Here is a 72,089-nt window from a genome sequence, read left to right as displayed (position 1 = left end):
GTCTCATTGGCAATCATACCACATCTCCTTATTTTTATACTAAGTACTGTTTATCTGTCTCATTGGCAATCATACCACATCTCCTTATTTGTATACTCAGGAATGTTTATCTGTCTTATTGACAAATATACCACATCTTCTTATTTTAATACAAAGTACTGTTTATCTGTCTCATTGACAATCATATCACATCTCCTTATTTTTATACTTAGTGCTGTTCATATATATATGTCTCATTGGCAATCATACCACATCTCCTTATTTTTATACTAAGTACTGTTTATATATCTGTCTCATTGGCAATCATACCACATCTCCTTATTTTTATAATAAGTGCTGTGCATCTGCCTCATTGACAATCATACCACATCTTCCTTATTTCTATATTAAGTACTGTGTATCTGTCTCATTGACAATCATACCACATCTCCTTATTTGTATACCAAGTACTGTTTATCAGTCTCATTGACAATCATACCACATCTCCTTATTTTTATACTAAGAACTGTTTATCTGTCTCATTGACAATCATACCACATCTCCTTCTTTTTATACTAAGTACTGTTTATCTGTCTCATTGACAATCATACCACATCTCCTTATTTTTATACTAAGTACTGTTTATCTGTCTCATTGACAATCATACCACATCTCCTTATTTTTATACTAAGTACTGTTATCTGTCTCATTGACAATCATACCACATCTCCTTATTTTTATACTAAGTACTGCTTATCTGTCTCATTGACAATCATACCACATCTCCCTATTTTTATACTAAGTTCTGTTTATCTGTCTCATTGACAATCATACCACATCTCCTTATTTTTATACTAAGTACTGTTTATCTGTCTCATTGACAATCATACCACATCTCCTTATTTTTATACTAAGTACTGCTTATCTGTCTCATTGACAATCATACCACATCTCCTTATTTTTATACTAAGTTCTGTTTATCTGTCTCATTGACAATCATACCACATCTCCTTATTTTTATACTTAGTACTGTTTATCTGTCTCATTGACAATCATACCACATCTCCTTATTTTTATACTAAGTACTGTTTATCTACATCATTGACAACCATACCACATCTCCTTATTTTTTGACGGATTGTCAGTCAGTTAAAGTTCAATGATAAGTTCATATTGACAATAAAAGACCTCATCACAAAAATAGCCTTGCCCTCCGGGTTCGGTGATCTGAACATCCCTTCTTGTTCGGATGTCTTTTAATGACAGTATTAAGTTACAAGTGAACATTTACTATAAAAGGAAATTTGTATTTTATATCAAATAAGCAACCGCTTGATCTTATTTCCCTCCCCCTTTCTTATGAAATAATTAAGGGAAAATAAATTATTTACATCTGTTACGTGTACATTTATTTTAGCCTCCTTACTACTATAACAATGGATCAATTTAAAGTCAGTTTTTAACATTGATAACTATTAGAGGTATATTGAGGAGGAGAACATGTTAATGTGACATAAATATGACCCGCGCGTAAGTACCGATTTACCACTTTAACTTTAACGACAATGCTCGTCAAAAACGATTTAAGACTAACAAGTTCAATGGAACTAAACACATCCTTCTCGGAGAAGAAATCATCCTTTATGAATAATGTAGCCTTTATGGAATTTTTATATCCTATAGGATTATATAGCTTTATCCTATAGGATTTAGTGAAGTCCTAATGGATATTAGAATATCCTTTATTATACATGACTGTATCTACAGTAACTTCTAATTATACACTCTTTCAACAAATAAAATATCATTCACCATAGTCTAATATTATCTGAAAAGTATGGAAGCTTATAATAGTCACGAGTTGATCAGTTCTCAGCTCAACTTGTTGACATAAATAAGTGGTAAAGTTGCATTCTATCCAACCTTGTGAACTTGAGTGTGTGTACTTGTTTAGTTATTTTATAAACTTTCCGACTTTCAGAAAGTGTACTTGTTAACTTCTTCTGTACAAGTTGACTTTGACAAAGTGAACAAAAAGTATAGACTCGTCTTGTGTGGATGGTCTTTGTTCACTTGTAACATAAAACTAGTCTGATTGTAGCATTGCAACACATCTTGTATACTTCATTTTGTGTACTTGTTTAGTTGTTTTCTAAACTTTCCGACTTTGCGAGGTGCACTTGTTAACTTCTTCTGAACAAGTTTATATCAACAAAGTGAATAAAATGTTTATTCTCATCTTGTGGTGTTGTTTTTGTTCACTTTCCTTGCTAATAATGTCTACTTGTCGAGTTGTTTCTCACCTTTATCATTTACTAAAAGTATACTTGTATTGTTTGTATCTAACTAAGTGTACTTTTTACAAAAACACTTGCTTTGGAAATATTACAAGTGTATTTGTTGAAAGTCAAGTTTAAAGGTGACCATGCATGAATCCGTGTCAGGACAGGGGCATATAAAATGTGCAGCGGGTTTAAACGTTTTGACCGGCGCGCCAACCTTCAACCTAACGCGAGACAGACTTAGTATAACATATCATAATGAAATATATATAACTTCAACGTCTGCAATTTAGAGAGATACTGTTAAAGTATAAATTTTTTGTGTTAGATTCAGGATATCCGGCAAAAAGCCACAAAGATTGAATTTTTGAATAAACTATCAAACATAGTGTAATTTGAATCCTTTTGACCACAAAATGGAATAATTTTAAACGGGCCAAAAATCAATTTAAACCTAATATATGTATTATGAAACTTACACATTATGCTTACAATTAGCATAAAAAGATTATCAAGTTCGAAATTGGGGAGTGTCACTTTAACCGTTCTTGAGTTATGCCCATTTATAAACATAAAAAATGCTAAATCTGCCGTTTTTATTCTCTAACTTTAGTTGCCTCAACCAAATCTTATGAAACTTATATACAATGATTATAACCATAAAACACAGATCAAGTTCGAAATTGGGGGTCACACTTAAACCGTTCCTGAGTAATGCCTTTTTTTGTAAAAAAAAATATATCTAAAGCGGGGGCATCTGTGGCCAATGGAAACATTCTTCATTTTTTTTCTAAAGGCCTTTTACAAGATATAGAGCTGATTTTTGGTATGTGAGTCTACTGTGATGAGTTACAGATCAAGTTTACGTTTCGTTGTGCTCCTCTGATTTTTACCGAAATTTGCGGCTTTGCACATTGAAAATTTCTTGAAAATAACAGTTAACAAGACTTTTTCTAAACGCCTTCAGATATTGGGCTAATGTTTGGTATGCGAGTCCACTATGATGGGTAACAGATAGAGTTAACGTTTCGTTCTGCTCTGGTAATTTTTGCCGAAATTATTTATATATACATTTACGGTTTGATGAGACTGTTATTAAAGTGAGAGGGTTAGCGCTATAGAACCAGGTTTAATCCACCATTTTCTACATTTGAAAATGCCTGTACCAAGTCAGGAATATGACAGTTCTTGTCCATTCGTTTTTGATGCGTTTTGTTTTTTGATTTTGCCATGTGATTATGGACTTTCCACATTGATTTTCCTCTGAGTTCAGTATTTTTGTGATTTTACTTTTTAGATACACCACGAGGGCGTTATCCCGAGTTGGTTTATCTAATTCATACCCAAATATAATGATAAATGTAAATGATAGATTTCTGTAATACATGATGGGGCTGGTCTTTCAGCAATTTCTCATAATTTTATTGGAAAACATGATAAATGCAGGGTATCCAATTACATTTAACGACATTTTTGTGTTAGTAGTATATAATAATGACATAAAAAATCATAACATTATGATATATACAATACAGTATTCAAAACACAATGTCCCGGCTAGGTCGCGAAGATGAATATAAGTTTCTAAGGTATATCATGATAACGTATTGTCTAACCAATGATAACTTGGTTTAGGAAAACAATGATTTGTGTTACTGGGAGAAAACTCTAGCGTAAAAGGTTACCACATGTTAGCAAAGTAAATATACTTTGTTATACCGTATTATCATAATGAAAGGATATATTTTTTTAACTCTTGTGTAAAATAATGATATAAAGATACGAAAATGTGATATGATTGCCAATGAGAAAATTTTCAAAGTGGCGCACCGCGAATTCATCTAAAATGACCCGAAATAACTTGAGTAAAACATATGAGACGGGACAAACCAACGGCCAGATTTATACCAACAAAAGTGCATACACTAAAATGTCTCTTCTTCTTTACTAGCCATTGACATTATGTTGATAGTCCTAACAAGAAGGTCTTACTACAACTATTATGAAACTTAACACTATTAAAAAAAATAGGTCAAGGCCATAAAAACCAAGCGAGAAGTACATGTTCGACCTGTTGATACTGTTTATAATGCTTTTTTGTTATTTTTTATTTATATGGATCTTGTCTGTACACCAGCTTTGATTATTTGTAATATCTTCAATTTTTCACCTATTCTTACTCCATTTGTATAAACTTCAACATTATATTTTTTTTTTTAAACCGGTTTTTTTCTTAAGTGAATTTTGATTGGTTAAATATTTCTCAGTGATGTCCTGCCATGGCTTTGTTTGAATTTGTTTGTCTTGTAAATATAACAGAATTAGATGAAACTGTCATACAAGTGAGAGGGTAAGCGCTATAGAACCAGGTTTAATCCACCATTTTCTACATTTGAAAATGCCTGTACCAAGTCAGGAATATGACAGTTCTTGTCCATTCGTTTTTGATGCGTTTTGTTATTTGGTTTTGCCATGTGATTATGGACTTTCCTAATTGATTTTCCTCTGAGTTCAGTATTTTTGTGATTTTATTTTTTGTTAGCTTAAATTGTTGGTCATGAATGTTTGTCTCTAATATTTAATTAACTGTGCATTTGTATACAGATATCGCAGATCAAATTTATTCTTTCATTGTGTAATCATACGTTTTTTGATTGAGTTAAGTCTGCCAATTGATATTTTATCGTGTGTTTTTCTATGTTGTGATGTTATGCTATTGTTTCAAAAAAAGGGAGAAGGTTTGGATCCATTAAAACGTTTAATCCCGCCTCAAATGTTTGCACCTGTCCTAAGTCAGGAATCTGATGCACAGTAGTTGTCGTTTGTTTATATGATATCTACGTGTTTCTCGTTTCTCGTTTTGTTCATATAGATTAGACCGTTGGTTTTCCCGTTTGAATGGTTTTACACTAGTAATTTTGGGACCCTTTGAAGCTTGTTGTTCGGTGTGAGCCAAGGCTCTGTGTTGAAGGCCGTACTTTAACCTATAATGGTTTACTTTTTTAAATTGTTACTTGGATGGAGAGTTGTCTCATTGGCACTCACACCACATCTTCCTATATCTATGTTCACCTTACAATCAATCAACACACTAAATATAGTTGACTTATTGCTTACATTTTCTTAGAAACAGACTTCACTAAGAAAACTAAACATTGACCAATGAACCATGAAAATGAGGTCTAGGTCAGAAGAACTAGACACACATGTACAGCTTAAAATCCTTAAATGCACCAAATATCGTTGACCTATTGCATATAGTATTAAAAAAGACCAAAAATCAAAAACTTAACTTTGACCACTGAACCACGAAAATAAGATCAAGGTCAGAGGACACCTCCAGTTGGACATGTACGCCTTACAAGAAAATCTTTTCTAAATCTTTCCTTTGCCAACAAAGGTCTCGATGGCGTCAACCTAGGCAATATCCTTCATCATAAATTTGTAACCGGGAAACTTTCTACTGAATTGAAGTTGATCACGAGCTGCAACCCACGACCGGTTGCAGATGTTGGCGATGCCAACATTGACGATGACTAGGATCTAGTCACTTGACTGAGAATACTCGCTTTAACTCCACTTGTAGAATTAGACACAAGTCCTTTGCAGTAGTTAACAATTTAATGATTCAGGATGGAATACATGTAGTTTTACACAATGTTACAAATTGGTGTACTTTTACACATTGACGAATTGATACAAACTGACAAATCGATAAGAACTGAGCGGATGTTGCCAGTACGAATGCCCGACTCTCACTGAAGTTTAGAACTTCAGAAAACATATTTAAATCAAGAATTTACATGGTGACAATTAAATAATAGAAACGAGATTACAAAATGACAATGAAATAATACGATAAGAATTAACAAAAGATTATAACAAAAATCTGTCGATTGAGCTTTTAGGCTAAATAGCGGCGTAATTGAAAATTATTCTTTACGTAAGAAAACTTAAGAACTCTGTAAAGCTGTGACTTTATCTATTATTTACAAAAAGAATTATCTTGAAACAAATTTCTGACTTTGTGAAAATATACTTGACACTTAATTATTACTTATAATACAAAAAGCTTTACAAAGAAAAATCGTTACATCATAATGAAATTACTTTGACGGACAAATATTGCAAATAAAATGATTTCGATAAAACAATGAATAGTTTAACAATGAAATGACATTTTATGACCGTACAGTTTGTCAACGAAAGTTCAAAAGTATCATATTTCTGAAGAATACCCTTTTCACACAGTTCCAAATGAAGATGCATAATTTACACAAATTATCCCTATCACAGATTAGTTCAATCGAAAATACCTCCTTATTTCAAAGACCAGTCTGTACCAACAATTTCTTATACCTATACCAAACCTATTGCAACTAAAATTTTCAATTACAAACGCGTTTTGCAGGATCTCGATATTGACGACTTCAAGTCTAAACCTCCTGATTGCACTTGTGCTAGTTCCCAATTCACATATAATCCTGCTGGCCACGTTATTACCGGTGACCTTAACATTGTTAATAACACTTCTCTACGAAACGTGTTATCGAAAGGTCCGAAATATCGTGAGCCTAAATCCATCAATTGGAAACACAACTTTAAAATTTTGATGGATTCAGTCGAGGATTATGCCAGGCAATGGGCTAAGCGCGAGAAGGAAGACGTAGACACTCTATCCGAATGGATTAAGGCAGTGAGGTCGTTAATACAAATCAGAATTAAGAAACTGAATGGGTCCATCAATGCCCATGCTACGTCAATCTTCATAGATCCAAATGTTGCTAAACACCTATCTGACCTCCATGATGAATATGTTGTTGTCCCCGCAGACAAAGCCCCAAATAACATCGTTTTTATCTGTAAAAGTCATTACATAAATTGCTTGATAAACGAATTGGGTATAGACAATTCACTTGGAAACCCAACATATACCCTCACGACACTTACCAAAGAGGAAATCCTGGATAATCATAGGTCTGTTCTTTGTTCCTTTGGTATTTCAACCAAAGATGAAGAACTGGATCTTCCATCACTGTATTGGATACCTAAACTACATAAGTGTCCTTACAAACAACGGTATATTGCTGGGTCTTCCAAGTGCTCCACGAAACCCCTTTCTAAATTATTAACATCCATTTTATCAGCAATCAAAGACGGGCTTCAAAGTTATTGTGAAACTGCCTATTCTAGAGGTGGCGTGAATCAGATGTGGATACTTAAAAATTCCAAAGATCTTTTAGAGTACATACAATCTAACTCTCTTTCATCTTGTAACAGTATTAAAACATTTGACTTTTCTACTCTTTACACAAGTATTCCACATTCCAAACTAAAAGACAAATTAAAAGAGTTGGTATTACTTTGCTTCATAAAAAAAGAATGGCCAACGTAGATACAAGTATCTTGTCTTAGGGATGGATAAATCATACTTTGTAAAGAACCATTCTGATTCAAACAAAAAATTCTCTGAAACCGATATTATCAAGATGCTTGATTTCTTGATTGACAACATATTTGTTACGTTCGGAGGACGTGTTTTTCAACAGACTGTCGGCATCCCAATGGGAACAAACTGTGCCCCTCTACTTGCTGACTTGTTTCTTTATTATTATGAGGCTGACTTCATGCAGGAACTTCTTAGGAAGAAAGATAAGAAGTTAGCAATATCCTTTAACTCTACTTTCCGCTATATAGATGACGTTCTTTCACTAAACAATTCAAAATTTGGTGACTATGTGGATTGCATCTATCCCATCGAATTGGAGATAAAGGATACTACAGATACAGTTAAGTCGGCTTCATATCTTGACTTACATCTAGAAATTGACAATGAGGGTCGGTTGAAGACAAAACTTTACGACAAAAGAGATGATTTCAGCTTTCCAATTGTGAACTTTCCATTTCTAAGTAGCAACATTCCAGCAGCACCTGCATACGGGGTATATATCTCCCAATTGATACGATATTCCCGTGCTTGCATTTCCTATCATGATTTTCTTGATAGAGGGTTACTGCTCACAAGGAAGCTATTAAACCAAGAGTTCCAAATGGTGAAGTTGAAATCATCCCTTCGTAAATTTTACGGACGCCATCACGAGTTGGTTGACCGTTATGGAATAACCGTTTCACAAATGATATCGGATATGTTCCTTACGTCGTAACTACAAACCCCTTCCCTTTCATGAATTTGACCTACCGAATTAGACTATTTACCGGATTTGTAATCACATAAGCAACACGACGGGTGCCGCATGTGGAGCAGGATCTGCTTACCCTTCCGGAGCACCTGAGATCACCCCTAGTTTTTGGTGGGGTTCGTGTTGTTTATTCTTTAGTTTTCTATGTTGTGTCATGTGTGCTGTTGTTTTTCTGTTTGTTTTTTTCATTTTTAGCCATGGCGTTGTCAGTTTGTTTTAGATTTACGAGTTTGACTGTCCCTTTGGTGTCTTTCGTCCCTCTTTTACAATTAAACCATACACCAAATATAGTAGACTATTGCATACAGTAGAAACAGACCAAAACACAAAAACTTTACTATAATCGTTGAATAATGAAAATGAGGTCAAGGTAAGACGACACCTTACAATCATTACATACACCACATATAGTATATGAGATATGGACTTGACCACCAAAACTTAACCTTGTTCTCAGATCCCTGAAAACTGTGTGACGGGTATGAGGACCTTGCAAGGTACTCACATACCAAATAAAGTTACCCTATTACTCATAACAAGAGAGAAATTGTCACAGAACAATGAAAATAAGGTCAAGGACAATGGACACGTGACATACGTCAACTTTGTAACATGAGGCATCTATAAACAAAGTATGAATCATTCAAGGCTTCCACCTTCTGAAAAATATAGCTTTTGAAAAGTTATCTTACATCGCCTCCTTCGTAGCAGACGCCGATTCCGGATCACTTTCCCTAAGTCGAGCTTTAAGCGACAAAAGTCGCAGGCTCGAACAAAACTAAAAACGAGAAAAGGTGCATGCAAGGCTCCACTTAGAATGTGCACTTTGACCTATATTTGCCTATATTTAATAATTTAACCGTTTTGGTCTTGGACGCATGGAGTGTTGTCTCATTGGCACTCATACCAACACATACACAAGTTTACATTGATGCATATTCTTTAGATATTTAGATATTTTTTTTCTTTTGGAAAACAAATTTAAGATTCATCTGGAAAAATAGTGGAAAACAATTCAATATTTGACCAGAGGGTCGACGAAAGACGGTCAGTCTTGAGATTTCCAGGTACCAAGAGGACATTTTTTAAGTAAAGCACACTATGTTATCGTTTGTCAGTATGACTGTGTTCTCATTGAAAAATGAAGATATTTACATCAGTAACCCATTCGATAAGCTTTAACATCATCAAATCGATAGAAATGGTTCAAATAAAGGAAAATGCAACTTTTAAATTTATTTCATCCTCATAATATGAAATAGGTGGTCTTGGACATATAGTTCAAATCATATCTAATATGGATACCTTTCAATTTTTCACACTAAACTAAAAATGAAATTCAACTTTCATTATAAGGTAATATGAATTCCAACGATTCGTATTGATCATTATAAAATAAATGATTTACTTAGTATTGCGAAGCAGCACGTCTTGTGCAACGTCATGGTTTTTAGCGAAATGAAAGAAATCTTAAATTGAAAATAAATACAAATCTGTTAACAAATTTCAATGGGTATAAATCATGTTGATACACTTCAGTTAGTGGGGTTCTTGCCGTTTCGGAATTAGATACACACAAGTGATGAAAACTAGATTTCGGGTTTCCAGTCAGACTATGGAAAGCCAACGGGGGCAAAATTCTTCCCTATGTTTAAGTGTTTTGCTTTCTTTAAAATTGTACCTTAAAAGGTTCGGAAATCTATTTGACTCGATATTGCACAACAACCAATTTAAAAAAAAATGCAATGGGAATTAGTTTCAAGACTCGAATTGCTAATTTTTTTTTTATTATGATATTGGGCCCTGTTTAAAATTGGTCCACTTTGAGGTCAAAAGGATCCAAAAATTAAACTTTAATTGATAATTTATTAAACAAAATTGAATCTTTGTGGCTTTTTGCCGGATATGCTGAATCTAACACAAAAATTTATACTTTAACAGTAACTCTCTAAATTGGAGACGTTGAAGTTATATTATATTTCATTATGATATGTTATACTAAGTCTGCTAGCTGTCTCGCGTTAGGTTGAAGGTTGGCGCGCCGGTCAAAACGTTTAAACCCGCTGCACATTTTATACATGTATGCCCCTGTCCTGATTAGACACGGATTCATCCATGGTCACCTATGAACTTGACTTTCAACAAATAAACTTGCAATATTTCCAAAGCAAGTGTATATATGAAAAGTACACTTAGCTAGATACAAACAATACAAGTATACTTTCAGTAAATGAGAAAGGTAAGAAACAACTCGACAAGTAAACCTTCTTAACAAGGAAAGTGAACAAAAACAACATCACAAGATGAGAATAAACATTTTGTTCACTTTGTTTATATAAACTTGTTCAGTAGTAGTTAACAAGGGCACTTTCGCAAAGTCGGAAAGTTTATAAAACAACTAAACAAGTACACAAAATGAAGTATACAAGATGTGTTGAAATGCTACAATCAGACTAGTTTTATGTTACAAGTGAACAAAAACCATGCACACAAGGCGAGTCTATACTTTTTGTTCACTTTGTCAAAGTCAACTAGTACAGAAGAAGTTAACAAGTACACTTTCTGAAAGACGGAAAGTTTAGAAAATAACTAAACAAGTACACACAATCAAGTTCACAAGGTTGGATATAATGCAACTTTACCACTTATTTATGGCAACAAGTTGAGCTGAGAACTGATCAACTCGTGACTATTATAAGCTTCCATAGAAAAGTCTTACCAGCTCAGAAAGAGACGAACATAATGACTGGCGAGTGACTCTTATAATCCGTTAACTTTTGTTTTCCAGAAAAATGTGTAATTTACCACTAAGAGGAGTCAATTTCTAAATATTTTAAAAGTGGTATAGAAGACATTTTCTGCTTTAAAAGGTATCCTACTTTTTATCATCATGAAATATAAGGTATAAGAACTGAGATATGCAAGATTTCTTTGTGACATCAATGTTCTTGGCCTGCCTATAAAACAAAATTATTTGCGAGAATATCCCATATTATGGTGGCATATATCTGCCCCCACTTGTCACTTAGTTAAGTCGTCATAATTAGCTAAATAAGTCGACTTGTCAGTTAATTTAGCCTATTTGTCACTTAGTTAAGTATACTTGTCAGATAATAAGATGAAACTTTTTTGTAAAAAAACAAAACATCTTTTAGCGTTTTTGCCCATTTCATGATAAGTAAAAACAGACTTATATATCTGACAAGTGCACTTAACTAAGTGACAAGTAGACCTAATCTAATAAAGTGACAAGTAGACTTAATTAAGTGACAAGTAGACTTAATTAAGTGACAAGTAGACTTGGTAGATACATAAGTCGACTTGTCAAATTACATAAGTCGACTTGTCAAATTACATAAGTCGACTTGTCAGATACACAAGTCTACTTGTCACTTAAGTAAGTCGACTTTTCAGATACACAAGTCTACTTGCCACTTAAGTAAGTCTACTTGTCAAAAAAACAAGTCTACTTGTCACTTAAGTAAGTCTACTTGTCAGATACACAAGTCTACTTGTCACTTAAGTCGACTTGTCAGATACACAAGTCTACTTGTCACTTAAGTAAGTCGACTTGTCAGATACACAAGTCTACTTGTCACTTAAGTAAGTCGACTTGTCAGATACACAAGTCTACTTGTCACTTAAGTAAGTCGACTTGTCAGATACACAAGTCTACTTGTCACTTAAGTAAGTCGACTTGTCAGATACACAAGTCTACTTGTCACTTAAGTAAGTCTACTTGTCAGATACACAAGTCTACTTGTCACTTAAGTAATTCTACTTGTCAGATACACAAGTCTACTTGTCACTTAAGTAAGTGACATGGAAAGTTTCCTAGTTTTGTGACATTGTTTTTTTGCTGTTTTTATAGAGACCTTCAAATTTACTTTCCGTGCTGAGACCTGGTCAAGTAACTGTGAAGTTTTTGATTTGTTTATCTGTGTCATTATATGTTGGTCAACGGTTCATTAGGGTACCGGTTCATTTGATTTGTTTATCTGTGTCATTATATGTTGGTCAACGGTTCATTAGGGTACCGGTTCATTTGATTTGTTTATCTGTGTCATTATATGTTGGTCAACGGTTCATTAGGGTACCGGTTCATTTGATTTGTTTATCTGTGTCATTATATGTTGGTAAACGGTTGATTGGGGTACCGGTTCATTTCTGTATTCTTTATTTTTTTTCGCTTGTTATTCTTTATCTTTAACAATAAAGGCTATTCTGTAATAACTTGATAACTGTATTCTGACGGAACATTGTTCTTTTCTGTAATCAGTATATATTTTTTCCCAATTCTTGAAATTTTGCAGTTATTCATTATATTTTAGCACCCCATTATTCTCTATTCTCTTTTTTGCCCATTTTACTCTATTCTTTATTTTTGCCCATTATTCTCTATTCTGTATACCCCATCCACACCCTCTTATATACCGTCTGTCTAAAGGTTTGGGTGAACGTGAGGTCGGACGATCTAGTAAACAGAAAATAACTGAAAATTGTCGACTGTTAACGAAACTTTTAACAGGAGATAAATTCTTAGCAAACAGAGGATTTGACATATCAGAAAGTGTAGACTTTTGTGTGCGGAAGTGAAAATTCCTGCAAGGGAACACGTAAATTATTTTTTTCTTGAAATAAAGCCAACAAGAAAATTAGGTGCACGTACATGACTGTTTTCGCATACAAGTTGAACTTGTACAAAACAAATATACTATTCTACAAAAAAACATTGCCAATTTACTTTCTGAATTTATATGTGTCACTGAGTTGAATCAGTTGTTCTACGACACCCTCCTCCCCCCATTCCAGACCCTCACTGAGATGAATCAGTTGTTCTACGACACCCTCCTCCCCCATTCCAGACCCTCACTGAGGTGAATCAGTTGTTCTACGACACCCTCCTCCCCAATTCCAAAAAAAAAATGTATATAGCGTGAAAAATTATGAATTATTTTTGGCGATCAAACGGGGGGAGCCGGGTCTTACGTCCTCTACCCCCTTTCCCCCCTTGAATCAACCGTTTTAAATGGACCCAATCAGTGTTTCACATTGGTCATAGTTGTCTTTGAAAATATTTGGAATCGTCCTTAAATGAGTCCAATCATTGTTTCAAACTGGTCCGATTTGTCTTTCAATCTAATCCGAGTTTCTTTAAAAGTGGTCCGAGTTTTCTTGGTCCGACTTGTCCCAATCCTATATTCAGTGTCTCGTTTTGACAAAACTTCCGCGTTGCTGCTATCGACAAACTGCCAACACATTCGTTTTAACCAAGAAGACGTCATTTCGAAGGCTTTTTAAGGGTAAGTTTTAAATATTTCTGTTATATCTGACTCATGTTAAGAAATGACATACTCATTTTAGCTCATTTTAAAAATATTTTTTACATTTTTGACACAGCAACAGGTCGATGGACATATTTCCGGGTTTCCATTACTCTTCTTCTTCGCATTAAGACGAAATGTTCTGAACAAGTACAGAAGAAATGTTTAATTAAACATTTAACTAGGTGATTTTATGTTCTTCAAGGTAAAATTGTTTATGGAAACAAATTTGTAAGTTAAAAAGTGCATTTAAGGTTCCACTAAAGTCAAAATATAGGACACTTCATAAACATCTAAACTTTGCCTGTATTTTTCAACCTATAATGAATAAAGTCATAAACTATGAAAACATATGTTCATTTAAACATACTTTACATATACACACTGTGTAAATTGTAAATAAACTTGAAATTGTTATGTTGTGGCCAAACCGGTTCTTGGGGTGAACACTAAATTTTCAAAAAAAATCTGCAGGCCTGCAAGACGACTTAATTTGCTTAAAATTGGTATGGACGAATACTGTAACATGTAATGCAGGGCAAGCCATTGTTGATTTTTCACATACATATGTTTTAATGGCATATTTGTCCAATTTCTGTATTGTACCTTCCATATTAGTTCACTTAGTTACATGAAATTAACTGAAACTGGAAAATCAATACATTTTATAAAAAATCAACAATGGCTTGCCCTGCATTACATGTAATATTATTCGTCCATACCAATTTTAAGCAAATTAAGTCGTCTTGCAGGTCTGCAGATTTTTTTGAAAATTTAGTGTTCACCCCAAGAACCGGTTTGGCCACAACATAACAATTTCAAGTTTATTTACAATTTACACAGTGTGTCAGACATGGGGTAATCGTAATCAGTAATCGTAATCAGCTGTAATCGATTACATTTTGTCATGTAATCACATGTAATCAGTAATCATTCATTTTCTGATTACAAGTAATCGGAATGTAATCGATTACATTGCAAAAAACAGGTGTAATCATGATTACTTTTAGATTACTTTTAGATTACATTTATATGATTACTTGATGATTACAAATTTTAGAGACATAATTTATTTTTAAAATAAATCATGCTTGCACATTAAACTTAGGTTTACAATGTTTTACATTGTCCAATTGTCATTGATCTTTATTACTGTTTGAAAAAGTTTTGTATAACTATGGTTAAGATTTGAGATTGATTTAAGATTTAAACTATTTAATTAGAAAAAAGTGAAACATGTTTATTTTCTATACTTCAGTGATCACACTGGTTTAAACTAGAATTTTCTTAGTATTAACTCTTGCATTGAAATCTACTCACTAGTTATTTTCACTCTTTTTATTGGATATTTAAATTTTCTTTGTTGAAAGATTTTATTTATATTATAAGTCTATAACTAAGCTTTTATCTTTAATTTTTGAATTGGATGTTATGTTGAAATTTATATAAAATGTCTGCTTTGAAACACTTTGTGTTTCCCGATCATGCACCAAATTCTGGGACTGTGAAGGCAAAGTGCAAATATTGTCCAACATACATCTCTGGCAATGCCAAAACAACATCAAACTTTGTGACACATTTAAAGGTAAGTTAGTTTAAATAATTATTGAAATGTTGAAATATTATCATGATTATTATCATTTCTTGAGAGACCAAAATTTAGAGCAAGGGTATCAGGTCTACAATTTGTACTTTATAAATATTACAATATTTTATGTTTTCATTGCTTTAAACATCTATATAAACTTTGAAAATACTTCCAATTTTTAGTTTACACAAAATGTTTTTTTTAAATGTTCAATATTAAAATATGTTATATAATTGTGCATGCAATTAATATTAGCAATTCATAACATTATTTAATAATGCAATTAACACAACACATTTTTCTTACACCTATTGATTGTCATAAAATTTTAAATGGGGATTAACACCTGTAAAAACATGTATACATGTCAATTATGTCCTCAGGTCAAACACAATAAGACTACAATGTACTTGATCATTAATTAGTCACTGTCTGTTTAATTCTTTTTATAAATAATAAATAAATAACCATGTTTTTGTTTTCTTTTACAGAGAAAGCACAGAGACATTTTCATTCAAAGTAAATCTGAGGATGGTACACAAATATCGCAAACAAATATAAGCAACTTTACAAAATCTACATCAGTTTCAAAATACTCTGCTGACACAGGATTGTTCAGTTTCATGACACCAACAAAGGGGAGGAAAAAGCATATCTCAGGTGATATTGTTAAAATGGAAATTTCGCAATACCTTCTTGAGCCATGTGATGATGCATGTGATCCATTAAAGTACTGGAATGACCATACTGAGATATACCCAATACTGACAAAACTTGCAAAGACTTATCTCACAATTCCTGCTACTTCTGCTCCAGTTGAACGACTTTTTAGTGTTGCTGGAAAATTCTTTAGGCCAGATAGATGCAGACTTAGTGATTCAACCTTTCAAATGCTGATGATGATAAAATGCAATGAAAAATTTGCAATTGCATAAAGGACTTATGGCTGCATTATCAAACAGTACAAGTATCACTTTACTTAACTTGTATATATTTATGATATTAAAAAAATTCTATAGATTTAGTTTGTTGATGTTAAGTAAAATATACAATGTAATCATAAGTAATCACAAGTAATCATGATTACAATGGAGAAAAGTAATCTAATGTAATCAATTACATTTGAAATTGGGTGTAATCATAATGTAATCGATTACATAAAATAAGCAAAGTAATTGTAATGTAATCGATTACATTTCAAAGTAATCGACCCCATCCCTGCTCGAAACAGGAGTAGTAGCTCGCTAAAGCTCACATTACACTTGTTTCTTAGCCTCGTACAAATACAGTTGATTTTTAAAGACACTAAACAGTTATTGTCTATTTACCCAGACGGCTACCATCTTATCTTACTTTACCCACATAACTACCATCTTATCATACTTTACCCATATAACTGCCATATTATCTTACTTTACCAACACATCTTCCAGATTATCATACTTTACCCACACAACTACCATCTTATCATACTTTACCCACACAACTACCATCTTATTATACTTTATCAACACATCTTCCATCTTATCATAGCTGGTAGGTGTGTTGGTAAAGTAAGATAATATGGTAGTTTTGTGGGTAAAGTATGATAAGATGGTAGGTGTGTGGGTAGAGTATGATAAGATGGTTGTTGTGTGGGTAAAGTTTGATAAGATGGTAGTTGTTTGGGTAAAGTAAGATAAGATGGTAGTTATTTGGGTAAAGTATGATAAGATGGTAGTTATGTAGGTAAAGTATGATAATATGGTAGTTGTGTAAGTAAAGTAAGATAAGATAGTCGGTTTGAGGTTAAAGTATAATTATATGGTAGTTGTGTTTGTAAATAAAATTAATAATGAAAACGGGGAATATATCAAAGAGATAACAACTGGACCGAAGAGCATGATACAGGTTATGTTCTTTTCATATATTTTATGACAGTAGTTGTGTGGGTAAAGTATGATAAGATGGTAGTTGTGTTGTTAGTGTTTGATGTGTTGGTGGAGTATAATAAGATGATAGTTGTGTGGGTAAAGTATGAAATTTATTGCAACAATTACCTATTATTTATTGTTTTACATTGTATAGATAAAATTATTGCAACAATTACCTATTATTTATCGTTTTACATTTGATAGGTAAAATTTATTCAACAATTACCTATTATTTATTGTTTAACATTATATATGTAAAATTAATGCAGCAGTTACCTTTTATTTATCATTTTACAGTTTTTGAAATAAAAGAAGATGTTTATGTGTATGATTGATGAGAGATTATTTGGTTGTATTTCAGGGTGAGACTCCTTATGATACGGTAACAATGAAAAGCAATATATCTGATGAATATAAAAGGAAGACGAAAGAAGTGATGTACTTCCTTAAGGTAGATATGTTGTCTTAATAAAAAAGAGATATTCACAAGTATGTCAGACTGTTAGTGTCACAACAGACTTGGAACAAAGAAGTTGAAATAAAACATTTGCCTTTAGTTGTCTATGTGGTATTTGTTGTCAGTTAACAATGTAAGTTGACACTTCCAAGCTTGTTGCCTTATGTAGATGTTGGCATATGTGAAAGAAAAATGTTTGAAAACTGTGAACTCATCTGTTTAGATATCTTTTTGGTATTTGTTTTGTCGGCTTGCTGTCTTCTTGGTTGATACATCACATATCATTTTATTGGAGCAAAATATGTGCATTATGTATCAGTGTATGAACAAAATGATTTAAATGTTTCTCTAATTCTATGGAAATTTATCCCTTTCCGAACCCATTGTATAAAAAAAAATCAATCAACGTGTGGTTGCCGGTGATCTCAAATGATCATTGGATGATTTTAAGGTTCATAACCTTTTTAGCTAACTGGATGAATCAAAATATGATAACAGGTGTTAATGAAATTGACAACTTCGTGGAATGTGAAAGGCACGCGAAGGGGATTTTCGTTTAACAAAAAAAGAAAATTTATTTTTAATTATTAGAGAAACAGATTCTTACATAGTTACTCGTGGATCATCGTGTTTATCCAATCTCGATAGTTAAATTATAACTGAGGCTCTGACTTTATGGATATATCAGATAATCCACTGTTATCTATGTAAGAATCTATATGTATGTAAGTATGTGATAAACATATATATAAATGCACTTCTCTACATCATGTTTTACATGTTTAGAAAAATCAGTGTAAAATCTTTTAGAATTTAATATAAATACAATTACAAGTTAATCATGTTAATCACAACAGTATTAAATATGCTAATGGCACTCACACCACATCTTCCTTTTATCTAAATCTACCATCATGTTGTATTGCATATAAGAAAAACAAATTATCATGACTAGTAAAGGATAATGATTTTTTTTCAGTGCATGCAAATACAAATATTTGAGACATTATATGTAGCTATAGTAATGATGCTCTCAAAATTTATATTAGTTATAAATGTAACATCAATTTTAATATTTTGATTAATTTTTCCTTGTTTATTTAAAAAAAAGTAAACCTGTGTACAGTAATTTATATACATTCATATGCAGATACAGTGAGATATTTTCAGTTTGAACCTGGTACGCAAATAAAGCAAATTATTTACAAATTTGAATACATCATGAATTTTGTCCTTTGTGATTTATTTGTATGCTAATCAAATATAACAGACTTACATGTATTGTAACAAAAAGAAGATGCTTAACCCTTATAATGTAAAAAAACTTTTTTTGTGGTTTGTAAAAGATTTTAAAGATGTTGTTTTTAGTGTTTGTATGCCTCCGTGACAAAATTGCAGGGGCACATTAATTTACACTTGTCTGTCGGTCTGTCCCTCTGTCCGTCCCTCTGTCTGTCCGTTCGTCTATCCGAATAATAATATATATTGTTTGTCGGCCTATTTCTCAAACAGTTTCGCAGTTTTACAGCTTTAATATGTTGTACGCATAATAAAGGTGTGCATTGCCATAGGATTTTGATTTTTTCTTAATATTCTGAAAATGACATGTAGTTGGACTTCTCCATTTGTTGATTCTACATGTATCTTCATAAAAAAGATGATACTTTGTCTGGCTTCTTCCTCGTACAGTTACATCATCTTACAAAGTTTTAAATTTATAATGACCTATGGTCAGGCGGGTACATTATTTGTGTCTTACAGACAGCATAAAAATTTGAAGTCAATTATTATCCCCTGTCCGTTGTCCCTAAACTGTTCTTATACAATGTTCTCTGAAATTGAATCTCATCTATCAACATGGCCACCGTGGATAAAAATAGAATATAAGGTCTTATTAAAGTTTTGGCGAATACCGGTATATATCGAAACCTATAACAATAGAGAAAAACTGTTTGTGATTATAGTTCAGTTTAATGGGAACCACGTATGACAAGTCAGTGATATGTTGGATGCAGCTGTATTATATATTTGTCCATGGAAAATATTTGGCCTTAATACCTTCGGCCATGGTACAGTGACTAAAGATTTAGTTTATTTTACATGTCAAAGTATTTTTATAACCTACCAATGAGACATACCTTTTTAGAATACAAAAGGTGTAATTCTTTTATATTTGTACTTCTGTCTTTTTGTCTTTTGTGTGCTTCAATTCAAACTGATGCGTCAGATATTTCTAAACCGATATGTTATTGTGTGGTGTTGTTGCACCACTGTCTCAAGTTTAGGGGGAGTGAGCACTCACAAGCCACAATCTGTATGTGCATGTTACAAGTCTGAACTCTGAACTTAGTTTGTTTATAAAAAAAGAAGATGTGGTATTATTGCAAATGAGACAACTTTCCACATGAGATCAAATGACACAGAAATCAACAACTATCATGACTATAGGTCAACGTATGGCCTTCAACAATGAGCAAAGCCCATCAGTTTAGTTTATAAAAGAAAAAAATCAGCTGCAAAAGACTGCATAACAGGAGCATATTATAAACAAAATTAATTACAACATAGTTCATAAACCAAACAGTATACATTGTTGAATTATACATCTTCCGAAATAAGTCTTTGTTTATTACAGTTTTAAATTAGACAAGCATCTTTTCTACCTTTTGAATAACAATTGACAGCTTAGACAGGATATTGCTATTATAATATTTAAGCATGCATAGAACTTTTTTTTTCATTTGGATATTTTAAATACTATGGAGGTATGAACTTCCCCCTTAAATCCTTCAACAATGTTCAGATATAGTGGTATACATCCCCAAGAACAGCTTTACAAAGTGGATAAATTCTCTCATTTTGCGGTTCATTTCTATATCATCCTGTTTCGATGGGGAACTTTGTATTACATACCCTTTATTTACAAATATTTTCTTTACGACCCACCTTAATTTTAACAGATATGGTTCGAAGGAAAACTCTTCTTTAAAGTGTAAATAAACCCCCATTTTGATGAGTTGTTTATGTCAGAGAACCATGTTTGAATAAATTTGTCTTGGAGACGCTGCCTTACATTAATTTTAATACATGTATAATTATAGTCTACTTGTCCCGGAATATTATATAGTTCACAAAAGCCTCAATCATTAAATACAGATTTTACATACTAGTTAAACTGACAACGCCATGGCTAAAAATGAAAAAGAAAAACAGACAACAATAGTACAAAAAGCAAAATATCAAAAACATCAAAAATGACACAACATAGAAGACTAAAGAATAAGCAACACAAACCCCACCAAATACGGGGTGATCTCAGCTGCTCCGGAAGGGTAAGCAGATCCTGCATGCTCTACATGTTGCACCCGTCGTGATGCTCATGTCATAACAAATCAGGTAAAAGGTATAAGTCTGTAGGTCAAATTCATGAAAGGGAAGGGGATTGTAGTTACGACGTAAGGAAAATATCAAATATTATTTGTGAAACGGTTACTTCAAAACAGTCAAACAGCTCATGGTGCGTCCGTAAAATTTACCAAGGAATAATATCAACTTCACCATTCTTGGTTTAATAGCTTCATTGTGAGAAGCAACCCTTCATTAAGAAAATCATGATAGGAAAATCAAGCACAGGAATATCGTATCAACTGGGAGATATATACTCCGTATGCAGTTGCTGCTGGAATGTTACTACTTAGAAATTGAAAGTTTACAATTTGAAAGCTGAACTCATATCTTTTGTCGTAAAGTTTTGTTTTTAACCGACCCTCATTGTCAATTTTTAGATGTTAGTAAAGATATGAGGCCGACTTAACTGTATATGTTGTATCCTTTATTTCTAGTTCGAGGGGATAGATGCATTCAACATAGTCACCACATTTTGAATTATTTAGTGAAAGAACATCATCTTTATAGCGGAAAGAAGAGTTAAGGGATATTGCTAACTTCTTTTCTTTCTTCCTAAGAAGTTCCTTTATGAAGCCAGCCCCATAATAATACAGACACAAGTCTGCAAGAAGAGGGACACACTTGGTTCCTATTGAAATGTCGACAGTCTGTTAAAAAACACATCCTACGAACATCACAAATACGTTGTCAATCAAGAAACCAAGCATCTTGATAATGTCAGTTTCAGAGAATCTTTTTGGAAAACCTTCATGCTAATGCATGTACCAAAGTATACAGTTTAAATGAAAATCTTCCAAGTTCCCCATACACCATACAATTTGGCGTAGATGATTGCACCCTGACACTGTGCTTTCAAAACTGTAGATGTAATTTTTTAGTATAATTACCTCAATTGTTGTTTTTTGGTTGCTGTCTGATATATTTGTATTTCGATTATTGATTGCTTGATATCAGACTGTTGATTTTCTCGTCTAAATGGCTTAACATTTTACCGTGGACACACCAAGTTTATGAATTGTTATGTGATATCAGATTGTTTATTCTTTTGTAGACTGTCATGTTAAAGACTCCAGAAGAAGGTAAGTTCAGTTATGATGTGCCAGTATTCTAGTCTCGCATACCATCATTTAAGAATAAAGTGTTCTTTCTGTGCTAGTATTGATAGTAAGTTTTTGGATGTTTGCTTTGTTAAACTTCTAATCGGGAATAAAAGAAGGTTGGGGTTGAAATGTCAAAACATTAATTTAAAACTTCCATATAGTCATGTTCGGTCCGTTATCAGAAATCATGAAAAGAGTTTTATTTATGCTATACCTTTTCGTTATTTTCAGAATTTTGTCTTTATGGCAGATATTGCGTTGTGTTTGTTTAAAAACATCTTGTGTACTAGTTTTTTCTGCACCAGATACGAATGTCCACATTAAAATTATTTCAGTGATTTCATAGCTTGAGTTATATTTACACATGTCCGCTTCAACAGAGCTATGAGAAAACTGACAAATTAACACTACCTTACAAAATGTAGATTTACAGTCATTATAACAAATTGGTTGACCGATATACGACGTGTTTGTGTCTTTATAGTTACCCATTAGCGAAATGCTTTTGAAAATATTGAGATGTTCGTCTGATCTGTTCTTCAAGTTCACTGAGTCTTATATTCATAATGTAACTTTTTACTAAGTGTGAATTTGCGTATTTTCTTATTTGAAAAACAAAATATTAAAATTAAAGGTCTAATGCCATAAAAAAGCTAAATCTAAACTATGGATGTTTAATATAAATCACAACGGCAGACAATGTGCTTTTAAAACCCTTTATGTGAGGAGGTATTTTAACACCAATAATAACTTATACATAATGACAAACCGTCAAAAACATTGGTAAACAACCCAGAAAAAAACATTTCTATCAACCTTGATAATTGATAATTGAGAATTTGAAATCGCATATTGAAAGTATATGATAGATAAACAGAACTCAGATTAATTGGTACAAACAATAGTTATATAACTGCATCTAAGACGGAAAGATTAAAATGGCAGAAATCTGTTTTATTTTTTGACTTGTTAAATATTTTTTAGCTTCCGGTACATTATTGTATGATTTTTGTCGAGCCTTTGAAATTTATAAATGTTACAAAAAAGTAATTTCATGAAAGTGAGACATAGGGATCCTAGATTTCATCTTGGCCGTCGTCAACATTTAGATTCAGTCTGTGGTTAAATGTTTTTTTAGATATCAATAACTGTATCAAATCTAGATGGAGTTTTAGGAAATGTGGACAGACTTTAGTATGACCCGGTGTCATATGGTATTTTGAACCCCCTAAAAATTGAACCCTACTATAGACCTTGAATTTCAAAAATCCAAACTACTCTACCTCCTTTACATAGTAATAATACCCCAATAAGTAGTTTGTATGTATTTATCTTTCTGGAAAAGATAATAGAAAAAATATAATTTCCATGGTATTTTGACCCCCCTGCGGTATATTGAACCCCCTACTATAGACCTTCAATTTTTAACCGGATTTTTGTGACAAAAATGTCGGTTATTAAATTGGGGATGCTCGGCGGGCGGGCGGGCGGGCGGCAATCAAATGTTGTCCGTGCATTAACTCAAGAACCGTTCAACCAAACCTTTTAAAATTTTAATATGTTGTTACTGACAACTAAATGAAGGTCAAGTTCAATAATGGCCATTTTGACTTTTACCGTTCAGGAATTATGGTTCTTGAAAGATTGAAAAATGGCGTTTCCAGTCGTGTCCGTGCATTTACGCATGAACAGTTCTACCAAAGCTTCCCAAATTTTAATATGTTGTTACTGGTGACAAAATGGAGGTCAAGTTCAATAATGACGATTTTGACTTTTACCGTTCAGGAGTTATGGTTCTTGAAAGATTGAAAAATGGCGTTTCCAGTCGTGTCCGTGCATTTACGCATGAACTGTTCTACCAAAGCTTCCCACATCTTAATATGTTGTTACTGGTGACAAAATGGAGGTCAAGTTCAATAATGACGATTTTGACTTTTACCGTTCAGGAGTTATGGTTCTTGAAAGATTGAAAAATGGTGTTTCCAGTCGTGTCCGTGCATTTTCTCATGAACCATTCAACTAAAGCTTTTCAAATGTTGTTACTGATGACAAAATAGAGGTCAAGTTCAATAATGACGATTTTGACTTTTACCGTTCAGGAGTTATGGTTCTTGAAAGATCGTAAAATGGTGTTTCCATTCACGTTGTTGCATTTACTCACAAACCATTCAATCTAAGCTTTTCAAATTTTAATATGTTGATACTGATGACAAAATAGAGGTCAAATTTGATATTGACAATTTTCACTTTCACCAATCATCAGTAATGGTTCTTGTGATATTGCCAGGACACAAATAAATGCTAATAAATCCGGTTTGCTGTCGTTGTGACAGCCTCTTGTTAAAAAATCTTGCTATTCTAACTCCTCAACATAGTTATATTACTCCAATAAGTAGTGTGTATGTATTTAACATACTGGAAATGATATTTTGAAGAAAAAAATATTTTCACAGTATTTTGACCCCCCTACCATGGTATATTGAACCCCCTACCATAGACCTTCAATTTCAAAAATTCCAGCTATTATCTATCCTGAACATAGTAATAATACTTCAGTATGTAGTTTTTATGTATTTTACATACTGTAAAAGATATTTTGAAAAAAATAATTTCCATGGTATTTTGACCCCCCTATGGTATATTGACCCCCCCCCTGTGGTATATTGAACCCCCCTCTATAGACCTTCAATTTTAAAAATTTCGGCTTTTCTTAATCCTTAACATAGTAATAATACTCCAATAAGAAGTTTGTATGCATTTAACATGCTGGAAAAGATATTTTGAAGAAAAGAACATTTCCATGGAATTTTAACCTCCCTGCGGTATAGTAAACCCCCTACTATAGACGTTGAATTTCAAAAATTCAAGCTAATCTAACTCCTTTACATATTTATAATTCTCTAATAAGTAGTTTGTATGTATTTAACATACTGGAAAATATATTTTGATAATTTTACTTAGCCATGGTATTTTGACTCCCTGCGGTATATTGAACCCCCTGCCATAGACTTCAATTTCAAAAATTCTAGCTATTCTAACTCCGTAACATAGTTATAATTCTCCAATTTGTAGTTTGAATGCATTTAACATGTTTGAAAAAATATTTTGAAGAGAAAAAAAAATCCATTATATTTTTGACCCCCCCCCCTTTCCATGATATATTGAACCCCCTTCCTTTAGACTTGAATTTTAAAAATCCAAGTTTTTCTAACTCCTTTACATAGTTTCAATACTCCAATAAGTAGTTTGTTTGTATTTAACATGCTGGAAAATATATTTTGAAAATTTTACTTAGCCATGTCATTTTGACCCCCCTACCATGGTATATTGAACCCCCTACTATACATCTAAAGAACTTTAATGTTAAAATATCTTGCTACTGTAACTCCTTTACATATTTATTATACTCCAATAAGTAGTTTGCATTTATTTTATTAACTTGAAAAGATGTTTTGAAAATTTTACTTTTTAGATTAACTGAGCCATGGTAATTTGACCCAATCCCCCTTTTTTACCACGGAGAATTAAAACTTTAAGTCTACCATTCTACATGTATATAAATATTCTAAATTTCAAAGAATTAAAGCGTCCAAGCTACATGGTCTAGTTATAATGCTTTAAGAAGTTTTTTGAATGAAATTTTGTTGGTTAAGACTTCAGAGCACTTATACCAAGCAAATATTTTTCTTTTAACCAATCATTGAAAATTGACCTCCCTTTCTTGTATTAATGATTTTTAATTTTTGATTAGCTTTTATATTATGTTAAATGTTTTATTAATCATCTAGAATGAAAAAAAACAGGGGGGTTCAATTTACCATGGGGTTCAATTTTCCATACAGGGGGGTTCAATTTACCATGGGGGGGTGTTAAATTTACCATAGCGGTATTTTGACCCCGGGGTCATTTTACCATGGGGTTCAAAATACCATTTGACACCGGAAACAAAATTTTGAAAAAAAATATTTTCCTTTGTATGTATATAACATATAAATGGTCTTAGTTTATTTTGCAGTTAACAAATGGATACAGTTTGTTACATATCAATTACTTTATCAAACCTTCATAAAACTTTATGAAACTTTGGTACAAGATTTTTGCTGATTTAGAGATAATGTCTGAAGCAAACTTTTCATTTTTTTTTTCATTTTGATTTTTTTTTCAGATAGAATGACTCTTTACAGTTAACATTTACAGTTTAGGATTAAACTTTTATGACATGATGAATGTTTAAATCTTCATGGATTCTATATAATTATGAAACTTGAACAGAAACTAAGCTTCAGGACCATGAAATAGCATATAAAGAGAAAGTTTGAATTTCTTATAAATGAACTCACTTTTTAAGTCAACAGTTCACGAATAGCAGTAATCACAGGCGAGACTCAGGATTCTGCAGAACCTCTTATGCATTTTTAAGGCAAAGAGAAACACTTTCTTTATTTGAACTCCCAAATTCATAGTACTGGTTTTATATCAAGTTGATGACATTTTTGGCTGAAGCGAGACATAACAAGCTCACATTAATTATGTTGAAGGTGTCCACATTTAGGTTCAGTCAGTACAAATGTAGTTAAAAGTTTTTTAATTATTAGTAACTTTGTCAGAACTTCATGGAATTTTATGAGACATGGAAATAAGCTTTTTTTATTGATGAAAAGACAGTATATAGATATTTTGAAAATATTTTTTCAAACGAATGGGACAGCCCATTTTGCAGAAATTGCACCTGAAACAATAATTTTTATACGCCCGTTTACATGCTTACAGGACGTATTATAGTATACCGTTGACCGTCTGCCTGTCCGTCCGTAGTCATCATGTCGGACATTAACTCAAAAACGCTTAAACCAATTTTCGATTTTAGGTTTCCGAGTTATAAGATTTTATTCATAAAAAAAGGGATAATTTTCAAGTTTTTGGACAATATCCTTAAAGTGCTTAGAGCAGTTTTCATTAAACTTTGATGACTGATACAAGTCAATAAGTTACCAAAATTGTTCAACTTCAAGACCCATGCATATTCATAAAAAGGTCAAGCATCTACATGCACATTGAAAAACAATGCTATGTCTTGTAAGAAAAAAATATGCAGGAGAGCCTAAAAAAACGAAATAATGTTCATTTACATTACAATGCAACCATCTGTAACCAAACAAAATGAAGAAAGTAATCTATGTTAAGTAAAAATGTTCAATTAAATAATGTGATATACTGATATAGATTTAAACTCTCTGGAAGGTTTATGTTGTCATACGTGGTGCACTTTGGCTACCAACTAAAATTATAAATAAATTCATAAACATAAATAGACCTAAACAAGTCTGTCATTCTCTGACTAAAATAAGTCTGAAAATGAAAGTACATTTTTAAAATGAATACATTTTTGTCGAGCCTGCGACTGTTGTTGCAGAAAGCTCGACATAGGGATAGTGATCCGGCGGTGGCGTTAGCTAACTTCTTAAAAACTTTAAATTTTAGAAGTTAGAAGACCTGGTTGCTTCATACTTTGTATATGGATGCGTCATGTTACAAAGTCAAGTCAAATGTCCAATGTTCATGACCTCATTTTCATGGTTCAGTGACTACTTGAAAAAAATTTCGGATTTTTTAAAATGTTAAATTCTCTCTTATTTTAAGTAATAGGATAACTATATTTGGTACGTACGTACCTTGCAAGGTTCTCATGCCCATCAGACAGGTTTCACTTGACCTCGACCTCATTTCATTGATCAGTGAACAAGGTTAAGTTTTGGTGGTCAAGTCCATATCTCAGATACTATAAGCAATAGGTTTAGTATATTTGGTGTATGGAAGGACTTTAAGTTCAACTGGCAAGTGTCATCTGACCTTTACCTCATTTTCATGGTTCAGTAGTTATAGTTAAGTTTTTGTTTTTTGGTCTGTTTTTTGTCGAGCCCGCAACTTTTGTTGCAGAAAGCTCGACATAGGGATAGTGATCAGATGGCGGTGGTCGGCGTTAGCTAACTTCTTAAAAGCTTTATATTTTAAAAGGTAGAAGACCTGGATGCTTCATACTTTGTATATAGATGCCTCATGTTACGAACTTTCCGTCAGTCACATGTCCAATGTCCTTGACCTCATTTTCATGGTTCAGTGACTACTTGAAAAAAAAGCTAAGATTTTTTGTTACGTTAAATTCTCTCTTATTATACATATGTTATAAGTAATTGGATAACTATATTTGGTATGTGCGTACCTTCGGTATTTTTGTGATTTTACTTTTTTCATGCTCACAAAGGAAATGAAACGAAAAAGAAAGAAAAGAACGATTCAAGTTTATAGTAGTTTTGAGCATTACATGTGGGAGTATATGTTTAACCATGTCAGGCAGCAACGGGACTGAAAGATGAATTTGGTCTGCAAATGGGGTATCCTATGTTTAAAATAATGCCGCACGATAAATACAACTGAAATAAAGTATACTGATATAATCTTAAATACTAAAGTTAATTTATCGTTTGATTATGTAAGATTCTCGTGATTTTATGTAGACAATTTGATATAAATTTGTTTTTTAGAGTATTAGCAATGTTTTTTTAATGTTGTTTAATCTCGAGCGTAATCCTGATTTGTAAAATCACCATCGCTCTAGTCTTTTTTTTTTATTGCGGTTACAGTGTTAATTGTCTGCAACATGGTAGGCCGGAATCAACTGCTCCCTATGTGTACTTCCTTAAATAATAAATAGGAATAATGGTTGTGTTTGTCATAACATTTGATAAACTGAAATGAACCCTGCTAAGTGTTATCGTATAGACATACAACCTTAATAAAAACAAAATATTTCGCTCATGAACACCCTTTATCTGACTCTATACTAAAATCTAGTTGATCCATTTAGAGAATTAAACCCAATATGAAAATATTTACTTGGAGGAAAACAGTCTTCTTTAGTCTTTTTTCTGATTTCTGATAATATTTTTCACTTTGTTAGTGATGTTAAAATTGATAATAGTTACAGGTGTGATCATTCATCAGTGATCTTTTCTTTCAAGATTAATGATTTTATAAAAGGCAGAGGCCTTTTGAAATTATATAATTCCCTTCTTCTTGATACTGTCTATGTTAAAGATATAAAAAAAAAAAGTACAGTAAAAGAACAATATACCGCCAAGATATATAGAGATGAACATTTACAAAATATTGACAACTCTGAAATTGAATTTACTGTTGATGACCAGTTTTTTTTTCGAAACTTTACTCACAAAAATACGCGGTAAAACTATTTCATATGCCTATTATAAAAAAACGGCGGGTATAAAAACTGAAAATGAGATTATTTTAAAATTAAAAAACAATTAGAAGAAAATGCACTTACAGTAGAAAATTTCAAAGAGATTGATCATAAAAAAACATAACTTAAAATGTATAGACAAAAGAAAATTCAGGGACAACTTGTTTATTCAAGAAGTCAGTGGATTGAAGAAGGAGAAAAACCTACCATTTTTTTTTAAATCTTGAGACTAGAAATTATGTTTTCAAGACAATTGAAAAACTTACTTTAGGAAATGGTGTTATGGTGGAAGAACAAAAAGAAATTACAAATCAGACCCGGGTGTTTTATGGGAAACTTGATAAAAAACAAGATCGTTTGAAAAGGGTTGATTTAACACGAGACAACTGTTATGATGATATACCGAAGCTAAGCGAGGATGAAAAGTAGTTATTGGAGGGAAATATTAGTTTTTATACAACCGCAAATTTTGAAAAAAATTTCGTCGTATATCGCTATCACGTTGGCGTCGTCGTTGTCGTTGTCGTCATCGTCCGAATACTTTTAGTTTTCGCACTCTAACTTTAGTAAAAGTGAATATAAATCTATAAAATTTTATCACAAGGTTTATGACCACAAAAGGAAGGTTGGTATTGATTTTGGGAGTTTTGGTCCCAACATTTTAGGAATTAGGGGCCAAAAAGGGCCCAAATAAGCATTTTCTTGGTTTTCGCACTATAACTTTAGTTTAAGTTAATAGAAATCTATGAAATTTTGACACAAGGTTTATGACCACAAAAGATAGGTTGGGATTGATTTTGGGAGTTTTGGTTTCAACAGTGTAGGAATTAGGGTAAAAAAAGGGCCCAAATAAGCATTATTCTTGGTTTTCGCACAATAACTTTTAGTTTAAGTAAATAGAAAATAATGAAATTTAAACACAATGTTTATGACCACAAAAGGAAGGTTGGTATTGATTTTGGGAGTTTAGGTCCCAACAGTTTAGGAATTAGGGGCCAAAAAGGGACCCAAATAAACATTTTCTTGGTTTTCGCACCATAACTTTAGTATAAGTAAATAGAAATCTATGAAATTTAAACACAAGGTTTATGACCATAAAAGGAAGGTTTGTAATGATTTTGGGAGTTTTGGTCCCAACAGTTTAGTAATAAGGGGCCCAAAAGGTCCAAAATTAAACTTTGTTTGATTTCATCAAAATTGAATAATTGGGGTTCTTTGATATGCCGAATCTAACTGTGTATGTAGACTTTTAACTTTTGGTCCCGTTTTCAAATTGGTCTACACTAAGGTCCAAAGGGTCCAAAATTAAACTTCGTTTGATTTTGACAAAAAATTAATCGGTTGGGTTCTTTGATATGCTGAATCTAAAAATGTACTTAGATTTTTGATTATCGGCCCAGTTTTCAAGTTGGTCCAAATCAGGGTCCAAAATTAAACTTTGTTTGATTTCATCAAAAATTTAATAAATGGGGTTCTTTGATGTGCCAAATCTAACTGTGTATGTAGATTCCTCATTTTTGGTCTTGTTTTCAAATTGGTCTACATTAAAGTCCAAAGGGTCCAAAATTAAACTTAGTTTGATTTTAACAAAAATTGAAATCTTGGGGTTCTTTGATATGCTGAATCCAAACATGTACTTATATTTTAGATTATGAGCCCAGTTTTCAAGTTGGTCCAAATCAGGATCTAAAATTATTATATTAAGTTTTGTGCAATAACAAGTCTTTTCAATTGCACAGTATTGCGCAATGGCAAGAAATATCTTATTGCAAAATATTGTGAAATAGCAATTTTGTTTTTAATTAGAGTTATCTTTCTTTGTCCAGAATAGTAAGCAAGAAATAACTAATTGTAAGAATTTTTTTTATTTGGAGTTATCTTTCTTTGTCTAGAATCAACTTAAATCTTTGTTATATATACAATATACAATGTATATTCACTTTTTACTACCAACTGATAAATTAAAATAATCTTTACCATTCAGTGATAACAAGCAGTTTTTTTACATCTTAATATTTTATGATGTATTTAAATGAGTAGTAATTGTTGCAAACTCCATTAGAAATTTTAATTGAGATTAGTTTTGGAATAAGGGAAAGGGGGATGTGATTAAAAAAAATGGGTTCAATTTTCTCATTTGAAATTTCATAAATAAAAAGAAAATTTCTTCAAACATTTTTTTGAGAGGATTAATATTCAACAGCATAGTGAATTGCTCTAAGAGAAAACAAAAAAATTAAGTTCATTTGAATACATTCATTCTGTGTCAGAAACCTATGCTGTGTCAACTATTTAATCACAATCCAAATTTAGAGCGGAATCCAGCTTGAATGTTGTGTCCATACTTGCCCCAACCGTTCAGGGTTCAACCTCTGCGGTCGTATAAAGCTACGCCCTGCGGAGCATCTGGTTTAGGCATGGCGTTGTCAGTTTTTTTTTCAATTTATGATTTTGACTGTCCGTCTGGTATCTTTCGTCCCTCTTTTATGTAATTTAACAAATAAAATGTATGCTTTTATCTGGAATAATAAACCAGATAAGGTCAAACGAGATCTTTTATGTCCAGATTATTATATGGGTGGTTTAAAATGCTAAATTTAAAAGCATTTAGACAGGGACTGAAACTTACATGGACAAGACGGATGTATAATTCGAATTCAAAGTGGGTGAGACTAGTCTCTATTGTTGAGCAAAAACATTTTATTGATTTAAGTTAAATTGGGCCTATTAAAAGGTCATCAAATAAATTTTGGCAAGAGGCTTTTGATGCTTGGAAAAGCCTTAATCACTCTAGAAACCAAAATGAAGTGATGCAATTATATCTTCTTCTTTATGGGAGGTAGAAAACATTACAATTGGTGGTTCAAGTGTCTACTATAAAAACTGGGCAAACGCTGGAATTTGGAGGTTAGGTCATTTCAAATTTTTCAACAACTATAGCAATTTGGGCCAAATATTTTACATATTACTATGGAAAAGCACACTCGTTTAATGAGTGGTTAAACACGATCAATATTGAAGTAATACTACCTTTTAACATAAGTGTCTTCTTTGAATAAAAAAAAAAGTTCAAAGAACATGGACAATTAGTATTGAATGAGAAATATATTACTTTTGCTGCAAGGGAAAAATGGGAGAACCATCTTCATATGACCGGTATTAACTGGAAAAAAATACACACTTCGTGTACAAAATATACTAGAAGCACTAAACTTTGCTGGTTCCAATATATAATTATCCATAGAATTTTAGGAACTAATTCAGGCCAGGATTTTTTAATTTGTTGGTTTACGGATCCGCCGACCCGATTTTGCCGATTTCCAAAATAAAAATAAAATCAAATTTTCAGGCTTTTTTTTTATTCTCGCCGACCCTAACAAATGCATTATCCCTGAAAAATAATTAAAATATCCTTTTTTATGAAATGAAATGCATTAATCACTAACAGAAGTGATGACACTTTCTGTTGTGAAAAATGAAACTTTCAGTTTACGTTTCTAAAAATAGACAAATCAATTATTAATGACCTTGAAATGTCGTTTGCGCAAATAATTTTGCGGAACGAAACCTGTGTTTAAAACAAATTACACAATGAGTTCGTTTCCCTTATTTGTCACCAGTCTGTAAGATGCATGTTCTCGTATAAATAGACTTGTCCAAATGTGGACAGGTGGAAGTTCAAGAAATCAAGTTAAAATACTGAATTTTAACAAATCATTTGATATTTTCTTGTTTTACAGATAATAAAAAAATATCGTCCATTTGGATAAAAAACGGGAATGCATGACAACAGATTATTAAACCTGATATTCTCGTTTTTACAGTGGACGAGTCTATTACGTTTTTGACACGTGTGTTGAAACTTATTTTCGTACGACGTTTTTACTTTTTTTCTTTATCAGTTTTCGTGCTTATTATTTTTCACCAAGTTTTGAATAAAAGCTAAGTCCAATAACTGACGTGAATCTGTTTTTCTTGTTTGTGAAATGACGATTTAATTTCGTCTTTGTCAGTGTACCCCCCCCCCCTTTTTTTACGGGAAATTATTAGACAATGTCATGCGATGTTTACAGCTGAGCAATAATATTTCATCAAACTAAAATTTAAGAACGATGAAAAATAGTATGACAAACATATTATTAGAAAGGTGAAATATATTTTTATTTTGCATATGTTTTCTGTCTTGAAAGATCTTTTTTTTTCTTTTTTTCCCGACCGACCGACCCGACTTTTTCATGGAGAAAATCCGTAAACCAACAAATTAAAAAACCGTGGCCTCACTACTTTACAAGAAGAAAATAGATAGTTGCAACATATGTACATTTTGCAAAGAAAGACCAGAGACCATAGAACATTTATTTTGTAGCTGTCCGATGGTCGCTTATCTCTGGCATTCAGGAAAAATCTGGATTTTTGAAATGACAAATATTGAACTGGGATGAATATTATGATTATTCTCTTTGGTATCTACGAACATGTTAAATTGAATTTTGTTAAAAATAAGAATATCCTGCTTTCAAAATACTATATTTTCCGAACAAAATTACAAGAAGTTTTGCCAAATTTAAATGCTTTAAAAAAACTATTTAAAAGAACACTTGAACTTAGAAAAAAAGCATTTCATTTAAAAATCTCTCTGTAGAGGAATATAACAAATACTGGAGTCCAGGGGCCTCTGTTATAGAATAAATAATGAATGTCCAATGATGATTGAAACATCACTAATAGATATTACAAGAACAAATAAGATTCCAATATTATAAGATTATTATTTCTTTTAAACCTATTGTTGCACCATCTTATATTCAATTGTTGTTTTATTATTTAATACTTCCTTCTGTTAACCTTTGTTCATACATTTTGTGCTAGTTTATTTGTTACAATAAAGAAAATTCATTATAAAAAAAAATAATAGCTAAATGTCCAATTTAAAATTTTTAAGTTCTTAGACCACATTCATTCTGTGTTAGAAACCCATGATGTGTTTTATATATTTAATCACAATCCAAATTCAGAGCTGTATCAAGCTTGAATGTTGTGTCCAGGGGTGTGGAAATGCTATGCCCGACTCGCCCGACTCGTACATTTGAACAACCGGACAAGTAATTATTTTTGTCTGGGTTGCCCGTGGACAAGTAAAATAATATAAAAGACAAAGTTCAAATCCAACAGAAATATAGAACTAATTTCAACATGTTCAAAATGTATAAAGATGTTAAATTTATGTAAAAGAAACCAATGGTTCATGACGATAAAAATTACATAATACCGAAAATAGATAGATTAACAAAATAAATAAAAATAAGTATGCGAACCCGAGTTGCGTAACATTGCATTGGTTTTGTCCATTGACACGGGATGGTCGATTAGGTTTTATCCATCTTTACCGGAAGTGTCATTTTATATGTTTTTGTATCGAGATTCAGATTGATAAATACTTTATAAAACACCGGGCAAGCAAGACAAAAAGAGTAATGAGTCGAGTAAAAACCCTAAAACGCAAATGGAGGATAAGGAGTATTAAAAAAATACTGAAGCGAGAATTTCAGACATCGTGAATATCAGATTGCACCTGGCTATCTAGTATGGAAATTCGGAAAATAAATATTTTTTTTGTCTTTATATTTATAGATCAAAGGTCAACATTATATGTTGTCAGAGTGGTAAATGGAAGGGACGGTTTAATTGCCCATCAATACAATTATAAAAAACAAAAAAACAAAAAAACAATTGTGTCAGTTGAGAGAAACAGCAAAAAAGTCAATAGTTTATCCATTATTTCATTTCTATTTCTTCACTCACTTTCTTCATTACACTCTAAATTAGTATATCAATATATGTACCTACTGGCTACAATTTTTATTCCAAAACTGCTGCAAAAATTACCTTTACATGGCATTTCATTGGTTGGTTTGCTGTAAAGTTTTTGTCCCATAGATGATGACCTACTTTACTAAATTTTTACAAATAATAAACAAATGGATTTCACTTGTTTGTATCATGCAGTTGTAACAGTGCTAAGAATCATATATTAACTACAATGAAATACTTCAATATTTATTGGGACCATCAGGGCAAGTAACTTTTTTTCAGGACAAGTGAACTTTACAGTTTTACTTGCCCAGGGACAAGTGCCCACAGCAAATATTTCCACACCCCTGCTGTGTCCATACTTGCCCCACCTGTTTAGGGTTCGACCTCTGCGGTCGTATCAAGCTGTGCTTTGTGGAGCATTTCATTGAATTAAGTGAGTCAAAAAACAAAAATCGACTTGTTAATGTTTGAGCTCTGACTGTTGAATGTTTTCATCAATTTAGTAGTTTTTTTTTTTTTATTTTGAGAGAGTTTCATTATGTAAATCACGCAAAAGATGGAAGTTATAAAAAAACTATACAGTTGTCTTACTTTTAAGATAGTTTGCCAAAGCTATGTACAATTAAGAGCTGTTAAACATCAATTGTAGAAAACAACACGCTATAAATTTCATTTGTCCAAAGCGCTTTTCTAGATTTACCTTCATTAGGATCGCACAAAAACGAATATTTGAAAACCAAGGATGTAACATGAAAACAAAGAGACACCGACAAATCTTCCTCATATGATTGTATGTGTTTATCTTTCTTGGATAATTGGGTGACATATAATGTAGAATATATACAACCAATGCTAATACAATGTAACGAGTCCATGCATTATCTCATTGTATCTATTGTTTTGTTTTTGACTTCGTAATTTTGATATATATACGTTTGATAATGTCATCAATCAATAAACTTGAGAAAATAAACATGAATTTGAAAGCTTATACCTTTTTGAGTAATGCCCCTGCCAGTCAATGTTATATTTATGATTAATTTTAGTTGGTACTGTAAGTTGAACTGTTCATTTGTATATTTAGTATATTTTCTGGGGACATTAAGGTTTCCCCTTGTTTGTCAGTCGGTCCGTACATACGTCCCTTAATTGGTATACCGCTTTAAAACTTTAGTTGGTCTCAACCCAATTGCATGAATCTTATACAGAATGTTTGTTACCACAAAACACATATCGAGTTTGAATGCAGGTGGCATCATTTTTACCATTCTAGAGTTATGCCCCTTCACAAATGGAAAAGTTGCTTAAATTATCGTTTCCGTTCTCTAAATTAAGTTTCCCTTAAAAACTTGTGATGAAGCTTATACACAATGCTTATTACCACAAAACTCCTATCAAGTATGCATTTGGATAGCATCACTGTTACTGTTATTGGGTTGTGTCCCTTTATAATAACCTTATAAGCAAGAAGTGGCATTATCCGTGTCCCATGGACACATTACTCATTTATGTTATCATCTTTTTCCCCCGGATACCATTGGTATTCATATAATTTAAGTCAAACATGTTCATGTTATTTTTACAGAATATAACAACTTGATGAAGAAAAAACAACAGTTAAATCGTTTAACGGGTAAAGGTTCCTACGAATCGTATGACATGCGCTGTATGGTTACTGGCCAGTTCGCCGTCGGAAAATCGACTCTGGTGAAGCTATTAGTGGGGGACGTCATTCCCGAAGGGAGACATCCTACAGATGGTATCTCTCTTCTAGAAGGACGCTGTGGTCTTGACGTCCAAACAAGAGAATGGATTCTTATAAATCCAGGTAAGAGTATGTTTGTTTATGCCCCTGTTGCATTGGAGGGGGAATTAAGTGTTACCCTTGTCCGTCTGAACCTCCGTCCGAGCATTATTTGGAAACATATGCTTGAAAATTTTACCCCTCAAAACCCAGGTATATGCAATTATCCCTCAATACCACATGCTTGCAGAGAAGCATAAATGCCAAAGATTGATTTTATTCCTTAACACATAATCTTCTTTTTATCAATAGATAGCATCGTGGTAAAATCTTTGAACTTTTTTGTCTACCGTTAATGTATTGATTAGCTTGAGTAATGGATTAAGTGTTTTTCTTTGAAGTACACATGATGATACAGTGATTGTTTGAAGTTAAACAAACAAAGCACTTTTTCAAACCTTTTTGTATTTCAGTAATTTTTTGTAGATCAATCTGCATAACTAAGATGGTCTCTCTTATTTGACAGGATTTTAATAATTCCTGGACTTATTTCTTGCAGTACAAATTGAGGAATATATGATTCATTTTTTTAAAACTTGAATAACTCTCCATCTTAGTTATATAACTTCAATTTAGTGGAGAGGTTTCAATGACAAATTTAAAACATCGTTGTTTACCAAACGCAACATCGTTGCATCGGGTCAAATGTGTTTGTTTATGACGTCTTTACACTAAATCCATTGGATGTTGGATGTTACGGATTGATAATTTAGTCTTAGATGATTTTTTTTATTAGTTGTTAGTGGCTTTGAACTAGCTGTCAGATAACTGCGAGTACTCTCAGATCTGTGCAGTGTGTCTTTTTGTGTTGGGATGTATAAGTAACCGGCCACGTCCACTTGTATTTTTGTCCATCTGATGAGTTAAGTCTTTTTCAACTGATTTGTATAGATCATTCTTATGTTGTACTGTCCAAGTCAGGAACCTGTACTTCAGTGGTTGTCATTTGTTTATGTGTTACATATTTGTTTTTTTATATAAATAAGGCCGTTCGTTTTCTCATTTGAATTGTTTTACATTGTCTTATCGGGGCCTTTTATAGCTGACTATGTGGTATGAGCTTTGCTCATTGTTGAAGGCCGTTCATGTATAGTTGTTAATGTCTGTGTCATTTTTGGTCTCTTGTGGACAGTTGTCTCATTGGTAATCATATCACATCTTCTTTTTTATATTGACCCGTTAGTCCCTCATAATCATCAAACTGTCCGTCTTATGCTTGCCATTGCACCCATCTGAAATTACAGCACAAAACTTTGTTTATACTAATGACATAATATTTACATATGCATCTCGACATGATATTATTATTCAGTATCTGTTCTAGGAGTTATGTCAGCGCAAATTTTCTTTCAAATTTTAATGCACAGTTTGAGTTTACTGTTTTTAAGACGTTTTTTGTTTGGTAAGGAATTGGGGGTTGGGGTGGGGTGCTTTTGTTTATGTATTGTCATTTTTGAGTTAGATACATTTATTAGTTATGTACAATCAATTGAAGAAATCATTCATGCAAGCCATTTATATCTAAGACATTTTTGCATGTGCAGTTATAATTGATATTCAATACCAATCAAAATTTAGCTTTATTTGACATCATTTTTCAACGCGTCTTTTTACAATCAAAATTAAAATTGCTAAATTGCAAATATTTTTACTCTAAGTGAGAGGTTAATTGTTGTCGAGCCTGCAACTTTTGTTGCAGAATGCTCGACATAGGGATAGTGATCCGGCGGCAGCTACGGTGGCAGCTGCGTTAACTAACTTCTTAAAAGCTTTATATTTTAGAAGGTAGAAGACCTGGATGCTTCATACTTTGTATATAGATGCCTCATGTTACAAACTTTCCATCAGTCACATGTCCAATGTCCTTGACCTCATTTTCATGGTTCGGTGACTACTTGAAAAAAAAGTTAAGATTGTTTGTAATGTTAAATTCTCTCTTATTAAACATGTGTTATAAGTAATTGGATAACTATATTTGGTATGTGCGTACCTTGCAAGGTCATCATGCCCCTCAGACAGTTTTTACTTGACCTCGACCTCAATTTATGGATCAGTGAACAAGGTTAAGTTTTGGTGGTCAAGTCCATATCTCAGATACTATAAGCAATAGGTCTAGTATATTCGGTGTATGGAAGGACGGTAAGGTGTACATGTCCAACTGGCAGGTGTCATCTGACCTTGACCTCATTTTCATGGTTCAGTGGTTATAGTTAAGTTTTTGTGTTTTTGTCTGTTTTTCTTATACTATATGCAATAGGTCTTCTAAATTTGATGTATGGAATGATTGTAAGGTGTACATGTCTAGCTGACAGGTGTCATCTGACCTTGACCTCATTTTCATGGTTCAGTGGTCAAAGTTAAGTTTTTGTGTTTTGGTCTGTTTTTCTTTTACTATATGCAATAGGTCTTCTAAATTTGATGTATGGAATGATTGTAAGGTGTACATGTCTAGCTGACAGGTGTCATCTGACCTTGACCTCATTTTCATGGTTCAGTGGTCAAAGTTAAGTTTTTGAGTTTTGGTCTATTTTTCCAATACTTTATGCATTAGGCCAACTATATTTGGTGTATGGAAATATTTTATGATCTATATGTCTGTTTCGCAGGTTTTATTTAACCTTGACCTCATTTTCACGGTTTATTGCTCAGTGTTAAGTTCTTGTGTTTTTGTCTGTTTTTCTGAATTTATAAGCAATAAGTCAACTATATTTGATGTATTGAAGAATTGTTGGCTGTACATGTCAGCCTAGCATGGTTCATCTGACCTTGACCTCATTGTCATGGTTCATTGATCAATGTTTTGTTTTTTTGGTTAATGTTGAGTTTATGTGACAGTTGTAATAAAGCTTTATATTTGGTCTATCAACATAATATCTATGATTAGTAAAGAAGGCGAGACGTTTCAGAGTGTGCACTCTTGTTATATTTTATAGTGTGTGTTTCTATGTTAGGATGATACACTATTGTTCTTTATAAAAGTGAAAGTCGGTACCTATTAGATTGTTTAAACCATGAGTTCCAAATGGTGAAGTTGAAATCATCCCTTCATAAAGTTTAAGGACGCAATCACAAGTTGGTTGACTGTTATGGAATAACCGTTTCACAGATAATATCGGACATGTTCCTTATGTCGAAACTACAATACCCTTACCTTTACACGAATGTGACCTACCGAATTATACTTTTTTTGGATTTGTAATAACATAATAAACACGACGGGTGCCACATGTGGAGCAGGATCTGCTAACCCTTCAGAAGCATCCGATATCACCTCAGTTTATAATGGCGTTCGTATTGCTTAGTCTTTAGTTTTCTATGTTTTGTTATATGTACTATTATTTGTCTCTTTGTCTTTTTATTTTTGGTCATGGCGTTGTCAGTTTGTTTTCGATATATGAGTGTGACTGTCCCTCTGGTATTTTTAGTCCCGCTGCAAGTCTTTCTGATGTTCAGTAGTTGTCTTTGTTGATGTGGTTCATAACTGTTTATCGTTTCTTGTGATATATATATATATAGACTTTGATTACCTCCCTCACACTTCTTGAAAATTATGCATACAGAAATGATGATTGTCTTGAGATGATCAGCTGTAAAAAAAAAGTTATTAGTTACTATTGATCAATATTAATTTTAACCATGACTGTATGTCATTTTATATTTTGATATTTAATGAGGTATTTAAATGAGTAATTATTGTTGCAAACTCCATTAGAAATTTGAATTGAGATTATTTTTGAAATAAGGTGAAGGGGAGGTAAAATAAAATTGGGAGGGAGATACACATTTGTCGGTGGGGTGGTACAATTTTGCTCATTTAAGATTTCAGAAATTAAAATGAAAATTTCTTCATTAATTTGTTTTAAGGAGATTGATATCCAACATCATAGGGTATTGCTCAAGAGCAAAATAAAATAATTTCATTAGACCATATTTATTCTGTGTCAGAAACCTAAGCTGTGTCAACTTTTCAATCACAACCCAAATTCAGAGCTGGGTCAAGCTCGAATGTTGTGTCTATACTTTTCCCAACTGTTCAGGGTTCGACCTCTGTGGTTTTATAAAGCTGCGCCCTGCGAAGCATCTGGGTAATATATATATATATATATATATATATATTATTGACCTATCATGGTTTACTTTTATAAATTGTTATTTGGATGGAAAGTTGTCTCATTGGCACTCACACCAAATCTTCCTATATCTAGACCGTTGGTTTTCCTGTTTGAATAGTTTAACAGTTGTCAATGTTAAGACCCTGTATAGCTTGCTGTTTGGTGTGATTGAAGGCTCTGTGTCGAAGTTCGTACTTTGACCTTAACGTGCTATGATAGTTTACTTTTAACATTTGTGACATGGAAGGGGAGTTGTATCTTTGTCACTCATACCACATCTTCCTACTTATATTGTAGTCTGGGTTTGGTATATACACATAGAATGTTATCACCCTCTAATGTACAATGCCATAGAAGCGCATCATATAGAACACCGTATAGCGGATTATTTTAGCGGGTGTAAAATATCGCGGTTGACATCTAAAAAGGTATACGAAATATTTAGGCAGTAATTATTTTGGCGGATTAAAAACTTTTATCAATTTTATTGCATGTGCGCTTTTTAATTGGCGGAATTTATTTTTGCGATTTTGTTCTATCTGCGAAAATAAGCGAAAATGTACACACCGCGAAAATCACCCGCTTTAAGTTAAGCATTTATTTTAACTTTTTATACTAGAATTCTTTTTTGTTCTTCTTATAGGAAGTTATAACGCCATGGATGTTGTTTACAATAAGGTTTTAATGACTTCAAGAGACGAGAAGGGAACAAATTCAAGTGAAAAGTTAGACCAACATCAAGCATCAGATATTAGTCCTGCTGGAAGTAAAGACGATAACATGGGTAATCCAGGTGTTCTACAGCAATCACAAGCTATGGCATTGCCTCTGCCATCAAACACATCAGATACTATCTCTAACCAACCCCCATCAGCCATACCTTTATCACCGGAGACGTCCTCCATTGTGCCTCTATCAAGACAGCAGTTGAAACAGAAAATGAAAGCAAAGATGACTATAGATGAAATCAGAAGAAAAATGGAAAAAGTCCTAAAGAGTGGAAAGTACAAGATGAAAGTTGGAAGACTCATCTTCTGGGATTTTGGTGGACAGTATGTTTATTATACAACACACCAGACCTTCATGACCTATAGAGCTTTGTTTCTTGTTGTTTTTGATGGAAGCAAAGGATTACATAAGCAGGTTCCTGATGTCTTGTGCTTTCCAGGGCAGCATATGACTCCAACCCCAGCAGGTATTATTATAAAACTATTCATTTTATTAATCAACTTTGTACTTGTTTGGCTCTATAAATATTTTGATATGAGCGTCACTGATGAGTCTTATGTAGACGAAACGCGCGTCTGGCGTACTAAATTATAATCCTGGTACCTTTGATAACTATTTACACCACTGGGTCGATGCCACTGCTGGTGGACGTTTCGTCCCCGAAGGTATCACCAGCCCAGTAGTCAACACCTCGGTGTTGACATGAATATTAATGATGTGGTCATTTTTATAAATTTCCTGTTTACTAAACTTTGAATTTTTTAAAAACTAAGGCTTTTCTTATCCCAGACATAGATTACCTTAGCCGTATTTGGCACAACTTTTTGGAATTTTGGATCCTCAATGCTCTTCAACTTTGTACTTGTTTGGCTCTATAAATATTTTGATATGAGCGTCACTGATAAGTCTTATGTAGACGAATCGCGCGTCTGGCGTACTAAATTATAATCCTGGTACCTTTGATAACTATTATTAATATAAACATATAACGCGTTCAAGACTTACAAATCATTAAAACATGAACTTTGTTGTTAACTGATCATACGAATTCCAAAATTCATCGATTGAACCAGAGGTGTAAGTAAGAGGATGGAAATCAATGATGAAACATGCTGACAGACGGAAGCTTTTATACAAAATGAAAAATCCAGAGAGAAACAGGTGTTTGTAATCGCGATCTTTAATATATTTCAATCAAATGGGGTTCGCAAGGTATTGAATGAATGAATGAATGAATGAATCTTTATTGCTTTAGCATAAAACTCGGTCAAATTAAATATTCAAAATTCCATTGATGGTTTTTTTGGAATTAATCCATGATTCATTGGAAAATAACATATTGTTAACTTGGTGATATGGGCAGTGATCAAAATTGAATTCATAGTGACATTGAGTCAGAGAACTCACTTTGAAATGGCAATAACCTTTAAAAATAAAAGAACATTTTATGTATTTAGTTACAGACAAAAAACACAAGGAATTACTAGAAACCAATATCGATATTGCAAACTCAAGCCAGCTATTTATCCCGAAAATCCATATAACTGGAAGTAAGAGATGTATTGTATTGATATATTGTATTTTCAGTTTTTTTACAACACTGGGTCAACTGTATCCTTACCTATTGTAAGGCAGTATATACAGGAATTCCAAAGATCTTGTTTGTTGCAACTCATAAAGACAAAGTACCAAAGGTAAGTGAACTAATGCTAACTAATATACAGACACGTCAGATAATGGCATATATTATTCTTTACATCACTTATTTTCACTAACAATTCAGCACACAATCGAACTTATTCATTTAATGTATTTATTGTATGCCTATCATTTAGTATTTGAAGGGCCTTAGTGATCGAGTGGTCTGAATAGTTCATATATTGTAATACCATCCCGTTAATACCGAGAAGTGAGGTACAAATAATCAATTAACATATTAAAGAAACTACCTGCGGTGTAATAATGCAAATTGGTCATGTTGGCAAAAATTTTATTAATATAATATTATTTTATTGGTTGTCCAGCTGTAAGGAGAAACTAAAATAACATTTTCTTGAAAAGTTTATTGTTTTATAATTGGATAATTCATAATAACTACTGTCCCTACTGTAACAAGGTTGCAGAAGTGATGTTACTAACTTTAGTGTGGTTTATGCATTAACATTTGTGAATTAATCAGTTGGAGGTAACCACTTATGAAGTCAATACTGTTTGTTATAAAGTTTCATTAGCTTTGGTAGATAGTGCTACGAATGAGCAAAACACGTCGTACCTTTGTTGCATAAGTTACAATGAAGTAAAACTTATATGTAAAATCTTTCAATCATTCGTCAAACCTTCATCATTTGCTTGATATGTCCATTGTAGAGGAAAATATTCCTACTTTTTTGGGGGGAAGTTGTTTAATAATAATCCAAACTTAAGGTAAATAAATTTGTGTCAAACAAATATGTTACACAAATGTTTGGACAAATATTAGATCAATTGAGAATGAAGCATCGTTTCTGTCAAAGGTCAGAATCACAACAGCAGATTGAAATTAAGGCATGTTTGTTGTTAGAATATAACAGAAAAAGGCAAATTTAGGATTATTGAGAATACCTATACAAGATCTGACATCATTATTTTGATTGCACCAGATCAGATGCACATTTCTGCAATGTCTCTGTACTAATTCGAAAGGTTCAAATATTTTAAAATCAAGAATCTATTACAGACTTTGAAGATAGGATTTTTACCAACAAATTGAAAAACTGAGTTTTTTTTCAGTTCAATAACTGAAGTTTTAATGATGACACAATGGAAATCAATTTCTATATTGACGTATTTCACTGTTACAGTTATCGTGTAGTGATCTTTGATTGTATTGACAATGTACCAGAATGTCGTTTCAGTGCGAAAACTTCTAAATCTAGTCCTCTTCAAAAATGATGTTTGTGATGAAAGTATGGAGGTCAAATTAAATATTCAAAATTCCATTGATTCTTTTTTGGAATTAATCCATGATTCATTGGAAAATAACACTTAATATCAATTTTGTGCAATTACTAAGAACACTTAACATAGTTTAATGTAATCACATTTCAATCTCAATATGTTGATCGTTGAATATTCTATTTTTTGGCATTTAGGGGTTGGCCCCATGAATTGCTTAATTGTTTTACATGAACAACCAATAAACAGTTTGCTGTCATTTTACACGCCCTTATTTAGTTTTTTCTTTTAATTGCTTAGGAGTATTAAACTTGTCTAAAATCATCAACTTTTTATTTTGGATTACTGGATTCAATGATAACTTAGTTTTACATGAACTAAGTCAGTGCAAACATTGCATTTCACCATAAAATCTTATAACTCTCTGTTCTTCTGTATTTTTTAATAGGAAGATATTGAAACACGGCGTACAGAGTTGTATAGTGGAGTAGAAGAGTTATTTAAAGACCACGAAGGACGAGGACATCTGGTGATTGCCAACCAAATATTTGTCAATGCCACAGACAAAACAGACCCAGAGATCGATGTCCTTAAGAAAGCAATCACAGACCTTACCTTTCAACATCCTTGTTGGGGAGAGTCAATGCCCAATGCTTCTGTTCCTCTTGAACTTGAGATTGCTAATTTGGTAGCAAAAGGGAAACAAGTATTGTCATTGAGAGAAGTTGAAGAATTGAATTCCATCAATAAGGTGTCCGTCTTGTCAAACGAAGAGCTGAGAGATTTTCTACAATTTCACCACTCACTGGGGAAATTGGTCTATTTTGATACCCCACAGTTGAAAGGTTATGTGATCATCAGTCCGCTGCTTCTGGTCGAAGTGATGAGATCCTTTGTTACAGGTATTATATGATATACTATCCACTTGTACATTCTCCATGGCCATCAAACCCAGCCAGGTGTCTATATAATATGTTAATAATCTAATTATATTACATTGTCATATCGGGGCCTTTCATAGCTGACTATGCGGTATGGGCTTTGCTTATTGTTGAAGGCTGTACGGTGACCTATAGTTGTTAATGTCTGTGTCATTTTGGTCTCTTGTGGACATTTGTTTCATTGGCAATCATACCACATCTTCTTTTTTATAATTATGCTAGATAATTGTCAAAACAATTCAAAAGACTTTCAAAATAAAAAAATTGCAGTTCTAAAACTTTCTAGAAAAATTCTCAAACACAGACTCATAAATCAACCAATTATAATACTGGATATGATGTTTGATGGTGTACAAATGAAAGTTTTAAGATAAAAGGCCTTACATATAAACAATCACAGATACAAAAGGCAGTGAAACAAAGACTTGATCAACTGACAATTGCCATTTCTTGATGTCAAAAAATGTTCTTCTCTGAAACTACTAAAACAGTTGCAACCAAATGTTCATTGGAGTATCTTTTCTAAATAGTCTGTGCTTGTATCGCTGCTGTCAGTCATTCAAATGGCTGCACAATAATACATAAGGTTAACATGTGTTAATGATCTCAATATCTTTATGTGTAATAGATAGGGAAAATAGAAGTAGGTCAAACATGATCAGAACATTAATATCTTCCTACTTTCTGCCTTTATCTTAATAATCAGGTCATCCCTGTAGTTTGTATAAGAATTAACTGCATATTACCATTTTTTTTTATCAATATGAGATTTTGAATATATTTATTTAACCAAACAATTAAAAACTTCAATAAAGTCATTATTTGTAGTATCAAGTTTGACTCGAACCCCAAATTTAGTCAAACTAAATACATGAACATTGATATTTGCCATTTTCTCTGCTTAGTACGCATCAAGAGTATGCGTTATGACTAGAACGCTCCGAGTCAGAATATGATGTCCAGCTAGATTGACAAGTCTTTCAGTTGACTGTAAATGTTTCAATTATGTTATAACAAAAAATACAGAAACACTAAAAAATTATCCACCAAATTCGAAAATTAAAAATAAATCTCAAATATCATTGATAAATCATGAATGTGCTTTTTCAACTAAAAAGTTAAATAACAAAAGTACTGAACTTCAATAAAAATTCAAATCGGAAAGTCTTTTATTTAAAGTCAAAATCAAAAGCTGAAACACATCAGACGAATCGATTACAGTCATATTCCTGACAGTTGCATAAAATTTCATTATATTGTCAACAATGTATTCTTTTTACTTTTAATGCAATCTGTTATGTTTGTTAATTTGTAGATCTGTTTAGTATCCCTTGTTTAATTATACAAAACATCATCGTAATGTATGTAACCTCTTAGCAAAACTTAAACAAATTAGACCAAAGTCATTATCAGTGTTATTAGAGTATATATATATATTTTTTTGGTGTTTTGAGCTCGTTTTTTATAATAAGATTTGTTTAAAACTTTTTTAATTTGTACTTTGTTTGAATTTTACTTTACAGATATTGCCTTCTGGCCAAAGAAAGGCCTTATTAGAAATACTTTCGAAAGGATGTCAAGCAGTGGAATAATACAAAGAAAAGATCTTTATCTTATTTGGGAACAAAAGCATTTCAATAAGATATCCCCCTACAAAGACTTCATATTTGATATGCTCATCCATCTTGATATTCTATCAGAACAGCGAAGATATGATACTAATACGGGAAGTCGGTTACCAGTGGAAAACTTCTTTGTTCCCTGTATGCTCACTCAAAGAAATGACACAAGATTCATGACCACTGAATGTACACCAGACAAAGCCATCAGTCTAGCTTTTGTTTTCAAAGGAACAATAATACCACCAGCCTTACCGAATCGTCTCATTAGCGCATGTCTAAGTATGTGGACCGTAAAGACGTATGAAGGAAAACAACTCCTGTTTTCAGGATTCGTTGGTTTATCATTCGATAAAGCACATGATATTGTAGTATGTGTTGAAGGTAACAAGATATTGCTCTACATAGTCCATGAAACCTTCAATGGACTGATTGTACCAGATATTGCCACTGGTATCAAGGAATGCATGTATACAACACTAGAGAGAATCTCAGAATTCTATAAGTCCACAGTCTCCTCCAGCAGCCAGAAACTACCCTTCCATATTGAATATGCATGCTCCAGTTTAGAATGTCATATACCTGAAGAGGCAGCATTTACAACTGATGAATGGATCTGTGAGGAACATCAGATTGTACATACTAAAGACAAGTGGAATGTTTGGAATCAAGATCAGGTAAATATAGTTCTTGGATAAACATCGGATTGTACATACTAAAGACAAGTGGAATATTTGGAATCAAGATCAGGTAAATATAGATCTGGGATAAACATCGGATTGTACATACTAAAGACAAGTGGAATATTTGGAATCAAGATCAGGTAAATATAGATCTAGGATAAACATAAGATTGTACATACTAAAAACAAGTGGAATATTTGGAATCAAGATCAGGTAAATATAGATCTGTAATAAACATCAGATTGTACATACTAAAGACAAGTGGAATATTTGGAATCAAGATCAGGTAAATATAGATCTGTGATAAACATCAGACTGTACATACTAAAGACAAGTGGAATATTTGGAATCAAGATCAGGTAAATATAGATCTGTGATAAACATCAGACTGTACATACTAAAGACAATGTTTGGAATCAAGATCATGTAAATATAGATCTGGGATAGACATAAGATTGTACATACTAAAGACAAGTGGAATGTTTGGAATCAAGATCAGGTAAATATAGATCTGTAATAAACATCAGATTGTACATACTAAAGACAAGTGGAATATTTGGAATCAAGATCAGGTAAATATAGATCTGTGATAAACATCAGACTGTACATACTAAAGACAATGTTTGGAATCAAGATCATGTAAATATAGATCTGGGATAGACATAAGATTGTACATACTAAAGACAAGTGGAATGTTTGGAATCAAGATCAGGTAAATATAGATCTGTGATAAACATCAGATTGTACATACTAAAAACAAGTGGAATATTTGGAATCAAAATCAGGTAGCTTTTGTAATAAGTGTTTTTAGTTTTTTGATTATTTTGTGCTTCTGATACAGTTTCCATCTGAAGCACTTATTGCGTTGTGCTGTGCATTGGTTGCAGTTAGAAAATATTTTGCATGTCCTCTTGTGAAAAACACATTAAATTCATTTTCATTCTTGTAAACTGATGTTTTAATAAAAATAGACAATATAAATCGCTATTGCTTTTAACTATATGTAAAATATTTATTTTTTCTTATCCTGATATGTCATTCCCACTCTGTTTCTTCTTGTAGAAAAAAAAATCCGGATATAGACTTTTGATATACTCTATAAGCATAACAGCCTCATTTTGTACTTTGGAAGAAAGGATTAGTCCAAAATAACAAAAACAGACATCTTAATACCAATTTTGTCATTAATGTATTTATATAGAGCAATATCTTGTTTCAGGCAAAAGAACAATGTGAAGTGGACTGTCCAGGTAAATAGTATAAATAGTTATTGTCAAACTGGTTTTCACACGCACGTCAAAATTTTGACGCGACGTATTATGGTATACACATGTCCGGTGTCCGTCCGTACATCTGTCTGTCCGTCCGTCTGTTTGTCTGTCCGGCGTAAACATGTCGCACCGTAACTTGAGAACGACTTATCCAAATTTCATGAAAATTAATATAGTTGTTTCTTATGATGGTCAAATGATCTGTATACTTTTTGGTGAAAATTAGATTTAAACTTTTTGATTTACGGCACTTTGTAACTAAATCAGGGGTGTGTTGTTTTTTTTACATGTCGCACTGTATCTCAAAAACGATTCTTGATTATGGCTTAAAAATTTAAACACTTCTGAGTTATATTAATCTTATTATGATTCAAAATTTCATTTTCAAGTTATTGAGTATTTTGTAAAAAAAGGGGGAGGGTTTTTTACATGTCGCGCCATATCTCCAAATCGCTTTATGATTATTGCTACAAACTTTACACATGTCTTTGATATATTAATCTTAAGATATGTATACTTTTTAATGATGATTCAAAATTTCATTTTTTAGTGATTGAGTATTTTGTAAAAAAGGGGGAGGGTTTTTTTTTTACATGTTGTGCCGTATTATATAACAATTTATGATTATTGCTTAAAAGTTTACACACTTCTTTGTTATATTGATCTAAAGATCTGTATACTTTTTGGTGATGATTCAAAATTTTATTTTTGAGTTATTGAGTATTTTGTTAAACAGGGGAGTTTTTTTTTACATGTCGCGCCGTATCTCAAAAATAATTTATGATTATTGCTTAAAACTTTACACACTTCTTTGTTGTATTAATCTTAAGATCTGTATACTTTTTGGTTTTGATTCAAAATTTTATTTTAGTGATATTCAGTTTTTTGTAATAAAAAAAAAACCCAGGGTGGGGGGTTTCCCGCCGTGTCTAAAAAAGATAGAAACTATTTATGATTATTGCATATAACTTTTACATAAGATGTCGGGCGTATCATGCGCTCATAGCGCAGCTGTTGATTTACAATGTTTCAATCAAAAGGTGTACAAACAGAGTACTTACAAGTATGTAATGCCTATTCTGTAGTATTATCATCAACATTCTTCAGTTTTGAACAGAATATATCAGGTTGTTCCTTGTCAACTTTGTGTTTGCATAACGTACAGGTTAAAGTTATAAGATTTTGCTTTCAACATGTGTCGCTAACGATATAAAAAAGGTCTAGTAATTATATATAACTGCTCCATTCCGATTGGGTATTTGTCCAACACACATTAATTATAGAAAATATTGTCAAAGTGTACTTTGCCTTTATGATAGAAAGTGATTTGATATATATATGGTCCGCGTTGATATCAAAAAGTTGTAGATAGTAAACAGTATACATGTTTCCTTAATCAGTTACATGCAAAAAAGGGGGACGAATGATACCAGAGGGACTGTCAAACTCGGAAATTGAAAATAAACTGACAACGCCATGGCAAAAAAATGAAAAAGACAAACAGACAAACAGACAAACAATAGTACACATGACACAACATAGAAAACTAAAGAATAAACATCACGAACCCAACCAAAAACTAGTGGCGATCTCAGGTGCTCCGGAATGGTAAGCAGATTCTGCTCCACATGTAGCACCCGTCGAGTTGCTTATGAGATAACAAATCCGGTTAATAGTTTGATTCGATAGGTCACATTTATGAAAAGGAGATGATTGTAGTTCCGACGTAAGGAACATATCCGATATCGTTTGTGAAACGGTAATTCCAAAACGGTCAACCAACTTGTGATTGCGTCCGTAAAATTTACGTAGACATGATTTCAACTTCACCATTTGGAACTCTTGATTTACTAGCTTCCTTGTGAGCAACAAACCGCTATCAATAAAATCATGATAGGAAATTCAAGCACAGGAATATCGTATCAATTGGGAGATGTATACACCGTATATAGGTGCTGCTGGAATGTTGCTTCTTAAAAATGGAAAGTTCACAATTGGAAAGCTACCTAGGTCCAAACCCCGTATTGATTGTGTTAACATATTGTATTGATTAACTTGCAATACATGTATTTTAAATAACGAGAAATTAAATTTGTACAGCATTCAAATTTTATATTTGTGAATTCAAGTGAGGAAAAAATACTATAAAAAAGTTATGCATTATCAATAATGTATCTTAATGAAAGCAGTAAATAGCTAACAAAGATACCAGGATTATAATTTAGTACGCCCGACGCGTGTTTCGTCTACACAAGACTCATCGGTGACGCTCATATCAAAATATTTATAAAGCCGAACAAGTACAAAGTTGAAGAGCATAGAGTATTCAAAATTCCAAAAAAAGTTGTACCAAATACGGTTACGGTAATATATGTCTGAGATAAGAAAATCCTTAGTTTTTCCAAAAATTTAAAGTTTTGTAGGTTGCACTTTGTAAATACAGCTGTTGCTCAAAACACGCCTCTTTTGGGGAGAAATTGAATATTCATAGAACATGAATTTTGTTTACATACTGGTTCTCAGTTATGCTCTCTGCGTTTCATATCGCAGAGACAGAACTTGGGAATGTTACCAGTAAATAAACACGTGCATATTGTTTACATTGAAATCTGTGGTAACCTTTCATTCGAGGTGGAGGTAGTTAAGGAAATTAGTGTAAGTTTTAACTCTGAGAAGTTCAAGGCATATAAACATTGAAAATATGCCGCACAGCCCTATATTTTGACCTTTGAAAAAAATTGTGGTGCATATGAACTTTCAATTCTAGGATAAGGTTTCAGTGGTACAGTTTTAGCCGTAAAAGGAGTTCCTATGGGAAATTGCATTGTCAATATTTACAGAAATGCAACCTGTAACAGGAAATTTATAAAAATGACCACATTATTGATATTCATGTCAGCACCGAAGTGTTGACTACTGAGCTGGTGATACCCTCGGGGACGAAACGTTCACCAGCAGGTAAAGGTACCTTATTTTTTAAATGAATTTGCTTTTAAAGACATCATGTACTAGTAAATGCAATTTTGTTTACGTGAAATAGCGAGAGCATAATTTCCATTCTACAGTTCTTTTAAGATCATGTAAAAGTATGTGCCTTCTTGACTTTTGTTTTGAAATAAAGTTCATTGGATTAGGCATTCCTCTAACATAATATTGAAATTACAGTTTTACAGGTAACTCTTTTACTTGGAAATTTTAAAACTTTAAAGGTTACATAACAGATTTCATTTATGAACGCAGTGATTCAAGAAATACAGCGCCCTCTATCGTTTTATCTTAATTCGTCATTCATCAGTGTAAAGAATGATAACATCGTATTGTTAAACCTTAATGTGTTTGCAATTAGTCGTGTTTATTTCCACATGGTATTTGTGGTATTAGGAAGTAGGAATACTGGACTGGTTTATAATTACGATGCTGGTATTTCGTAGTGAAACAGTTAAAAAGAATCAATCTAGATTTCTTCTACAAGATAAACGCCAAGTGCCTTTTTCAAGTGCTTTAACTCTTTTGTTGTTATTTATTTACCGAAATTATCGTTTTTTGTATGAAAAGATAATATGGGATGCATATTTGGCGTATTTCAATGACTATTCGTTTTGATAGACGTGAGGGATTAAAAGTAGAACTAGTGGTGTTGAGGCCCTCTTTTTTAGTTTTTGAGCATGTATGTACCATTCTTTCATGTAAATGAGTTTTTGGGTGGGGCTGGGGCCTTTTTTTATCATTTTTTGTCATTGTCGTTTTCCATCATGGTTGTATAAAAGCTTTATTCATGAAACCAAACTTGGACACAATCAATGAACCAATTTGCCAACTTACATGACTGTCAAGGGTTAATATATAATTAAGGTGTGAACTGTTTTGAATTCACTATCATATTGTAAACTGTTATAGATAGAGAAAATATAATTGGATGCAAACGTTCACAGTGTCAAGATCTTCCAACTGTCCAGGTTGATTAAAACTGTAAGACCTCCCCTGAATTGAGGTATTGCCCTTACATGTCAATTTTTACCATTTCAGTTTCCAGTTGTGCTTTTATCTTCAAATTTGTACATGATGACTTGTAAATATAAAGAGAAATCCAGAATTATAGTTATAACACAACAGTGAATAATAGTAAACAAGATACAAAAGGTCTGAGCAGCTAACAAGACAAGTGAAAAAATGTAAAAAGAAGAGAAAGCAACAAAGGGGCAGTCAAAAACCAAACAATAATGACCTGAAGGTCATTTTTTTTAATTCTTTAATTCCAATGGAAATGAATAACTGTTATATTATATGAACGTATTTACAAAGCTTGTTTAATACGGCAGGGCGTTGCTCTGAAGCTTGACTGCTTTGGTTACTAATTGGAACAGTAAGACCACATAGTGCTACAAATAGAAAAATATTGAAATTTTGAATCTAGATAAGGGATGAAAAGTTTCTATTGAGAAGTCGTTTTAGATATATATAGTTAAGCAGATCAAAAGTATAACTTCATTTGGTCCACTTTTCAAATTGTCCCACCAAAAAAAATATATTACTATATTCTATAGACTTTGTTGTGACACTTTTAAGTTTTCAGCAATCTCTTAATCGTTAGCCTTCTCATGATAGGTAAATTCTGATGTTATTATCATTTGGGACCATATTTTCAATTTAAGCATCTCTTCTGTGTGAAGTTTTTCATCTATCTATACACAACTTGTTAACTTTGGTAAATAATAAGATACAGATTGATTGTCATGGGATATTTTCATGCACTCAGAAGTTTATTCAATATCTACTATGTACAATGATCACACGAGTTTCTTACCTTTTAAGGAGTCTAATGTTGTGGATGCTTTGTCCTTTCTTCGAGACTTACATGTTGTTGTTCCAGCAAACAATGCCTCAAACAATAATATTCACTTGTTTTTGAGTATTAAAAAATCTTACTGAATCCCACAACAAACACACCGATAGGATACAATTAAAATGCTAGACATGTTGATGGACAACAAATTTATGGAATTTGATAGATTGATAATTTTATCTGACAACCAGTATTCTAATTCCTACTAAGTGTGCACTATTTCTGGCCGATCTTTTTAAATACTGATATAAAACATAGCCGGAGACGTGTCGTCTGTCATGTACCCAGTCTCGGTCCACTTGAATTGTATGCACTTCCCTTAAATGTTTTATGGATTCATTAACTTTAATATAGGTCAACTACTTTCACCTTTATTTATTCAACTAGTTTTTATGATCCCTTGGTGTCTTCGTCATTTTTCTGGTTTGAGATATTAACAGTAATATACCAAACATAAATGCATATAAGTATTCATAATCATCAAGTTTTATTCTCAATAAGACTACTTGTGAAACTTGCATGTGTTATTATCTGTTGTCGAGTACACGTTTTGATATCTTTTTAATATGTTTACCAAATAAGTGTTTTGAGCCGTATGTCATAGATCAAACAGGGGCATACGATATTGTGAGCGTGAAATCGAATCAGGCTATTAATTTTCATAGTTGATCATGAATCGTTTCGCATTTTTTATGGTGTGTTTTGTTCTTCTTATCGTTGAATGTTATACAGTTACCTATAATTGTTAGCATTCTTGTTACTTAGTATTTGAATTCTGGATGATAGTTGTCTCATTGAACTTTATATCACATCTTCTTATTTTTATACATTTTCTTGTTGTTTTTTTTAAATTAACATCCCAAATAGTTCTAAATCTGCTGGTTACTACTATAAAACAGAATTTACCCTTATTTTAAGGCAAATAATGAAAACTACAAAAATATAGTGCTTACGGTTTATGTACCCTTCTGTAGCCATTTTTGTACGAATTTTTCAAACCTCAATTGTATCAAAGATATATTAAATAATAGAGATAGGCCATTTAGTACATGTTCCAAGGGGAAACTTGATGCAAAGCATTATTTGTTACTGTTTCATTGCATTTGATAGAAAAAGAGGACTTTGTGGCAAATAAATCAAGATTTTTATAGAAAATCCACAGCCTTTAATACAGAGATTTTCGTTACAAAATTTGAAACATAAATTACTCACTTTATATTCTATGATGTGCTAGTGTTTATTTTTTATAAAAAGTTCTAAGTAACCTGTAAATTCCAAAACACCTCGTGCTGAGTCACTAAAGTCGAGCGCACCCTAAAAGGTGTACTTGATTTTGGCCATATTTATACTTGTCTTAACCTAAAACTACATTTATAAACGTGTTTTAAGGAAATCAATGCTAGCACTGCATGCAATAATCCTATATCTATCAGTCATCAAATTGCCAAATATGAGAGTACATGGATAAAGGCTGTGGATTTTCTATAAAAATTTTGATTTATTTGCCACAAAGTCCTCTTTTTCTCATAAATGCAATGGAACAGTACAAAATAATGCTTTGCATCAAGTTTCCCCTTGGAATATGTAAAAAATGGCATTCATTATATCTGTAGTTTTGGTACAATTGAAGTTTGAAAAGTTCGTACAAAAATGGCTACAGAAGGGTACATAAACCTTAACATTGTTTAAACATATTCTCGAAAAGTATGTACTTATATGAACTAAAATATAGTTCAATTATATATGCCAGTTTCTTTAGAAATACTAAATATTCAACTATTAAAAGAAATAATCGCCTGTTCAAAGTACAGTATCTTTAAAAAATGAATTTTCACTTAGTATTAGTTTGTACATGTATTTACTACATGTAAATGGTACATCTGATATCTCGTTATGAATGTAAAAGCTACACTACAAGTCTGTATAGACTTTTTTTTGTATCATGTAGTGCAATGACTGTTTGGTGGTTAATCATCCTGATGTGTATTTTTGTTTTAAATCGGGTAATCAAAAACAACATATCCAATACAATTATGCAATACCATAGTCAAAAATAAAAACGACGAAAAGACAAATAACAATTGAATATCAATGCACAACAACCATTGAGAATGGGCTTAGATGCCAGTGTTACCCAAGGAGAAACAGATCCCGCCAACACCAATGCAAAAGACACGAAGGTGACATTGAAAACTACGAGTTGAGATAGACTGACTTGAATAAAGTGTACTCTTGTATCAGGCTGTTCAGTGAACATCATGTGATAAATTTGTTCAATGGACACTATACTCTTTCATTACAGAATACAGTGAATATTCTGTTGTTATTTGTACTGTTTAGACTGTACATTTGTATTCATCCTGCGTATAGTGTTTACTTGTATGAGTAAAGACACTGATAAATTCGATTCGTTACAATTGATGCTAGGTAAACTATCATAAGTATACTTTGGTTTCATCTCTTGTAAACAAAGCAACAATCAAATTAGAACAATATTTAAGCAGTCCTTTCATGGTCTGATTCTCTGTATAAGAAGTATATTTTGTACATACTTTATTATAGGTTTACATGAAGGTGCCTTAAATCAGATACCGAGTGATATTGAACTCCAAAGATTTGCCTCAACTTGTGATGAAAACACCATACGTGAATTGGCTATACATCTTGGGATGACGTTCAAAGCATGGGAAGAACTTCAAAGGAATAACCCTGATTATATTCAGATTGTCAAGTACAGAATTCTGGTCAACTGGAGAGAAAAATTTTCAGGAAAATTTATCAACATAGCGAAGGCTTTAACAGAAATGAAACTAACAACACACATGTTGTGTCAGGTAAAGTAACAGAGATTAAACTAACAACACATATGTTGTGTCATGTAAAGTAACAGAAATGAAACTAACAACACACATGTTGTGTCAGGTAAAGTAACAGAGATTAAACTAACAACACATATGTTGTGTCATGTAAAGTAACAGAGGTGAAACTAACTACACATATGTGGTGTCAGATAAAGAAACAGAGATTAAACTAACAACACATATGTTGTGTCATGTAAAGTAACAGAGATAAAATTAACTGCACACATGTTGGGTGATGTAAAGTAACAGAGATAAAATTAACTTCACACATGTTGTGTCAGGTAAAGTAACAGAGATTAAACTTACAACACATATGTTGTGTCATGTAAAGTAACAGAGGTTAAACTAACTACACATATGTTGTGTCAGATAAAGTAACAGAGATTAAACTAACAACACATATGTTGTGTCAGGTAAAGTAACAGAGATAAAACTAACAACACATATGTAGTGTCAGGTAAAGTAACAGAGATAAAACTAACTACACCTATGTTGTGTCAGGTAAAGTTACAGAGATAAAACTAACTACACATATGGTATGTCAGATAAAGTAACAGAGATAAAACTAACAACACATATGTTGTGTCAGATAAAGTAACAGAGATGTAAAAACAACACATATGTGGTGTCAGGTAAAGTAACAGAGATAAAAATAACTACACATATGTGGTGTCAGGTAAAGTAACAGAGATGAAATAACAACACATATGTGGTGTCAGATAAAGTAACAGAGATGAAATAACAAAACATATGTGGGTAAAGTAACAGAGATAAAACTAACTACACCTATGTTGTGTCAGGTAAAGTTACAGAGATAAAACTAACTACACATATGGTATGTCAGATAAAGTAACAGAGATAAAACTAAAAACACATATGTTGTGTCAGATAAAGTAACAGAGATGTAATAACAACACATATGTGGTGTCAGGTAAAGTAACAGGAATAAAAATAACTACACATATGTGGTGTCAGGTAAAGTAACAGAGATGAAATAACAACACATATGTGGTGTCAGATAAAGTAACAGAGATAAAACTAACTACACACATGTAGTGTCAGATAAAGTAACAGAGGTGAAACTAACAACACACATGTTGTGTCATGTAAAGTAACAGAGATTAAACTAACAACACATATGTTGTGTCATGTAAAGTAACAGAGGTGAAACTAACTACACATATGTGGTGTCAGATAAAGAAACAGAGATTAAACTAACAACACATATGTTGTGTCATGTAAAGTAACAGAGATAAAATTAACTGCACACATGTTGGGTGATGTAAAGTAACAGAGATAAAATTAACTTCACACATGTTGTGTCAGGTAAAGTAACAGAGATTAAACTTACAACACATATGTTGTGTCATGTAAAGTAACAGAGGTTAAACTAACTACACATATGTTGTGTCAGATAAAGTAACAGAGATTAAACTAACAACACATATGTTGTGTCAGGTAAAGTAACAGAGATAAAACTAACAACACATATGTAGTGTCAGGTAAAGTAACAGAGATAAAACTAACTACACCTATGTTGTGTCAGGTAAAGTTACAGAGATAAAACTAACTACACATATGGTATGTCAGATAAAGTAACAGAGATAAAACTAACAACACATATGTTGTGTCAGATAAAGTAACAGAGATGTAAAAACAACACATATGTGGTGTCAGGTAAAGTAACAGAGATAAAAATAACTACACATATGTGGTGTCAGGTAAAGTAACAGAGATGAAATAACAACACATATGTGGTGTCAGATAAAGTAACAGAGATGAAATAACAAAACATATGTGGGTAAAGTAACAGAGATAAAACTAACTACACCTATGTTGTGTCAGGTAAAGTTACAGAGATAAAACTAACTACACATATGGTATGTCAGATAAAGTAACAGAGATAAAACTAAAAACACATATGTTGTGTCAGATAAAGTAACAGAGATGTAATAACAACACATATGTGGTGTCAGGTAAAGTAACAGGAATAAAAATAACTACACATATGTGGTGTCAGGTAAAGTAACAGAGATGAAATAACAACACATATGTGGTGTCAGATAAAGTAACAGAGATGAAATAACAAAACATATGTGGTGTCAGATAAAGAAACAGAGATAAAACTAACAACACATATGTTGTGTCAGGTAAAGTAACAGAGATAAAACTAACAACACATATGTTGTGTCAGGTAAAGTAACAGAGATAAAACTAACAACACATATGTTGTGTCAGGTAAAGTAACAGAGATACAACTAACAACACATATGCTGTGTCAGGTAAGAAGCAGAGATAAAACTAACAACACATATGTGGTGTCAGGTAAAGTAACAGATAAAATAACAACACATATGTAGTGTCAGATAAAGTAACAGAGATAAAACTAACAACACATGTGTTGTGTCAGGTAAAGTAACAGATATAAAACTAACAACACATATGTTGTGTCAGATAAAGTAACAGAGATGAAATAACAATACATATGTTGTGTCAGGTAAAATAACAGAGATGTAATAACAACACACATGTTATGTCAGATAAAGTAAAAGAGATGTAATTACAACACATATGTTGTGTCAGGTAAAGTAGATTATTAATACACCGCTAGATGAATTACCTTCAGATTGTCTTTTAGAATCCAATCAAATCTGTTTTTACACACAATCGGTATTTTTTTACTAGCTTGATCAAATAGTTGTTGAGTTAACTAAGAAATATTTCCAGATATAGTATGAACATTGATTTCTCTAACCATGTAGCTTCCTGACATCCATTTAAATACTTTCTTGCACAAACTTGAGGGTATATATTCTCTCATTCTTTCAGCAAGCAAAACAGTAAAGTGTTATCAATTTAATTACTTTTTATACCTCCCGCTTACACCAGTATAGTTATCATGTTTTCCAGTCTGTGCGTCTGTCGTTTCAAGTTCAAGACTGCTATCTATGGAGTTGTAGTCACATCAACTTGAAACTTAAAAAATATATATGTTTATATATCTATTTTATTATTCTTGTAGGTTAAAAGAATACGAAAAGGACAATGCGGTATGTATCTAGGTAGGAGTTAGGGGTCAAAAAGAGGCCAAAACAAGCATTTGTCTAGTTTCTAGTACAATCCTTGTGTATAAGTATTTTAAGTGCTCTGAGATTCAATACCACAAATAGAAGGTTGGGATTCATTTTGGGAAATTATTGCCCAAACCGTCTTAAAAGAGGGACGAAAGATACCAAAGGGACAGTCAAACTCATAAATCTAAAACAAACTGACAACGCCATGGCTAAAAATGAAAAAGACAAACAGAAAAACAATAGTACACATGACACAACATAGAAAACTAAAGAATAAACAACACGCACCCCACCAAAAACTAGGGGTGATCTCAGGTGCTCCGGAAGGGTAAGCAGATCCTGCTCCACATGCGGCACCCGTCGTGTTGCTTATGTGATTACAAATCCGGTAAATAGTCTAATTCGGTAGGTCAAATTAGGTCCTAAAAAGTGTATAATACAACATGTACAAGCCTTTTTCTAGTTTTCAGACAATAACTTGTGTTTAAGTGTATGGACATCTCTTAATTTGAACCACTTTAAAAAAAAAAAAAAAAAATTATTCAATATAGGTTTTTTTTTAGGGGTAAACAAATAATTTCGGGGGTCAACTGTTTTCCCCTGAACATCTAAGAAATTGTAATTTTTCCATCTAACAAAAGGGTTCACAATTTATTTTGCTTATTCTTTGTATATAGTCTGAAAATATATTTACTAAGCATTGCATAACAGCACAGTAGATTGCACAACAGCCATACATCTTCAATCGAATATCAATTCAAATTATACGTTTGGATCCCGGATCAAAAAGTTCAATCCCACAAAAGAAAGGTTGCGATTTTTTGGGGGGTGATGGATTGGTCCCAATCGTTTAAGAACTAGGGTTCGCAAAGTTGCCAAAACAAGCATTTGTTTAGTTTCAGGACAATAATTTGTGCATATTAAACTCATCATAAATACCAGGATTAAAGTTTTATATTATAATTATAAACATATCAATGATAACTCAAGTCAACACAGTAGTGCTGACTACTGGGATGGTGATACCCTCGTGGAAATAAATATCTACCAGCAGTGGCATTAACCCAGTGGTTGCAAATAAACTCATCATAGATAACAGGCTTAAAATATTATATTAACGCCAGACGCTCGTTTCGTCTACAAAAGACTCATCAGTGACGCTCATAACAAAACATGTTGAAAAGGCCAAATAGAGTACGAAGTTGAAGCGCATTAAGGACCAAAAATTCATAAAAGTTTTGCCGAATACAGCTAAGCTAATCTATTCCTGAGGTAGAAAAAGCCTCAGTTTTTCTAAAATATAAAGTTTTGTTAACAGATAATCTATAATTATAAACATATCAATGGTAACTAAAGTCAACACAGAATTGCTGACTGCTGAGCTGGTGATCCCTTCGGGGAAATAAATCTCCACTAGCAGTGGGATCGACCCAGTAATTGCAAGTAAACTCATCATATATAACAGGATTAAAATTTTATATTTACGCCAGACGCGCGTTTCGTTTACAAGAAACTCATCAGTGACACTCGAATCAAAATATGTTTAAAAGGCCAAACAGAGTACGAAGTTGAAGAGCATTGAGGACCAAAAAGTTTTGCCAAATACATCTAAGGTAATATATATTCATGAGGTAGAAAAGCCTTAGCTTTTCAAAAAAATATAAAGTTTTGTTAACAGTTAATTTATAATTAGAATCATATCAATGAGAACTGAAGTGTTAACTACTGGACTGGTGATACCCTCTGGGAAATAAATCTCCAACAGTATAAGTTTTTTTACTGCTCTGAAATTGTACCAAAAGGTTCGATACCACAAGACGAAAAAACCAGATTAGTTTTAAAGGGTAATTGCCCAAACCGTTCATTTAATAATAAGCGGCCTACAAGGGTATTAAACAAGCATGTTTATTATTATACTTTTCAGACAATAACTTGTGTTTAAGTGTATTGATGTATCTTACTAGTAATTTGTACCACATTTTAAGATAAAATCATTTTTGAAAAGGGAGGGGAGGGTAAAATCTTTTTTTTTTGTGGGGAGATGCATATTTTTTCCTCAAAAGAAAGGTCACATTTTGGAGGGGATAGAAATGATAAAAAAAATTGGGAGGGGGGTCAACTGTTTTCCCCTCAAGATTTAAAAAATTGACAATTTTCCAAAGAAAAAATTAGGGGTCACAATTCATTTGCTAATTTGTTGTATATGGTCTGAAAACAGATTTACAAAATGTTGCACACCAGCACAGTGTATTGCACAACAGCAATTAATCTTCTATTTGATATAAATTCAAATCCAACAACCAATTTAAGGTTCTTTGACTTAACATTTATTCTGTGTCATTTACCTAAATCTGTCAAAAATGCAATAACAATCCAAATTCAGACCTGTATCAAGCTTGGATATTGTGTCCAGTTTTGCCCCAACTGTTCAGGGTTGGACATCTGCGGTCGTTTCCAGCTGTGCTCGGCAAAGCAGTTTTTTGTTTTAGCTCGGATGATTTTTTTACAGAGTTATAATCCTTGGAATAAGAACATTCTCTTATGTTCGAAGATATTGACTTGATATTTGTTTTATAGTTAATCATGAAACGTTATAAATGTTGTTTGATTTTTATTTTCCTTTCAGATGATTTTTTTATCTCGATCTGTCTACAACTCCTTCAGTGAAGTTTTATTCACAAAAAACAAAAATCATTTGTTTTAGTATAAATATTTGCACCCGAAGATATGTGGACTTTTTTTATGAAGAATTTTACAAATTACCGATTAAGTTATCATTTTGATCCAATACAATGCATTTTTAACCGGTTTAGGGACTATGTATTGGCGTGCAATACTCTAAGAGTGCTTTTTTTTCAAAGCGATTATAACCAACCTACCTATAAATTATGTTGAGGATCATACATTCCTTCGTCAACTTCTTTAGCATTGTCAGTGTTCTCAACATTCAGGTTCAGTTTGTATTTAAACTTTTTGTTTATACATTGTTGTACATCAATAATGTTGTCAGACTTTCATGGATTTTTTAAAAACTTGAACAGAAGCTTGTTTATGTGGACGTTTCGTCCCCGAGGGTATCACCAGCCCAGTAGTCAGCACTTCGGTGTTGACATGAAAATCAATTATATGGTCATTTTTATAAATTTTCTGTTTACAAAACTTGGAATTTTTCGAAAATCTAAGGATTTTCTTACGCCCAGGAGTAGATTACCTTAGCCGTATTTGGCACAACTTTTTGGAATTTTGGGTCCTCAATGCTCTTCAACTTTGTATTTGTTTGGCTTTTTAATTGTTTTGATCTGAGCGTCACTGATGAGTCTTATGTAGACGAAACGCGCGTCTGGCGTATTAAATTATAATCCTGGTACCTTTGATAACTATTTACACCACTGGGTCGATGCCACTGCTGGTGGACGTTTCGTCCCCGAGGGTATCACCAGCCCAGTAGTCAGCACTTCGGTGTTGACATGAAAATCAATTATATGGTCATTTTTATAAATTTTCTGTTTACAAAACTTGGAATTTTTCGAAAATCTAAGGATTTTCTTACGCCCAGGAGTAGATTACCTTAGCCGTATTTGGCACAACTTTTTGGAATTTTGGGTCCTCAATGCTCTTCAACTTTGTATTTGTTTGGCTTTTTAATTGTTTTGATCTGAGCGTCACTGATGAGTCTTATGTAGACGAAAAGCGCGTCTGGCGTATTAAATTATAATCCTGGTACCTTTGATAACTATTATGTTAAAGTAAGTATCATAGGTATATTATTTTTGTTATAATTTTGTTCGTTGTTCCATATTTTGCTTATTAAAGGACTAAAAGGTTTATTTCATAGTTTACATAGAAAAACTATCAGGGGTTCACATTTTTCAGACATAAAATATTGTGTCAATCCTTCATGGAATGACATAACACTAAATTGTTCAGAAATCTTTTTTATCATCAAAAGACAATTTCCACAGCAAAACTTTGAGCACATTTTTTTTTTTCATTATATTTCTGATAAAAAGACTTTACTTTTTTACAGTTAACATGTAGCTACAGCTGACATATAAATGGCCTTGGTTATTTGCAATAGAAAATTAACTTTTACACTCACAGCAACATTCTATGGCTAGACACAGGTTTCCACGGAACGCGTTACAAACTTTCAAATAAGTGGTGTAAGCTTTTAAGAATTAATGCTTTTACACCTGTGAAATACTGTGCGTAAGTTTTTGCTCATGTAAACTAATATTAGTGAGCTTATGTGAATAAATGCATTTAGGGTGAAAAAGAGTGCGTCAGATTTTGTAAATTAATGTTTTTATGAAATTATTTCTCTTATAATTGTCATTTTTACAGATATTACTGCAGAATATATGGATTTAATTCCAACAGATGAAATATTGGATGAACTAGCACAAGTCATAGGAGTAGTATCCTTCCAACTGGGTATAGAATTGGGATTATCTATAACATCATTAGATGCAATTCAATACAACAATGGAAGAAATTTAGTCGCTCAATGCAAAGATATATTATTCCAGTGGAGAGAAGATCAACGAGTGAAGCCAACCGTTGGTGTACTGGTCCAAGCTCTAGTTAATATTGAAAGAGGTGCATCATGTTTGGGGGAAATCATTAAAACAGTAGGCGTGAAGAAATACATTCCACACGAAGAAGATGAGAAGGAAGGAAAAGTTAAGACACTTTTTAAAAGATTGAATCCTTTTCAGAAGAGGAAATAGTACCAGAACTTTTTATTAGTATAATTAATCAAGACTTAAGCTAGGAATTTTCTTGGCTGTATGTTCATTAAAAAAAAGAGGTAACCGTTCTGATACGCTCCTTGTGTTAGTAATAATTGTCTAAACTAAATATGGTTATGCAGACAATACAAGGCAAATATGAAATCAACTCAGAGCAGACAAAACACAAGAAATCGTATTCCTTTTTTAGCTCACCTGGCCCGAAGGGCCAAAAGAGCTTTTCTCATCACTTGGCGTCCGTCGTCCGTCGTCGTTCGTCGTCGTTAACTTTTAGAAAAATCTTCTCCTCTGAAACTACTGGGCCAAATGAAACCAAACTTGGCCACAATCATCATTGGGGTATCTAGTTTAAAAAACGTGTGGCGTGACCCGCCAAACCAAACAAGATGGCCGCCATGGCTAAAAATAGAACATAGGGGTAAAATGCAGTTTTTGGCTTATAACTCAAAAACCAAAGCATTTAGAGCAAATCTGACAAAGGGTAAAATTGTTTATCAGGTCAAGATCTATCTGCCCTGAAATTTTCAGATGAATCAGACACCCGGTTGTTGGGTTGCTGCCCCTGAATTGGTAATTTTAGGGAAATTTTGCTGTTTTTGGTTATTATCTTGAATATTATTATAGATAGAGATAAACTGTAAACAGCAATAATGTTCAGCAAAGTAAGATTTACAAATAAGTCAACAGGACCAAAATGGTCAGTTGGCCCCTTTAGGAGTTATTGCCATTTAAAGTCAATTTTTAACCATTTTTCGTAAATTTTATATATCTTTTACAAAAATCTTCTCCTCTAAAACTGCTGGGCCAAATGAATCCAAACTTGGCCACAATCATCATTGGGGTATCTAGTTTAAAAAATGTGTGGCGTGATCCGCTAAACCAACAAAGATGGCTGCAATGGCTAAAAATAGAACATAGGGGTAAAACGCAGTTTTTGGCTTATAACTCAAAAACCAAAGCATTTAGAGCAAATCTGACACGGGGTTGAATTGTTAATCAGGTCATGTTCTATCTGCCCTGAAATTTTCAGTTGAATCAGAGAACCCGTTGTTGGGTTGCTGTCCCTGAATTGGTAATTTTAAGAAAATTTTGCTGTTTTTGGTTATTATCTTGAATATTATTATAGATAGAGTTAAACTGTAAACAGCAAAAATGTTCAGCAAAGTAAGATTTACAAATTAGTCAACATGACCAAAATGGTCAATTGACCCCCTAAGGAGTTATTGTCCTTTATAGTCAATTTTTAACAATTTTCATAAAATTTGTAAAATTTTACTACCGGTTACATTTTCCACAGAAACTACTGGTTTAAGTTCATTATAGATATTGATAATTGTAAGCAGCAAAAATGTTCAGTAAAGTAAGATGTACAAACATATCACCAAAACACAATTTTGTCATGAATCCATCTGCTTCCTTTGTTTAATATTCACATAGACCAAGGTGAGCGACACAGGCTCTTTAGAGCCTCTAGTTTAAATACTTTCGTTTCCAAAACCCTTCACAGAGAGCACTTTTTGAAATTGACCCTCCTGTTATAAAAAAAATCAGGGGAAATTGGCCCTTCCTCTTTGTTCCGGTCTGATGATTTTGTGCAGAGTTATGGTCCTTGGACTTAGAAAATTTACTTAAATGATCAGTTTACCACACATGTTTTCATGCTTGAAGATATTGACATGATATTTGTTATGTAGTTTACACTATGACAAGTTATTTAATGATCAAGTTAGCATTCTGTTACAGTACAATGAATGTTAAACCGGTAGGGGACTATATAAATGTATTGCTATGCATTCCTATCAGAACGCTTGTTTAAATCTTATTATATATTGTGAATGTATATTAAGATTGTATCTTCCGTAGTAAAAACACTACATGTCAAAAACTGCAGGTATTTAAGGTGCATCTTTAAGACAAGAATGATTGGATAAACGCGTTGAATCACTAGTTACAATATAAGTCATGTACATTACGTTGACAGAAAATGTGAAACATCCTTATCAGGAAAGTGTACATTTCTAAGATGTTTTTGTTTGTTTTGTTTATGCTCTTTAAAAACATGCTTTTACATCAGTATTGCGTATGAGCAAATTTAGCTGTACAGCAAACTCAAATGCTATGCTATTCATCACTATGGTATGCAATATCTAATACAGATAGAAACCCATACCAATATTGCATACTTTGTATTACAAACCACGTATCGCATCTTTTTTGGGAATATCAATAGTTTTATGATGTTGATATATATTGCATTGTTTAATTACAGTTTTGAAGATCTGATTGGATAGAAAAAGTCTTCAATGTTAGATCACTTTATTATTAGCGGTGTGTTAATGTTGTTCTTGGTTTAGTTAATATATATCAATTACTGTTCTAACGATTTCATCTAATATCCAAAATATTCAATATACGATACTTTTGATTATTGTTTATTATAATATAAATATTGTACTGTATTATTAATTTGTACATAACAACTAATTTAATTTGTCAAGAGAAAGTCGCAGGGTCAGCTATATTTCGAGGGTAGACTTATAACGGTCGAAAGCATAGTGATTTTGCACAGCTATTTTGAAAAATATCTAAGATCTAAAAAACACAATACTTTGTCACGAAATCGTTGGTGAGAAAGGAAGTGGTCTGCAAAGTGAATGCCAACGCACTAATGATCCTAAATTGCTTAATTCATTTGGTCTTCAAAAAAGGGGATTAAAAATAGCTAATCTCAATGTTCAGCACATATTGCCAAAAATTGAGGAAATAAGACTCACCCTTAATGAAAAAAAAAGTTTACACATTTTGGGTCTATGTGAAACATTCTTAAATCCAGAATTAGGTGATAATTTAATTGAAGTAAATGGTTATGACACAATAAGAAAAGATAGACATGACATTATCAGGTCAAGATCTATCTGCCCTGAAATTTTCAGATGAATCAGACACCCGGTTGTTGGGTTGCTGCCCCTGAATTGGTAATTTTAGGGAAATTTTGCTGTTTTTGGTTATTATCTTGAATATTATTATAGATAGAGATAAACTGTAAACAGCAATAATGTTCAGCAAAGTAAGATTTACAAATAAGTCAACAGGACCAAAATGGTCAGTTGGCCCCTTTAGGAGTTATTGCCATTTAAAGTCAATTTTTAACCATTTTTCGTAAATTTTATATATCTTTTACAAAAATCTTCTCCTCTAAAACTGCTGGGCCAAATGAATCCAAACTTGGCCACAATCATCATTGGGGTATCTAGTTTAAAAAATGTGTGGCGTGATCCGCTAAACCAACAAAGATGGCTGCAATGGCTAAAAATAGAACATAGGGGTAAAACGCAGTTTTTGGCTTATAACTCAAAAACCAAAGCATTTAGAGCAAATCTGACACGGGGTTGAATTGTTAATCAGGTCATGTTCTATCTGCCCTGAAATTTTCAGTTGAATCAGAGAACCCGTTGTTGGGTTGCTGTCCCTGAATTGGTAATTTTAAGAAAATTTTGCTGTTTTTGGTTATTATCTTGAATATTATTATAGATAGAGTTAAACTGTAAACAGCAAAAATGTTCAGCAAAGTAAGATTTACAAATTAGTCAACATGACCAAAATGGTCAATTGACCCCCTAAGGAGTTATTGTCCTTTATAGTCAATTTTTAACAATTTTCATAAAATTTGTAAAATTTTACTACCGGTTACATTTTCCACAGAAACTACTGGTTTAAGTTCATTATAGATATTGATAATTGTAAGCAGCAAAAATGTTCAGTAAAGTAAGATGTACAAACATATCACCAAAACACAATTTTGTCATGAATCCATCTGCTTCCTTTGTTTAATATTCACATAGACCAAGGTGAGCGACACAGGCTCTTTAGAGCCTCTAGTTTAAATACTTTCGTTTCCAAAACCCTTCACAGAGAGCACTTTTTGAAATTGACCCTCCTGTTATAAAAAAAATCAGGGGAAATTGGCCCTTCCTCTTTGTTCCGGTCTGATGATTTTGTGCAGAGTTATGGTCCTTGGACTTAGAAAATTTACTTAAATGATCAGTTTACCACACATGTTTTCATGCTTGAAGATATTGACATGATATTTGTTATGTAGTTTACACTATGACAAGTTATTTAATGATCAAGTTAGCATTCTGTTACAGTACAATGAATGTTAAACCGGTAGGGGACTATATAAATGTATTGCTATGCATTCCTATCAGAACGCTTGTTTAAATCTTATTATATATTGTGAATGTATATTAAGATTGTATCTTCCGTAGTAAAAACACTACATGTCAAAAACTGCAGGTATTTAAGGTGCATCTTTAAGACAAGAATGATTGGATAAACGCGTTGAATCACTAGTTACAATATAAGTCATGTACATTACGTTGACAGAAAATGTGAAACATCCTTATCAGGAAAGTGTACATTTCTAAGATGTTTTTGTTTGTTTTGTTTATGCTCTTTAAAAACATGCTTTTACATCAGTATTGCGTATGAGCAAATTTAGCTGTACAGCAAACTCAAATGCTATGCTATTCATCACTATGGTATGCAATATCTAATACAGATAGAAACCCATACCAATATTGCATACTTTGTATTACAAACCACGTATCGCATCTTTTTTGGGAATATCAATAGTTTTATGATGTTGATATATATTGCATTGTTTAATTACAGTTTTGAAGATCTGATTGGATAGAAAAAGTCTTCAATGTTAGATCACTTTATTATTAGCGGTGTGTTAATGTTGTTCTTGGTTTAGTTAATATATATCAATTACTGTTCTAACGATTTCATCTAATATCCAAAATATTCAATATACGATACTTTTGATTATTGTTTATTATAATATAAATATTGTACTGTATTATTAATTTGTACATAACAACTAATTTAATTTGTCAAGAGAAAGTCGCAGGGTCAGCTATATTTCGAGGGTAGACTTATAACGGTCGAAAGCATAGTGATTTTGCACAGCTATTTTGAAAAATATCTAAGATCTAAAAAACACAATACTTTGTCACGAAATCGTTGGTGAGAAAGGAAGTGGTCTGCAAAGTGAATGCCAACGCACTAATGATCCTAAATTGCTTAATTCATTTGGTCTTCAAAAAAGGGGATTAAAAATAGCTAATCTCAATGTTCAGCACATATTGCCAAAAATTGAGGAAATAAGACTCACCCTTAATGAAAAAAAAAGTTTACACATTTTGGGTCTATGTGAAACATTCTTAAATCCAGAATTAGGTGATAATTTAATTGAAGTAAATGGTTATGACACAATAAGAAAAGATAGACATGACATTATCAGGTCAAGATCTATCTGCCCTGAAATTTTCAGATGAATCAGACACCCGGTTGTTGGGTTGCTGCCCCTGAATTGGTAATTTTAGGGAAATTTTGCTGTTTTTGGTTATTATCTTGAATATTATTATAGATAGAGATAAACTGTAAACAGCAATAATGTTCAGCAAAGTAAGATTTACAAATAAGTCAACAGGACCAAAATGGTCAGTTGGCCCCTTTAGGAGTTATTGCCATTTAAAGTCAATTTTTAACCATTTTTCGTAAATTTTATATATCTTTTACAAAAATCTTCTCCTCTAAAACTGCTGGGCCAAATGAATCCAAACTTGGCCACAATCATCATTGGGGTATCTAGTTTAAAAAATGTGTGGCGTGATCCGCTAAACCAACAAAGATGGCTGCAATGGCTAAAAATAGAACATAGGGGTAAAACGCAGTTTTTGGCTTATAACTCAAAAACCAAAGCATTTAGAGCAAATCTGACACGGGGTTGAATTGTTAATCAGGTCATGTTCTATCTGCCCTGAAATTTTCAGTTGAATCAGAGAACCCGTTGTTGGGTTGCTGTCCCTGAATTGGTAATTTTAAGAAAATTTTGCTGTTTTTGGTTATTATCTTGAATATTATTATAGATAGAGTTAAACTGTAAACAGCAAAAATGTTCAGCAAAGTAAGATTTACAAATTAGTCAACATGACCAAAATGGTCAATTGACCCCCTAAGGAGTTATTGTCCTTTATAGTCAATTTTTAACAATTTTCATAAAATTTGTAAAATTTTACTACCGGTTACATTTTCCACAGAAACTACTGGTTTAAGTTCATTATAGATATTGATAATTGTAAGCAGCAAAAATGTTCAGTAAAGTAAGATGTACAAACATATCACCAAAACACAATTTTGTCATGAATCCATCTGCTTCCTTTGTTTAATATTCACATAGACCAAGGTGAGCGACACAGGCTCTTTAGAGCCTCTAGTTTAAATACTTTCGTTTCCAAAACCCTTCACAGAGAGCACTTTTTGAAATTGACCCTCCTGTTATAAAAAAAATCAGGGGAAATTGGCCCTTCCTCTTTGTTCCGGTCTGATGATTTTGTGCAGAGTTATGGTCCTTGGACTTAGAAAATTTACTTAAATGATCAGTTTACCACACATGTTTTCATGCTTGAAGATATTGACATGATATTTGTTATGTAGTTTACACTATGACAAGTTATTTAATGATCAAGTTAGCATTCTGTTACAGTACAATGAATGTTAAACCGGTAGGGGACTATATAAATGTATTGCTATGCATTCCTATCAGAACGCTTGTTTAAATCTTATTATATATTGTGAATGTATATTAAGATTGTATCTTCCGTAGTAAAAACACTACATGTCAAAAACTGCAGGTATTTAAGGTGCATCTTTAAGACAAGAATGATTGGATAAACGCGTTGAATCACTAGTTACAATATAAGTCATGTACATTACGTTGACAGAAAATGTGAAACATCCTTATCAGGAAAGTGTACATTTCTAAGATGTTTTTGTTTGTTTTGTTTATGCTCTTTAAAAACATGCTTTTACATCAGTATTGCGTATGAGCAAATTTAGCTGTACAGCAAACTCAAATGCTATGCTATTCATCACTATGGTATGCAATATCTAATACAGATAGAAACCCATACCAATATTGCATACTTTGTATTACAAACCACGTATCGCATCTTTTTTGGGAATATCATTAGTTTTATGATGTTGATATATATTGCATTGTTTAATTACAGTTTTGAAGATCTGATTGGATAGAAAAAGTCTTCAATGTTAGATCACTTTATTATTAGCGGTGTGT

The 72,089-nt window shown here is 32.6% G+C and overlaps 2 protein-coding genes across 2 annotated transcripts; both read left to right on the top strand.

The window, feature by feature from the left end:
* The first annotated feature begins 15,036 nt into the window (after window positions 1-15,036).
* On the top strand, window positions 15,037-16,393 carry LOC139529666 (zinc finger BED domain-containing protein 4-like). The gene is made up of 2 exons (XM_071325515.1): window positions 15,037-15,370; window positions 15,865-16,393. The coding sequence occupies exons 1-2, from the start codon at window positions 15,236-15,238 to the stop codon at window positions 16,306-16,308; spliced, it is 579 nt and encodes a 192-aa protein (XP_071181616.1). The 5' UTR covers window positions 15,037-15,235; the 3' UTR covers window positions 16,309-16,393.
* Window positions 16,394-16,966: 573 nt separating this feature from the next.
* Window positions 16,967-57,102, top strand: LOC139483480 (uncharacterized). The gene is made up of 11 exons (XM_071267501.1): window positions 16,967-17,041; window positions 17,648-17,737; window positions 22,203-22,230; window positions 36,909-37,151; window positions 41,883-42,434; window positions 43,556-43,662; window positions 45,351-45,804; window positions 47,367-48,139; window positions 48,655-48,717; window positions 49,365-49,395; window positions 56,822-57,102. Exons 1-11 carry the CDS (start codon window positions 16,967-16,969, stop codon window positions 57,100-57,102), a joined length of 2,697 nt encoding a protein of 898 aa, XP_071123602.1.
* The last annotated feature ends 14,987 nt before the right edge of the window (window positions 57,103-72,089 follow it).

This window comes from Mytilus edulis, chromosome 7 (genome assembly GCF_963676685.1).
Source record: "Mytilus edulis chromosome 7, xbMytEdul2.2, whole genome shotgun sequence".
Taxonomy (NCBI): domain Eukaryota; kingdom Metazoa; phylum Mollusca; class Bivalvia; order Mytilida; family Mytilidae; genus Mytilus; species Mytilus edulis.
Note: the sequence above shows the minus strand (reverse complement) of the source record. Positions and strands in the feature narration are given on the sequence as shown.

Excerpts from the sequence above, each read along its gene's own strand:
- LOC139529666 (XM_071325515.1), top strand. The coding sequence starts at position 15,236 with ATGTCTGCTTTGAAACACTTTGTGTTTCCCGATCATGCACCAAATTCT. Across the intron at positions 15,371-15,864 it reads ACTTTGTGACACATTTAAAG|AGAAAGCACAGAGACATTTT; the intron begins GTAAGTTAGTTT and ends TTTCTTTTACAG.
- LOC139483480 (XM_071267501.1), top strand. The coding sequence starts at position 16,967 with ATGGTAGGTGTGTGGGTAGAGTATGATAAGATGGTTGTTGTGTGGGTA. Across the intron at positions 42,435-43,555 it reads TATGACTCCAACCCCAGCAG|TTTTTTTACAACACTGGGTC; the intron begins GTATTATTATAA and ends TTGTATTTTCAG. Across the intron at positions 43,663-45,350 it reads ATAAAGACAAAGTACCAAAG|GAAGATATTGAAACACGGCG; the intron begins GTAAGTGAACTA and ends ATTTTTTAATAG.